Source organism: Saccostrea echinata, unplaced genomic scaffold (assembly GCF_033153115.1).
Source record: "Saccostrea echinata isolate AGI-Se365-2 ecotype Australia unplaced genomic scaffold, CSIRO_AGI_Sech_v1 ptg000044l, whole genome shotgun sequence".
NCBI lineage: Eukaryota > Metazoa > Mollusca > Bivalvia > Ostreida > Ostreidae > Saccostrea > Saccostrea echinata.
In genome coordinates, this window is record NW_026889793.1 from 4579034 (window position 1) to 4651122 (window position 72089).

General features: G+C 32.7%; 1 protein-coding gene and 1 long non-coding RNA gene across 3 annotated transcripts; both read left to right on the forward strand.

Annotated features, from left to right (window-relative positions):
* The first annotated feature begins 23643 nt into the window (after window positions 1-23643).
* LOC133201490 (uncharacterized) lies at window positions 23644-52075 on the forward strand. 2 transcript variants are annotated; one of them, XR_009723094.1, is made up of 6 exons: window positions 23644-23776; window positions 26588-26683; window positions 32950-33054; window positions 33268-33365; window positions 48688-48760; window positions 50679-52075. It is a non-coding gene; the product is annotated as an uncharacterized LOC133201490 (long non-coding RNA). The 2 variants fall into 2 exon arrangements; XR_009723093.1 differs by having other exon boundaries at window positions 23645-23783.
* Window positions 52076-64996: 12921 nt separating this feature from the next.
* LOC133201473 (uncharacterized) lies at window positions 64997-68701 on the forward strand. The gene has a single exon (XM_061337275.1). It carries the CDS (start codon window positions 64997-64999, stop codon window positions 68699-68701), a length of 3705 nt encoding a protein of 1234 aa, XP_061193259.1.
* The last annotated feature ends 3388 nt before the right edge of the window (window positions 68702-72089 follow it).

Sequence of the window (72089 nt, forward strand, 5' to 3'; positions counted from 1 at the left end):
TTCATAAATTCCAATTAACAGTTGATCGTAAGTCTAAGGTGATAAGTCTATTAGTATCCGTAGGTGAGAGTCATTCCTAGAACTTCTTTTTTTTCTCAAAACCCATCAACACTCCATGATCATTATTATTATTTTTTTATTATTATTATTATTTTTTTGTATATCTGACTTTTGATATGTTTTTTTTTATTCGGCTTGGCAGGTAGAATATTAATTGCTAAAAATTTACACTACAAAGACTCAAAATTTTAACTTACAGTGACATCGTTATTCACAAACGGGAAAATGGACAAAAAATAGAATTTGGCGTGACTCGTGCATTTTTTTTTTCATTTCTTGAAAGCACATGTATTAGGTATCAGAAAATTAGAAATTTCTGAACCTAAAAAAACCCCTACATTTATGAAGGAAAAAAAGCAATATTTTTTTTACCATGGTCTTAAGTACCAAAAAAATGAATGTCGATAGACCAAGAGTTTTGATACAATCTTCAAATAAAAGATCATTAAAACATATTTCTCATTTTTGGATGATCCAATTTAATGTTGCTTACAAATTTACTATAAAAACAAAAATCCCTTGACCTTGAATTACACGAATACACCGAAAAAATGTATACAACCTTTGTGTTTCCGGTAATTACATGTATATTATATATCTTAACAGCCGAGTTTATAATATCTTCACCATGCTAATACTTTTCATAATTTCTTTATGTTTATGATACAAAAATCTTAAATGAAACACACGCTTTTGACTCATTATGTTACACGTACTTTTAAGAAAATTTGACCCCTCAAATGTAAGACAGTTAAATGAAATTATCAGTGTTTTACTGTGAGTCAAGATTGAAATTACAATTACTGTAAAATCACATATTTCCGTAGGGGCAAATTTTCGAGGTTTTAGAAAAAAATATTGATATGTGGGGTTTTGATTTTGTGGTTGGAGAAGTGTTGAGAAGTAATGCATATTAAATTTTACATTTCGTGGTGGTCATGAATTCATGGGTCTCTCCATACCTGGAAAATAACGAAAATTAACCCCCTCGAAAATTAATGATTTCACAGTAACCTATTTTTAGCTGTTACAAACAATAGTTTTCATTCCAAATATAGGAAGTATTTTTTTATTTATTTATTTATTTCATTTTTGCTATAGAAACTGAATTCAATCTCCATACAATAAAAAATACATACAAACATGCATACATGGACCTTTTTTTTAATACCTCTGTTTGTAAAATATGATATGATTTAATAATTTTTTGAAAATCTTTCTATGCCAAACGTGTCATTAAGAACATTGACAATGTACGGTTTTCCGGAGGAAAAAAAAAGTTTATTAAATTAGTATTACAGTGATTGAGAGTGATCACCCGTGTAGAATTCTCTATGCTGTAAAAACCAATAAAGTGTGTGTTACAAGGGTAAACTAACGCACACGCGCTTCTATCATTGAAAATTAAATTAAAAGCAGTGATACTTTGTTGTACATTGTGTTCTGGGGACAGTCAGTCAAGAAATCGTCATTTCCCATAGCCTTCGCTGGGAAAGGCAACGATGTAACGGATGCTGAGAACAGAACCTAGGTCGTGTGAAGGAAGAACCATTTAGTAAATGTAATTACGAACAAAACATTCATGCTAATATTTCTTGACAATATCTTTCAAATAAAGTAAGTGACATAATAGAAACCTTTCTTGTTGCCATTATAAATAATAATTAGATACTAAGAAAACTAACTGAAAATTAACCTGTGCTGATATATTAGTATCCTGTTTCTACATTTGCATTTTCAGCCAAAATATATATATTCCATAGGAAATGATACAATAATATACTCTACAAAAATATGTATTAACTTAATATGTTTTATAGAAAACTTATTGTGAATAGTTATGTAGGTTCTTTTTATCAATATTTTACATGAGAAACGCATTGAGAATTCCAAAAGAACATTAATTCTACATAATATAAACAGGAAGAGTTTTTTTGGTTGATTGAACGTACAAGAATATAACATATTTGTTTGCATTACACCTGCTCCAGAGTTTTCTAATTTCCATAATAAAGCCAGGAACCTTGCCAATGTTCTTAAAAAGACAACTTCTATTCCTTCATTGGGATGGATTTGTTAGTTTTGTTAGTATTTTGTTTACACCAGTTAGAATTGTTCATGTATGATAATTTAACACGAAATATGAAAACCTGACTAGTGTTTATTCTATTTCAAGTTCTCATTTTTCTTCTCTTCTAGACCAACAATACTTACTTCAGTCATGGATTATAGTAGGTTAATAGTTAATACGAGTACATTAAGTTAACAAAAAAGTAAACTTTACATATCGCAACTTTAGAAATCAATCAAAAAATATCCTTACTAAGAAATACATCAGAAGAAAAATAGAAGTTTGTCCTCTGAACATGGTAAATATATATAACCCGTACAATCAGATTCCTGTAAAATAAATAAAAGCGTTTTAATACATAGGAATCTTCTAAGCAAAAAATGTTCTGAAAATACCATTTTTGGAAGATGATTCATTCAACTCTTTTTTGTTACTGCATTTGAACTTACATCTCCACTCTAAAAGGACGTATCAATTTATATTTACAAGGCATCTTTCTCTTTTCATTTTTTTCTAAAAATCAGATGTGATATACATGTACATGAAACTCATATCTGTGGAACAGTTGTGTAATTCTCAATTAGTTCACCATAGGTGTGACATATTTTGACACTTCGATAATTATTAAAACAATTCAATTACATTTTAAAAACCTGTTCACGGTAACTCAGTCGGTAGAGCGCTTGCTTCGTGATCGGGATGTGGTGAGTTCGAATCTCGGCCGCGATTGACCTATGACGATAAAAAAAAATGGGTAGCAACTGTTCCTTCGCCATGCACTCGGCACTTTGAAGTGAAAGTTGCGGGTCCTTCAGATGAGACCTTAAAAACCGAGGCCCCGTGTCACGGCAGGCGTTGGCAGGATAAAGATCCCTCACTGCTCAATGACCCTGAGTGCCGAGTGAAGGTCTAATTTTGAAGCCCTTCACCGGTATATGGTGACGTTTCTATATGAGTAAAAAATTCTCGAATGGGACGTAAAACAGCATACAATCAATCAATCAATACATTTTAAAACCATTTTGATAACTAGAATAATCAATAATTAATCTGTAAACTGTGAGTAACTGTTTTAAAATATCAGAGGCGAGTGACATGTGAATAGTTTGAGATTACCACAAAACCCATTTAATTTTATTATAAACTTTTTTTAAAATTCATCTGGCAGTTTTTTAATACTTACTAAAACACCAACTGACTGTACAGACTAATTTTTAAATTCGAATGACATTTTGGAGAATTAAATCTTAATTAATATCAAATAATCATGCTACCCACACTTTATCTTGCATTAATTTTAATGTTACTTTTGAAATAGATTTAATAGGTAAAAGGGATTTTTGAGTTATAAATACACCATGAACCAGCGAGGTTTGAAATAGAATTGATTCCCATAAAATGTGCCGAATATTCGACTATCGTTCGAATAATGCAATCGAATAATCGACTGAGGAAAATAAACATTATGGTATCCCTCATCAAGATAATCACGTCAAATTAACATTTTTGATTTTTTTTTCCCCCTGGCTACTTTGTTGTTTGTTTGCTTGTTGAATGAAGGAGTTGGTAGTGTGTTTTCCTTATTTTGTGAAAAGATAAAAGATTAAAAGGTAAGAGTTACCAACGATTATAAAGAGTCAAATGAAGATAATTTGTTTCAAGTTAGATTATATGCATTTTTACCTGTTGTATGTACTAAAAATTGTTAAGAATGTCTATACTGTTCTTAAATTTGCTTCAACAATATGCAGTGGATATCAATTCTATATTTTTTCTGACTTTGATATTTTTTTCACACAAATATGCATTACTTAACGTTACCGAAACAGACAAACCTCGCAGGGATAAAACACGCATTCAATTTGTCGTATAAGAACAAATCTATTTTGTACTGAACTACACATCATACGTGCCTTTTTGAATAAAGTGACATATATGTTCAAAAGAAATTCATATGAGCATAAATTTGATGGTTGCAAAATGTATTTCTAAATCTGATTAATAATTGTCTTGTGTTTTGGTGTTGCTGATAATTTTGGGGGGTGAGGGCAGGGGAGCAGTATCTTTTAAATTATCGAGTATCAAATTAAAGGCATAAATAAACAATTGAAATGAAACGTGCGATGTTTAATGCTCTGACACATTTATTGTGCATGAACATTCGAAGAACCTACAGTATGTACAGAAAACCTGCTAATAGAAATTAAAGTGGTATATGCAATAAAAAAGAATTTGCGATACAAAGATGCCAAGTATTGCCGATTTTGAGAGACTCGGGATTTTTCACACATGATATTCGACGTCTCGAGAGAATCTTTAGGTTTTCATCAGAAAGGACTGTCAAATCTTTAGCAAAAACATATTAATTATTTAAAAGCATGAAACTGGTTTTATTTTCTGACTACTTAGTGTGAACGAGCCTATAATCTACTTGATGGGATGAATACGATACACATGTGCTTAAGAAATTATTCATCAATTAAAATGATTTTCCATATAATATAAATACACATTACAGCAATTTCAATATTTTTTACAGGAGTTCTCAACTTTTTTAAAGCAAATAATCTGTGTATTAAAAAAAAGAAAATGTTCAAACTGCAAAATCGTTCTCCTTGGTCGGTTTATCGAAATAAATGATTCAAGTAATGGTACTTTAATACGAATAAATATTTCAATACTTACCTTAATTTTGATTCATCGTCAACAGCAAATTCAATTCTGAATTCATTCCAGATATACGATTAATGTCCTTGTCCCTGTACAAAACCATAATTAACTTTAATTCACAATGTATAAACATTGTACACATATTCACATACACCTTCGTGGTATTCGATCGATTTATTTACAGTGTACATGTAACTTACAGTTATTAAATATCATTGACAAGCACAATAAGTTTAACCCCCAACTAAGTGATAAACAAAATTCATAATTCTTGTAAAAACACCCTTGCTAAATACCCTGCTAAATACTAGGAGCAGAGAAGGATTCTCAAAGAATGTAGGAGTAATCATTGTATGATTTATACGTCCTCTCTGTAATACAGGTCCTCCTGACGCATGGGCCCTGAATTCCAAAGTTTTGAGGAGAAACCCTTGTGCCTCAAAACCCTGCACTTTATTTTAAATCCTTAGAATTGAGAAGAAGACTCACCAGTGTATTTTCACTATAATAAAAGAGCCTACTCTAAACCAGAAATTTTGACCTAGGATCATGAATTGCATGATTTGAGAACAATCTCTGCTTATCATTAAAAAGTACTTGGTTTATCTGCTAAATATATGGGAGCAGAAAAGAAAATTTTCACAGAATTGATGCAATTTAAATACATTATCAGCAAATCGAAACAACACAAAAGATTGGAAGAAGCTCCTTTATCATGATGATGATGTACTTTGTTAATCTGAATTGTCTTAGATCAGGATTAATAATTTTTCACTATATATACACTAGAGCTCCACTTTAGCAAGAGAAACCCTGACCAAGAGGCCATGCATTTCACAATTTTAGAAGAAGCACTCTTGATCATCCCATATATGTTCTTAGTTTATCTGCAAAATATAAAGAGGAAGAAAAGAAATTTTTAAAAAGAATTTATACATTTTCCCTATATGATCAATAAAACTCAACGCTTACTCCAGAACCCCTGATGTGCGGTCATGCATTTAACAATTTTCGTAGATGGTTTAATGTTTATTAGAATCATATAAACAGCTTAACTGCTTGTTGTCCAACAGTAAAGAATTTTTTTTTTCTAAGAATGCATTACTTCTGATACAATTAGCCTCATTTCTCAGGTCTGAAGAGGACATTGACCATATGAAGTTCATAGTTTTAATGCTATATACCAAAATTGATTGAAAATGGCTTAGCAGTTTTTGAAAAGAATTTCAAATTGTTCAAATATTAACGAACGACTGACGGCGGACAGCGCATGCCAGTGGACGAGAACAGCATCAGGAGTTAACTAAGTTGGCATAAAAAGTAAGGAGGGATCTCCAAAACAAGGCTTGTTAAATTCACCATATATCCTGACAATTTCTTCCCTGGAATTGTTTTTCATTTTTTTCGAACACAAAGTTTATTAAATTTATCTAATGTTTTACATAATGCATCAAATGAGATGCGGACCTTGACAACCATACATGGAACCATGTCCAATTTATCACAGTAATGGAAGTGTAAATTTAGTATTCCTTCCTGGAAACATATCCCATGTAAGGCAACTTCAAACCTCCAGCCTCGAGAAAAATAGAAGTCTGAAACATTCCTTACTACGAAATCATACCAAAGTCTCAGAAACTTAAATTAATTGAATCCAAAAAACATTTTTCACTAAGAGTTGACTTTCACGACCATGATTTGGAATTTTCGGTCTCTGATATGTGTGTTCATTTAAGAGAATGTTGCAGAGGACTTTTTTCAACCATGGGGTTTACTGAATGCCATTAAAAATGAAATAAGAATTCGACAACTTAGAGACGGTACCGTCACCGTTAATTAAGAGTGTTGATATTTCACTCCTTGTTAATCACATTGAAATTTCTTGACCCGGGACATGGACTTCTATGCTTCCTATCCCTTTGTTTATTTATTCAGTATAAAAAAGTAGGCATACTGATTTAAAGAGTGGATTTCGGGAAAAAAAAGTACCATTATTGTATTCTATAGGAATAGTAACTGATTTCTGGTATCCTACACTGACTTTTTGGCGACGTTGCTGTTTTCAAGTCCGATGTTTATTCACTTGGTATTAAAATATAGAGATAAAACAAGAGGCCAACGGGCTTTATAGGTCACCTGAGTATCATGTAACAACTTTCCAACCATTGAATTTGGTTCGTATTTTAAAACAGAGGCCATGAAATTTACAATTTTGAAAGAGGCACCATTGCTCATCATAATTATACAGTAAGCATGCTTACTTTGATTACTTAATACCCAGGGCAGAGTAGAGGAACAAACAAAAATGCATTTCCACTATATAATAAGTAGTGCCCCACCCCACAGGAACCCCTGACCCTGGGGCCACACATTTCACAAATTTGGAAAAGGCACCTTTGCTCATCATAAATGTTTGATTAATACCAAAGAGCAGATTGAAAGCATTAATTCATTTTCAGTATATGATCATTAGAGCCCCCCCCCCCCAATTCACGGTACCCATGACCCAGGGGCCTTGAAATTCACAATTTTGGAAGAGGCACCCTTCCCCATTATAACTATGTACTAAGATCATTTGCTTAATACCCAGGAGTAGAGGAGGAGATTTTCAAAGAATTAATGTATTTTCACAATATAATTAATAGAGCCCCACTCTTACACAAGAACCCTTGACCCTGTGGCTATGAAATTCACAATTTTGAAAGAGGCACCCTTCCTCATCATAATTATCTACATAGTTCATTGGTTTAATACCCAGGAGCAGAGGAGAAGATTTTTAAAGAATTAATGCATTTTCACTATATAATCATTAGAACCCCGCCATAACACCAGAACCCTTGACCCAGGGGCCATGAAATTCACAATTTTGGAAAAGGCACACTTCTTCATGATAACTATGTACATAGTTCATCGGCTTAATACTCATGAGCAAAGGAGAAGGTTTTTAAAGAAATAATGCATTCTCACTATATTTTCAATAGAGCCCCGCCCTAACACCAGAACCCCTTACCCGGGGGCATGAATTTCACAATTTTGGTAGAGGACTCAATGCTTATTACTATCATGCCAACAGTTTGACTGCTTGATGTCCAGGAATAAAGAAGATTTTTAAAGATTGCATTAATAATTAGTGGTTTTTGCCCCACCTCTCAGGCCCCAGGGGGGCAGGGGCTATGAATATCACAATTTTTGTTCCCCTTCACCCATAGATGCTATATGCCAAAATTGGTTAATATTGGTTGAGCTGTTTCAGAGAAGAAGCTGAAAATGTTCAAATGTTAACGCACGACGGACGACGGACGACGCACGCCGACGGATGAAAAAAGATAGCAATAGGTCACCTGAGTAAACTCCTAGGAGTCGGATCACGGATACTTGAGATGGTGCCATCATGCATTTCTCCAGAAGTAGTAACCGACAAGCTGTGCCTTGTCCAAAACCTTTTGACTGCAGAGCAGGAGACTTGAATGTGTCCAAGCCTTTTTTGGTTTTGTTTTCATTTATTAAAGTACAAGCATAAAATTGTGAATAGCAGTGATAAAGCAGTTATTGATATCTTAGGAACATGGCATTATTACCTCAGAATTTGTTCTCATATATTTTAACAATGAGTTAATGATTTTGAGTGCGCCAATTTTAAATATTCCGACACTGATGTTGGGCACTTCGAGTTTCTATCAATCTTGGAAACATTAAAAGATTGTACCTCACCATTTTTTTTGACAAATGTGACTAGTTCTCAAACCTGAAAATTTAAGATTGCTGGACAGGGGACTTCCATACTTTTGAATTCAATGTTTATTTACTTACTATAGGTTTGTTAAAATTCCTCACTAAATAAATCAATATCTTTAGCATACATAAGTGAGTAACGCTTTACTTTAATGCATACTTTATTTTCCATTGAATTAATTAATTAAGGCAAAGAAACATTGAAAGATTTATATCGTATATAGGCTTAATTACTGAGCTTGTCTATCTCGATTTCAAAATAGGTTACCTGGCATTTACCTTCAGGAAAAATGCTGTAAGAAAATAAAAAAAATGATGAACAAAAATCACCGCTGTTTAATTTCGTGCAGAAAATGCATGTTTATAAAGAGTTCAGTTAATTTGTCTAGGCCAAATGAATTGCAAAAAAAAAAAAGCATGGATTGACTTCCGATTTAAAAGTACACTCCAGATTTTCTGGTATTTGATTTAAGATGTATGGGTAGATTCCTCTAACAGAATAAAAAATTCAACAAAATCGGAGTCCTTTTTAGACCATCTTTTTTTTTTTTTTTGATTGAAAATCCTGCCTCTCAAGTGTTTCAATTTTCAGAAGAAAAAAAAAATAAAATTGAGAAAATTGGATTTTTTTTTCTTTCGGATGTCGAATTTGAGTCGGGATCGAGATTTTAAATTTACGAACTTGGTTAAATGTAAAATTAATCGATAGGAGTTCATTAAAAACATTTCACCGGTTCGGAGAACAAATGAGATGCTGACAACTTTGTAGCACAATGACATGTTGGTAAGATAATAATGTATCCGTATTCATGGGTATCTGCATGTTAATTGATTTCCTCCAACAGGTTAAAAACTGCCCATGGAAGCTATAGCAACAGACATTATTTAGGTCTCTGATAAAGCTTACTAGATAGAATGTTCTATTGTTAAAATGATATTGTCCTACGGACCCGGTTTTACGATAGAATTCGTTCCGTGTATTGGCAATGTTGCAAAATAAACACAGGCGATAACTCGGAACTCTGTGCATATTCTATGAACATTCCAGAGATATCCGAATGTCAACATGACGTTAAATTTGAAGCGAGTAAAAAACGTTGACAAAATGAGTTGAATTTTCGTATTTATATGTATTAGTTTTTTAAGTTAAAAGGCATATACATCTTATGTGCTACATCGCAAGTATATGGGACGTATTCTAACTGTGGTGAGGGCTTGTCCCGACACAAAGTAAGATTATTCTAACTAAAAGCTTACAAACTAAGCAACATTTTTCAGAAAAAGATCGCTAATGCATCAAATTTAATGAATAAAACTATGGGAGAAGTGTAATCCTTTATAGGATGAAATAAACAATAGTCTAAAGAAATGAAATATTTCAACTTTTAAAGAAAACAAGTATGTACAAATACAGGTATGTAGTATCGTTTTTGAATGTGGCAGCCAGAAAAATTATTTTACACTTAGTTGAAATTTTTTTTGACCCTCCTGATCTCCTCCAAATGCTCCCTGTCTGTTATATGACAGGAATATTTATTTTAGGTCTCGAGTATATTCTTTGTACAATTTCTACACATTCACGTATTATATTTAAAAAAAAGAATATATATTGAAAGAGATTTAAAAAACTGATTTTTTTTTAATTTATACATTTATTTTGACTGACATCTCAAAATTTACGTCGTTGGCCAAAACTGGTAGACGATAAAATAAACAATTAAAGGTTCCACCTTCCTATTTTTAACCATTGTTTGGCTAGTGGCTAGGAGCTTGTTAGGAGAGCATCAAATAAGAAGCAAAAATGAATGAAAGAAAGTCGATTATTTATCCAAAAAGAATATTTTTTATTTCCTCCTCCTACGGGACTTTTTCAGTTCTGGTGTTCGTATACCTAAGATAAACAAGATGTGTTTGTGAACCACTGATGCCCCCGTATTGCAGCTTAGGGCAAAGGTTAAAGTTTCTCAAATGCAAGTCAAACTCCAGGTCAAGAAATCAAAAATATTAGTACCCAAAGAAAGGTCTTGTCTCGAGAAATATACCTGTGAAATATGAAAGCCCTAGTACAAACCGTTGAGAAGTTATGGAGAAGGTTAAAGTTTTTTTCAAAGTAAGTAAAACTACAAGGTCAAGGTCAAATGGTCCCCAAGGGGAGGTCTTGTCACAAGTGATACACATGATTGTTAAATGTAAAAGCTCTAGAACCAAACGTTCAAATGTTTTGGTCAAATTTTAAATTTTTTAAAAGTATGGCAAACTCCAAGGTCAAGGTCAATGCCAAAATTGTTGATATCCAAAGGAAGGTCTTGTCAGAAAAAATGCATATGATAAGTATGAAAGATCTAACACCAACTGTTCAGTATTTATGGCCAAGGTTAAAGTTTTTCAAAAGAATGTCAAACTCCAAAGTCAAGGTCAAAGGGTCAAAGTTGTCTGTATCTAAAGGAAGGTCTTCTCACAAGGAATGCATATGTGAAGGATGAAAACCTTAGCACTAACTGTTCAACATTTATGGCCAAGGTTAAAATTTTTCAAAATTGAACTAGGTCAAACTCAAAGGTCAAGGTCAAAAGGTCAAATTGTTGGTATCCAAAGAAAGATATTGTCACAAGAAGTACACATGCGAAATATGAAAGACCTGGCACAAATTGTTCAAAAGTTATGGCCAAGATAAAAAAAAAATTATCAATAGGTTAAACTCCAAGGTCAAGGTCAAAGGATCAAATATGATGGTACCCAAAGAAAAGCCTTGTCAAAAGGAATACACAGGTGAAATATAAAAGACATAGCTCTATCCAATCAAAAATCATGGGCAAGGTTAAAATTTTTGCGGACAGACAGCTAGACAGACAGACAGACAGACAGACAGGGCAAAAACTATATGCCCCCGAATCTTCAATTACGGCGGCATAAAAAATGCTGGCCTTATGTGCATTTGTATAGAATATATGCTATTGAACATATCTTAACTGTCGTAGTTCCAAAAGTTTTGAAATTACACAAAATAATATATATCTAAAGGCAGTTGAATATTTGATAACAATTTAATCACGCACCCTCAAATAATCATTACAAATATCAATCTTAAGACTGAATTGTAGTATGTGTATGTACTTTTATACAATGCATATATTTACTCTCAGAAAGAAAGAAAGAAAATGTCAAAAGAAATCAAAACGTCAAAAACCTCAATTCGTTCGACACAAACTAACATTTCCAGAGCTTTGAAATCGCCTTATTGTAAATTTTACACCGATGAAAAAAAAATTATAAACAATTTACGTAGTTTGAATTTTAAGGATACTGTTTCGTACAAGTAATCATGTCTAATAAGAACAAAGCTAGATATTGTATCACCTGTATATATCCAGTGTAAGAAATATTTGACAAATTCTGTGTTAAGTAATGACTTAATATACATATTAATAGATTTCTTTATTGTTCGTTCAGGCAATATTCGTGATAAATGAAAATCTTATTTAGCTATCGATGACATAACGACAACTTCATGAATTTAAAACACACATCAATGAATACCATCTTTTAAATATATTCTTAAAAATAAAGGACTGAAAGAAATAAAGTACATATATCTATAGGTGTGGCATTTGTATATCCGATATTTTCGCACAAAAATAAAGGGCATCAGGGATATTATACAATTATGCACTTTTTCGATGGTGAATATGGTTTGTTATTCACCAGAAAAATATCAATATTGACCGAGGCGAAGCCGAAGTCAATATTGATATTTTTCTGGTGAATAACAAACCATATTCACCATCGAAAGAGTCTATAATTGTTTATTATATAATCAGGATTTAATGAATAACACATTGAAGGCCGCCTAATGATTCTATTTTCATTATCGAACTTCTGTCGCAGAAACATAACAAATGTCCAGATCACGACCTATAACTCCGTGTTTTCTTTTCGCTGTGTGTGTAAGACATCGAAATGTTAAGAAAATAATCCTGTGTTAGTCTTGCAGAATAATTTTTCCTGTTCATATATTCAGCTAGCTCCGGTCGTTGCAACCATTGTTTTCAACGTTGTTTGAGGTATTGATTGTGACGTCACAATGCCACTGCACGCGCCCTGACCCTCCAGTGAATACAGCTTCAAATCCGGTGAATATGTAGTGTTATGAACTGTTTGCGTTTGTATAGATTATATAGGAGATATTTATAGACTATACAAACAGTTATAACGCAAACAGTTCATAACACTACATATTCATCGGATTTGAAGCTGTATTCACTGGAGGGTCAGGGCGCGTGCAGTGGCATTGTGACGTCACAATCAATACCTCAAACAACGTTGAAAACAATGGTTGCAACGACCGGAGCTAGCTGAATATATGAACAGGAAAAATTATTCTGCAAGACTAACACAGGATTATTTTCTTAACATTTCGATGTCTTACACACACAGCGAAAAGAAAACACGGAGTTATAGGTTGTGATCTGGACATTTGTTATGTTTCTGCGACAGAAGTTCGTTAATGAAAATAGAATCATTAGGCGGCCTTCAATGTGTTATTCATTAAATCCTGATTATATAATCAGTATTACTTGACTCATGAAGGATTTAATAACGAAAAATTAGCATCTTCACCTACCTTTATGAAAATATTGTAGTCCATTGAACAAGATGAATTCTTCCGCAGAAGATTGTGCGCAGTGTAGGTATTCAGTTCAGTAACAAGAGACTTGCGGGACATAAAGCTTACTGCAGTCTCTAAATCCTTCCATTTAAATTAAATTTGCTATGCAGATACAGGTATATGGAAATATTATAATGTCCTTACCATGATTAAAGCAATGTTACAGATAATATGTAATATCATCCTCTCTCTCACAAAATACATAAAACAAAAGTGTTTTTTTTTTTTTTTGTTTTTTTTTTTTTCGAAAATGTCTATGTGAAAGAGAAGCAGGGAATGAAAGAATCACAGGGGACTTCTTGCTGGTCACTTAGATGGATTTAAGTTAAGGTTTGTCAACATAAAGACTAAACGGTTTGAATTTACAAAATCTTTATCCATCAGAGTAATAAAATTGTTGAGACTTTTGAAAGCGTAATTAATTTGAAAAAGATGGTTTAAAAATAAAGGAAAAACATGCTAAATAGTATCGTGTAAAATGGTTACAAAAGCCTCAGATCTACAGGACATGGTTCACATGTCTTTAGTCAAAACCAGTACACTGCAAAAGTTGTCTTCAGATGCACTAGGGTAGCAGCGTTGTCGATACAGTTGTATATTACTACGAGGGTTGTTAAAAAATAATGACATTTGGCTGTTTTAATCAAGATTTATTATTCTTTCATTCTTTTAATCGTCCCTGTCCTTCAAAGCACTCAGCTATGGCCTGGATACACTTTCTTTAAACGATCAATCAACTTCTGAAGACATTTTTTCATACTCTTCAGTAGGGACACCCATCATACACTGATTATTTCCAGACCTAAGGGTATTTCGTAATTTGTATCTTTTTTTCTAGATAGGTGGAATTAAAGTCTGGGGGAAGAAAAAGAAGTCGCGAGGGGCTAAATCCGGAGAAAACGGGGGGGGGGGGGGGGGAGGGAGTAGGACAGTGACCTTTTCCGCCTCAAAATCCTCGCTCACAATGCCTGATTTGTGTGCAAGCGCATTGTCGTGCAAAAGTCAAAGTTACGGATGTACTTCATCCCGTTTTGGGCGACGACTTTCGTTATATTTCTTCAGGTTTTTAATTTAAAAACAAAAACAAAAACAAAAACATTGTTATACAAGTTCCTGTGACAGTTTTGCCCTGTGGCCCAGGAATTTGCATGACAGAGCCTTTACTGACAAAGAAAATAACATATAAAACCTTCTTCACGGTTCATAATCCTTAGCAATACAAGCACGATATGCATTCGTTTGTGCCCATATTCTGTTTTTGCTCAAATACCCAGGTCTCGTCACCGGTAACTCAACTATCTTTTTGGTATATTTTGGTTATAATTTTAATATTTTCTTTGCATTTTCAGCGCGGACTCTCTTGTTCATCGCTAAGCAAATGAATTATTTACCTAGCATTCATTTTTCTCAGCTTTAGATTTTTTTTTTCAAAACACGATGACATGCGTTAACGACAAGTTTGTCATTCTATCCAGTTGCCTCAATGTATACTGCAAATAGGATTATTTCGCCCAATGTTATTTTCGCCCATTCACACATGCAAATAATGTTGTCCCGTTTTAAATTCACAAATCACAGTTCTCTTTTAAGAAATTATACTTTTTCCCCTCTTTTTTTTTTAATTCTCCCTCTTTTAAATTCGCCCACTTGTGAATAGGGCGAAAGGGGCGAAAATAAAACAGGAGTGAAATATTTCCTGTAGAGAATCTTTTTTCTGTAAAAATTGGTGGATTTTTACGATGTTATTATTGGTTGTAATTATTGCAGGGCGACCTTGCAATTGGCGAGCAGCATGTTTGAGGTGTTTATAACCTCTTTTGAATTTAGCAACCTACCAACAAACAGACCTTTGAGACATTTGGCCATTCCCATAGATACCACAGACCTCATGATGAATATCTACGGGTTTATGCAAAGTAAGGACCTACCTTTTATATATGTCTTATTTTCAAGTGCATTGTTTTGCTCTTTTTCAGACATTTTGGGTAAAGTGAAATGCATGTGCCATAAAGCCATATACACTGGAGACAAGCCAGTGAAATTGTGAACATGAGGTGTTTCTTTTCCTGCTATGTTCCAGTAATCAATCTAACTTGTCAATTTTTAATCAGCAAGATATTTACATCATTTTCATGCGAAGAAGACTTAATGACATTATTTTTGGAACACTCCTCGTATATATATATATATATATATATATATATATATATATATATATATATATATATATATATATATATATATATATATATATATATATATATATATATATTGGAATGCAAGTTAAAGTATCGCATGTTTTGCTATGTACTGTATCTTTCAAATTGGATAACTTTTTTAATATAAAAAGAATCCACAGTTTATATATAATTTATGTTTTATATATTAATTGTATCTTTAACTAAATTTGTAATTGAAGCTGTCAGTGGAGTATATACAATTCAGTTGACTACTGGTCTCCTAAGAGTGAAAAGAGATGGACTGTCTGAAAATGTATCTTAACAATTCCATCAATAAAAGTTGAGTAAGAGATACAAACGGAAGCGAAATGATCTCTACACTTGAACTATATGGATTTGAAAGTATTGATCAAAGCAAGGTATTTAATAATTTCAAAATAGAAATGTCGATATGTAAAGATAAATTGGGTGAAACTCAAAATATTTTTAATAAAAAGGGTGGTGGTGGAAATATTTATATGTTTTTATTGATATAACTATATGACGGCCGTAATGAGAAAAGGGTCCTTAAGGTCAAATTTTCACAAATTGATTTTTTGGTAATCATATATTATATATATTATTTATATCGATAAAAAATATATAAATATTTTCGAGAATGAAGTGAGAGAATTTTTATTTTTATTGAATTAACTTCGCGGAGTTGGGAATTTAAATTTTTTTTAAATCTTCACTTTATTTGGGATTCAATGAAAGTTCCTTTACCCTGTATTTGCTATCGTATACGATAAATGACCGACAAAGTTTTTCAAATTAGGTGAAACTCAAAATATTTTGAAAAAGGGGGGTGGAGATACATCAGGAGCTGAATCATAGGGATGGTCATAGGGGGTTACTGTCCACAGCACCACTTTTGAAGAGTGGGAGAGGAAAGAGCATTTTTGTGCTCCTCCCCAAGCTTTTTTTTTTTACCTGAGTATAGTATAGATCTGCTAATACATGTATATCCCCAAAATAAAGATGAATACTCTCAGTTCGATAACTAAAGTAATAAGACATAAATATATTTATACAAACCTGAAATAGCTATATGTAAAACATGTGATAAAAAGAATCTGCCTTGGTTTGTGGTTTGATTTTGTTTATCCAACTCGCTGCGGTTTTTTAACCACCTCGATATTAGACAAATTTAATTTTGAATACAGATACTGAAAAATAAGTATGTAGTTATTTAATTTAAATCACTGATATAAGTGAATGGGAAATGTTCAATCTATATAATAAAGGATTTATAGAACTTCTATTTGTGAATATTGACACTCGGTGGCTGTGCACTCTCAAGCTTTTGCATTTGTACAGCCAACTCGTTTACCAATATAACTTGAATAACCAATAATCATATAATACATAATAAAAATACAGTGGCCAATCAGATCAGCAGTCTAACATAACAAAGACAGAGTATACACGTGTTCGATTGATACACGTAACGTATCGTACATATTCAAATTTATACGTTAAGACCCTGGCACCTGGTTTTATTGCGTTGTTTTACTTGACAAAAAGAAACAAATTTAGACAATCATGAGTATTTGAGATTTATTTTTATGATCTGAATTTAAGCATTTTTTTTCCAAAATGTGCATTTAATAATCTTAAAGGAAGACGTATTTTTTGTGTCAAAATTATAATTATGTTCATAGAATCATGAAATAAAAAACAAATTCAAATAATTGTACAATCACAGAGAGAAAACACGGTTTACATGAAAAATAAGTGCATCAAATCTATATGGTAAAGGATAGTCAAAACAAAATTTTCTCAAGTACAAACATTTTCCACTAACAGATCTAGAATTATACATGGGAGGAGGAAGGGAGGTGGTGGTTAAAATTACCATAACCTCGTGTTTCCACCGGATTTCAATATTGGGAACTCGATCCCCATAGCCTCGTATTTCCACCGGATTTCAATATTGGGAACTCGATCCCGACTAAAGTTGAACCCGATCTTAATATAACATACTAACGATGACTGCAAAATATAATTGACTTGACATTTACAATGTAAAAACCTTGCATATAAAACATTTTATGAAACATAAGATTTTATTTAACACATATTGAAAGACAAGCTTTCTTACTGAAGCGTACAAACGAGTATCTTTTGTAAAGGTATCAAAAACAGAGATGCAAGTTCGAGACGAGGATTACAGTCACTGTTTCAGAAGCAAGCAAATTACCTATCTCCATTCTAAACCGTTTACAATTACCCGAATCAAGTATATATTAAGAGGAGACATGTAGCAGTAATTCTTTTCTAGATAATACATGTATATATGAAAATTATACTTTTTCTAAAAGCTCCACAAACGTATAAATTCATACATGTCTCCCACAGCTGAATGAGAAATGCCGTATTATGCCTGATTGTACGTCCACAAATTATGATGTTATTTAGAACAAGCATTCTGATAGTATTGCAATAGCAATACTATTCCCCTACCGGCAAGTGTAATCTATAGTTCCCATTTAAAATTAAAAATGCTGTATTTCCGTAAAAAACTCATTGAAGCAAAACATAATTCAAACTTGACCTGTGACTCATCAAGATATACTCACATACCAAAAGTCAGCTCAATATCTGCAAGCGTTTAGAAAAAAAGTGCGGAAAACCCTTAAAAATTAAAAAAGGCCGTAATTCCCTCAAAAATCAATGAAGCAGAACGAAATTCAGACTTGATCCGTAACTCATTAATATACACTTACATACCAAAAATCAGCCCAATATCTGCAAGAATTTAGAAAAAAAGTGCGGAAAACCAAGTGGGACAGACTGACAGACAGACAGAGGGACAGCTAGACGGACGGACAGACAGACAGACGGACAGACTCAGAGGCAACCTATAGTCCCCTCCGGTTTCACCGGTAGGGGACTAATAAAATCAATATGTAATGTATTTTGCAGTATGTGCATGTCTTAAATACGGGACGTGGTCTTGTCTTAGGGTCAAGATAATAGAGAACAGTGAGACGCATACTCTTTCTTCAAAGAATAGGAATATTTTCCACCCATATGAGTTGTGAATGTTGATCAGATTTTCCGAAATAAAAGTCACATCTTAGAAGCCATGGTCATGAATTAATGGGAGTGGAATCGTGTTTCTACGGAAATATGTGACTGCATACATCGCCTTAAGTAATACTACGTGGAAAAAGGACTTCTAGAGTATAGTCAAACTGTAGTTGTCTCTGATAATCTTCAGGTGTATTTTAATATTTAAACTCAAGGATGTACCTCTTTGATCAAGACCTGATTGTCAATTAAGATTGCCATGAGCGTACTTAAGAAACAGACTAGATATTAGTTAATGTAATAAAAAAAAAATCTAGCTGAAAATGTTACATTATATAATTGATGACTGTAAAATCGCATTTTTCTGCATGAAAGGACAGAAAAAAAGATTTGTTTACATTCATGAATCCCTATGAATTCTTCTTAGTCCATGCTTTAAAGCAGTACACTTTTTAAATAAAAAATTTCTGAGATTGTTGATATTTCACACGTTTATATTTTGAGTTGACAATTTTAACAGTTATGTCAATTGCATTTATTGCTTTTGGTAAACAGTAGTATTGATTTCGTAAGAAAGACCAAAATAGATCTTTTAAATAAAGAAATTGACAGGTTTGCAAAATTCCAAGTGTCTGGAGTCTTTTGTGTTTGAATGCTAAAACTTCTTTATAGTGCATTGAAACAAAAAAAAAGATTTTGCTGATAAAACACAACAGAAATAGCAGGACAGTGATGCTGTCATCCTTCTACACGAATGTCGGTTATCTAAATGTCAGATCTTTGTAAATTCCTTTTCATGTAAACAAGGTATCGCATTCCGTTCGTTCTTAGTGTCAAGATTTAGAACAGATTTCTTGATAAGGAAACAAGATATTTTAAAAATCATTTTTAGAAATTTGACCTATTTCTTCTTATAGAAAACCATATTATATTCTCTTTGAATATCCGTATCTAAATGTTAGAATATAACATAGACCAAGCAAAAACTTGATTTAAAACATTTATTAAACGGTGACTTTTTTCGACAGACCTCCAACAATTATTTATACAAATAAAAAGAGAAAACGAAAACATAAGGTATCTATTGTGGCGAATATAGGTCGTTGTGTGTTAAAACAAATTAAAGCACTTGTTATTCAGAGCAAGTCAAGCATATGTATGTTACATGTACATAAAGACCATGCAGCATTAACAACAGATGGTTACTGAACCATCTCCTTGTTTTGGAATTTATGTAATATGAACAGAAATTCGTTCCTTAATTAAATATAATGCAAATAAACAGAAATTGAGAGAACATTTCAAAGGATGGGGTTGGCCGAAGGGGGGGGGGAGGATTTGCCTAGAGTTCGACCTGGGTTAACCGCAGACACTTGCCTAAAAGTTTTGAAGGTTTCAATTGGTCAAAAGTGTACGATTTTTTATTCCAAATGGTGAAAACCAGTCATGGTTGCCTACTGGTAGGGCGTTTGCTTCGTGATCGGAAAGTTCGGGCTCGATTCATTTTTGTTTCGCCGCGTCAACGTATGTAATGATTTTCGCTAATCACCGGACACTAGAAGTGAAAGTCACTGCATGGTCCTTTGTATTAGACGATAAAAACCGAGGTCCTGGTAGGTGTTGGCAGGACAAAGAACCCTAACTGCTCAATGGCCCTCAGTGACGAGTATAGAACCAGAATTGTAGCCCTTTACCGGTACATGGAAACGTCATTATATGAGTTAGAAATTCTCGAATGCGAAGTTATATAAATAATATACAGTCATTAAATCAATTCAATGATGGATTTTGGGTTGCAACATAACTCAGAAGCAGTTGAACATTCTCAATCCTTAATATGTCAGTTTAAAGAGTCCCCCCCCCCCCCCATTCCTTTTAAAGTGTTTTCAATAAACGAAAACAATCAACATGACTGACTTGATAATGAAATATTAGGAGCGAAGACTTTAATCAACTTCTAAATTGCATTATAATTAATATATTAGTAGTAGTAGGTGTAGAGTGTTGAGGCGATGTAATGTACCTCATCAGGGATCCAAATTTAGAGATACCTTACTTATTGATACTGGATGTAACAACTTTTTGATTATGGCATGTTGATGGCCAAGCTTTGTTTCTTTTAAAGGAGTTGTCTTTCCTTTCGTGAAGTCTAATAACTGAGTTTATTTCTTTGTCAGTACACTACGATGACCGATATCAGCCATGTCATTCTACAGTTAAATTAAGTGTACAATGTCAGTGCTATGTACAGTTTGTTTGTCAGGTTACTCATTGCTTGAGTAATGTGTACAAGGTGTTCACCAAAATTTCAACGCTGTCACGGCACTCACATTGCTCGGAAGATGTGAATTGTATACATGTGTTATTAATTGACGGTTTACTCCTATCTGCAATTGAAATTCTTCAAAAACATAAAAACAAATTCTTACATCTGGAAACAGCAGTAGGGGCATAAAGTATGGTCAAGGAGGCAATAAGTTTTAATATGAAAGAGAAAACCTTTGGTAGGATAAAAGATATATAAGACTAAACCTATAATATTTAGAAGAATATTTGTCTGCTACTGTCCCCATTCTTCTTTGAAATAAAATATTGACTTTTTAAAATTCCTTAATGACTGACTGACACCCTCCGTCGTAAAAAAAAAAAATCCAGAATTTGCATTTGTTGTGATTTCTGAGAATGATTATTTCTTAAGAATATATCATTTTCATTTTTTTTTTAATGAGATGTTTCAACTCTTGATGATGTGTTTTCCCCCTAAAATGCAGAGTACGATCATGTACCTTTCAAATATATTAATGTTTGTCAATTAATTAGTTGCTTCTTAAACGTGCAGTAACATTGATGTTAAACAGGTTGTCTGAAAGATTCGATAATTCAGTATACACGTATACATAAAGTTCTTTGTCATATCACTCAGTTAAGGTAAAATACATGTATACAAATGCATGTGTATCAATCCTACAAATCTGATTTAATTTCAACACATTTTTGTTATTTATAAGTAAAATGGGAGTGTGCACAAATTCTAAAAACATAATACGCCCTTACACTGCAAGTATACGACAAGTTTTAATTGGATTTCTTAATCACGTAAATTTAAAAGTGATATATATATATATATATATATATATATATATATATATATATATATATATATATATATATATATATATATATATATATATATATATATATATATATATATATATATGACATATGGCTTTAGGAGACCAAGGAGGATATATTTTCTGGCTTAGGGAGACCACTGGATTAAGGCGACCTTTTTCGGTCTCCCTATTATTTTGACCTCATCAGTATTGCAAATGTCTTTTTATAGATAAATAAACAGTCTGCCATTAAATATTATTAATCTTTAACTCTGTTATTTAACATTCAAAAGTTGTCTAATTCCTATCATCTTCCCTAAAAAAGAAAAGAATGTATAACCTACTTATAATTTCAAAGGATAATTTTTCTGCATTTTGGAGACCATAAAAAACATGCAATTAAACAAAAAATCTAGCATATATATATTTTCCGCTTTTGATATGTTCAAATGAGTGTTTCTTTAACTTAGTTTTCCACTTTTTATGTTAAAAACCTAAAAAGGAAAAATATTGTAAATTTATGGACCATGTTTTGAATTCTTAGCAAGTGCTTTCCGTCATTTGTTCCGAATGCCATCGGAATGCCTCTTCAGTTTTCAGAAAATGACCTCTGAACACCATGAATGTTGAGAAATTTGGGTAAGTAACTAAAATGATACAGTAATAAGTTGTAATTAAGAATACGCAAGACAAACATTCGTGTTTTTTTTTTTTTGTTTTTGTTTTTGTTTTGTTTTTTTGCCTAGTAATTTAGCTTTTAAGAGAAAAAGTATGATTTTAAATAATCATTAGACTATAGTTCGGTATATAAAATCCTGAAGGAAATTCGAAATAAAGTTAAATGATAGGCCCCTATATTTTTAATTCTTTTATGCAAGTCCACAAACAAATTGCAGAAAATATTTAAAGATTAGGCCGAACGTAGAAAAAAATAGTCTCGCAAGTTGACGCAGCTATGTCGAGCTTAAAAAATTTAAATTAAACTTTCTGTAAACATCATGCAGGACATGATCATCATGATATAGTATAAATGAAACAGACCCTGTAAGAAAAAAATAGCTGTAATTTAATAATTATTTATTAATATAATGTGGTCCTCTGCTGTTAAAATACATATGCAGTAAAAAAAGGGTGAAGCAGATTTGATACAATACATGGCTGAAGGAACGTACGAAATGAAATTTAGGTATACTATAGAAAACATTGCTCCTTTATGTTTGGACCCCCTCAATAATAACCTCTGATGATCTATTTTTTACTTTTGCTTTTGGCCCCCCTAAATAATAACCTCTGGTAATGTATTTTTCTTTTGCTTATTAAGAAATTTTTAGTTTGTAGCCTCCCCCAACCTGAAACTGAAAAATGTTGTTTGGTTGTGCTCACCCCCCCCCCCCTCCAACTAAATTACGTACGGGCCTATTCTCCATCCCTGAGGTTTTCTTTCACCAAAGAAAGATTAATTGGTAACAGTTCAGATATATAGCAATATTTACGGAAGGGAATATTCTCGTTTAATTATGAAGATGTGACAGTAACTAAATGTTACACAGTGAGTGTAACATTTATTTAATATTATTGTAACAGTTAATGTTTACAAATAGTGAAATACTGATACTATGAAATTTTAATGGATATATAGAAAATATACAAGTACAACCATTATTGTAAACCACATACACGAAAAGCTTTTTTTTTCCAAGCAATTGGAAATTCTTTACAAATCATTATCGCAGCCTAGTTCCCTTCATTATTTTCAGCAGTTCAGTGACGGAGATAAAATGATCATTTGGGGTTTATACCCCCCCCCCCACCAAATGAAACTAAAAAATGTTTGGTTTTGGTCCCCTTCAACTGAAATTGATTCCTACTTACCATGCTTACAGGCTTAACTATGAAGATGTGACAGGGAGTGTAAAAACAATAATTGTTCAGACGGATACATAAGCTGATATAAATATCAAATTTTAATGGATAGATAGAAATTAATATACAATTACAACCATTTATTATAAACTACATAAAGATAATTTTTCAAGCAATTTGAAATTCTTCATTTTTTAAGATAATATTGTATTTCGTATATATATGTTTATAGGTTTATTCGTATCAACAAATCTGTGTACGAGTTAATAACGCACCCTGGGTTCCCTGCATTTTCAGTGACAGAGAACCAGATATAAGAATGCAGGGAAACAAGCCTTGTTACAAGGTTTGAGGTTTGTTTATTTTATATTTTAATTTACATTTTTTTTAAATTATTATGCAAAACTCTGTGTGCAGATGAATATTTACATTTTAATGTTATAAGTCGTTTTGTGGTTCATTTATTTGCGGTGACTGTCCCACGTGTGTTTACCTGTTTACATTCACCTACTGACAAAATATACCTTCTGTAATCATGACTGTTGTAATCTTGTTTTTATGTTAGTTTACCATATGTAACTTGACTGTTGTATAGATTTATAGCGATCACTGCAAGCTTTTAATATTTAGGTGAAGAGAAATTTCAGACTATCAATCACAGGCACTTGTTTCATATACGGTGCACCCCTACTTATTTTTACCACAAGGTATCTAACTCAATTTTAGGCACCCTGCTTCAAGCTCGTATTTTGTTCATATATCAATCATTAACCTACTTTAAAATGACATTGTTCGCTTCATGAGACTTTTTTCTTGTCAAATAAATCGTTTCAGACGTCTCTGGTCGAGACTCTTTATTGTAGAGCACTCATTTATTCCTCGAAAATTACCTCGATACATTGTTAAATTTAAGACTTTAGATGGGATACAACTTCCAGTTGGGGTAGAATAAAACCAGAGACTTCCAAGTATTCCATTCCGAGGTCTCTGGTTTTATCCTTCATTTATAACCCCAACCGCAAATTTGTTTTGAAAATTACCTTGATACATCTTAAGACTTTAGATGATACAAATTTCATTTTTTTCACAGGTCACAGGGTTTCAACTTAAAAAATAAAAATTCTCACCGTTAAGATATGTTGGAAATTTTAGCGTGATATGTTGATAATTTGCCAAATTATTATGTAATAAAAGGGACTTTATATGATCACCCGGCGCTGTCACTTTAGTTCAGTCTTCACAACAATTCTTTTTCAGCACATGCCCTTCGGGCATGTAGACCTATCATTTTTACCCAGCGCATTCAAATTTGTACATGCCCTACTCAAAATTCTTACACTTACCAGTATTGTGCTACAAAAAAAAAAAAAAAAAAAAACATTAGGTATAAAGGTTTTATATTAATTTTTTCAGCATTGTATTTCTCCGTGACTGTACCATTTTGCCATTTTCTAAAGCGTTTTTGTTCATTAATAACTTTTGAGTTGCATGCTGGTCATTTGTTGGCAGGTTTAGCTGAACTGAATTTCAGAAATGGGATCATGACTGTAGTGCCACAGTATGTGGCATCGATGAACGTCTCGTAATTTAGCAAGAAACTTCGAGAAAACAAATAGGTTAAACTAAACACTTCAATGATTAGATTGACAATCATTTGACAGGTCGTATCGAGAATGTAGACAGGCAAGCCATCTAAGACATTACATATAGCAACGTTTACGGGAATAATGGGGGTAGGACAGAATAAATGGCAAGTAAAGATCGTACAATGAAAGAAGATTCACATATGCCCTCTTCGGACATGTAATTTGACAATTTTTACATGCCCAGCTGCAAATTTAACAGGTCCCTGGCATTGGACTCCCGGGTTATTTGGAAGACTGTTAGTTTAGTTTCATGAGGTCCGACAACATTGTTTCTCAATGTCTGCTCCCTCTACCCCATACACTTATCTTGATAAAATTATATAAATTATATTATTAATTACCCTGGTATATAAATTGTATAAACCGGTCTTGTTATAAATTATATAAACTGGTCTTGTTTATATAATTTTACAATGTCATAAACAGCTGCTTAAGTGCATATAATATTGTATTAAATGGATTTATATATAGGATTAGGGAAAGATCCTCACTTGATTATGCCAGCATATTTTGCTCGTAGGAGTTTATTATCTACCACACATGATCAATGTCACTTTTGGACGTGAATGACTTTTGACACCCTAACTTCAGTTCAAATCAACGTTAACTTTATGTGACGTCTTTCTGAATCTTTTTTGGCATGTAACTTGGGTAAAAACAATTAAAGTACTCTCAATGCATTTGATTTCTCTTAGCCCGTTTAAACATTTCCTAGGTCTATACCAGTTTTTGCAGGGGCGAAACTATATAGAAGTTGGAAAAGAAACCTATCCCCTTTTTGACGTATTTGGTTTTCAAGGGGTGAAAATTTTCAATGTTACACTCAACTACATGCAACATTTATTATATTATACTGAATGTTTTATACAAATACAAATAATAGTGAACCTTGAGCGCATAAATCTGCGCAGTCACTATTTTTTGGAATATCACCCGTCGTCAAGCAATGTTGACTGTTGCGACACTGGAGGGCGTGGCTTCATTATTCAGTGGGTAATAGTGCTTTTTAACAAATGTTTCTTGACGAATCAGATTGATTCATTTAATATACCTGAAAGTACAATATTAATTAATTGTCATCATTTTCCTATATTAGCTTTTTACTGGTAATGGTTTTGAAATGATAGGAACATGCACTGTTCAAAAAGTCTTAAAATGTTGTTTTGGCTCAATTTCTTTGTTAGATTACTGTGTTGAACTAAGGCAGGTCAATTAAAGTAACATGATCCAATAGATTCCATGTACATTTAGTACTGTAAAGTAGACAAATTTATTGTTTTCACAAATATTTCTCAAATATTGATTAAGTTGGTCTCCTGAAGGATGTATTAATGCAATTGGTCTGCTTAAGGTATAATATAGACATGCATATTTTATTTTGAATTTGTATTATGTCAATCATTAGAAATATATGGATCTTAATTAAAAAACATTGTTTTTATTAGAATTTAAGATATGTATAATAGGCATATATTCGTCATGCTTTTCCATAATTAAGTCCTTTTTTACAGGGTCTCTGCTAGAATCATGTGGACCCCAGTGTAACACATCTATGGAAAGAGAGAAAATCTCAGCTCAAGGGTCAACATGTCTTTATTCCAAGAAAGGTAAATTGATAATTTTTTTCTGCTAAAATACTCTTTTATAAATTATAATATCAATGCAAAAGAATGAACAAACAACATACCTAACAACATTTTGAAAATGAAAGTGCAATAACAGTTAATAATTATGATCAATTGAATGAATGTTAGGCCAACTTTTTTTTATATTCTGTTTTACGGGAGCGCCGACCCTAATTTGGGCTAAAATGAAATAAAAATAAAAGTCCCCAATTCAAGTTTTATTTTTATTTCTCCCGCCGATAGTTTATTTATAGTCTCTGAAAAAATAAAAGAAATATAAATAACCTTTTTACAAGCCTTTCAAAATGCGATTTGTCATTGGCTGAGGTAAATAGATTCATCCAATCACAGTATTCGTTGCGTGAAGAGTCACTGCACAGCATAGCGCCAAAATGTCAGAATCGGAGGGTTTCACGTGTTTTTAAATAGTCAGTTTAAAAAGTGACGTGTCAATGTTATATATTAGAAAAAGTATAAATTTTAATGAAAGATTGAATGAAATAGACGAATCAGTGATCTTGATCAAATGTCATGCGGAGGGCCACGTGGAAATCGAGGTTCTGTCAACCGCTTGTTTTGAAAGGTTCTGAGTACGTATTATCTTTGACAATTGCTTCAATACATTGAAATACGTCTTGAAGATTTTTTAAACTTAATTTTAAGACAGAAATGTTTTCTTTTACAAGTAACGACAGAACACTAGAACTATGTAGAACTGGTAGAAAGTGGCGTGACTGAGGAAATTCGAGTCACAACTTTCACTCGTTTTATGACAAATATTGGAATTCAGAATTACCTACGAAGATATATCAGTATATATGCTTGATGCTTGATTGATACAAGACATTATCTCCTTTTTTATTGCTTTATGGAATTTTGCGTGCTATGTAACAAATTAATGTACATTGATTGTTCAGCGTATTCATATCAGCTGATGTAGTGTATATGTATAGCTCTTGTTTAGTAAAACAACTTTTTTTTTACCACTAGGGAAAAGTATTGTTGTAAATGATACGCCCTTACAAATATTATTTCAATTCAAGACCTGGTTTCTTTTTTCATTCAACAGTTGTGGATTAGAACCATTTTCAACAATTAAATTTTTAAATTCTGCAGTAAACAGAATATTGTCATGTGTATTTTACATGTGTATACTATGGGAAAGATGTGTATTTTCTACAATTATATTGAAAGTTAGCATGCTCAGAAAGAAAACATAAGGATAAAAAGATATATATACTACAGATTGAGGAAGTTTGAATATGTTTTCAATAGAGATATTGTGGTACGTTTTTTCAACCTACGTATATATTAATTGGAAGTGCGTTGAAAAAAAAAATATTATACAACTTTTCTTTTTTTCATGTCTCATGTGCACTTCTGTGAATTAATTTATTTTAGCTGATCCATTGAATGTCTCACTGTATTTTCTACATAACTTTGCCAGAACTAGTCCAAAATCCTCAGATCTTGTAATTTGCTGAATACCGAAAAATAAAAGATTCTGAAAAGTTTATGAAGGGTGTGACAGAAGTCCTATAGGTTTACTGTGGTGACAATATGATATTTGACATTTGAGAGAAGACTATAGATTTGTATGTTTGATTTGCATTAATGTTAGAAACTGCAAGCTTTATACTAGAAATGCACCCCTGCTCCAAATATCTAAGAGAAAGTTAAATTTAAAATAGTTCATTGATCCATTAACAGTACCAATTCTGTGTTTTGTGTACATAAGTTTTTCAAATAGCACTGTTTTTCTAACAAATTAAGGTCATACAAATAAAATTCCAACCTTAATTAAAAATAAAAAATTTTATTGCATTTTTTCATTTTATTTTTATTTTTCTGACCGACTGCTTAAATTCCGAGCTTTTATTTTTATTTTTATTTCGACCCCCCGACTCAAATTTTTGAAAAAAATTCCCGTAAAACAGAAAATAAAAAAAATGTTGGCCTTAATAATCCAATCAAAGTCCTTGTTGTATATCATTTTTGCTAGGGCTGTGTATTGAGCAAAAAAAAAGAAGAAGACATTTTTTAATGCGATATGCAATATATTGGATTCTTTAACAATTCTGTCAAAAAAGTCTTATAAATTATTATGCATGAATTTTATAAAAATAATAATTGTTTTGCAACTCATTTTTAATTTTTGTCTCACTGTCTTTAAAAATTACACTTCAAATTCAAACTTTTCTTGACTGTAAAATCAACATGCTAAGTAAAGTTGTCTATGTATTTTTATGATTTTGTAATAATCATCTAAGATGTGCTACCTCCTTAACGATTATATCATTTTTGATCAGTTTTAATTCAAAACAGTTAAATATAATCTTTGGTGATTGAAATTCCCAACTTTTTCACAGAATTACATAAAAAAACTGCCTGCCCAAAATGTATTGGAATTAAGTTATTTTTTGGATACGATATATTCATTAATCTAGATATGTATCAATATATTTGGTGCAGCCCTAATTATTGCTGGTTCATAAATAACTAAAAAATAAACAAATGCCAAATGTTGGCATGGTTGGCATTGCAACTGTATCTTACACATTCAAATCAGGCCATTCTTACAAGTTTTGAAACATGTTGGATTCTTCACTAGTGCCGCTACTACAGAGAAGACAGCTTGTTTATAAACTGTGTCATTCAAAGTTTCAGTATATATATGAGAAACACAACAAATCTGAATGCTTAGCCATTACACTAAATGATGAATCTACTTTATTGTGTTATTTATTGACATTTGACAATCATGATTTATAAATCATTTTGAAATTTTTAAAAACAAATTAAAGCAATTCCCATCAATTCCTCCCTAGACAAATATATTAATGATAATTTTTACAGCAATACCTTGCTGTAAATTTCAATTCAAGTGATTTGATTTTTGATTTTTTTTTTGTTTGTTTGTTTGTACATTTATGGTTAATTTATCCTTAGAAAAAAATTAATAAGAAAGTAATTTTATTAAAATTTTATAACTTAAATAATGTCTAGATTCATGTATTGAATCATAAAATTGTTTTGAGAGATGTATCGTATCATAATGTCTGTGTATTATCCAAACCCAATATACCTACATATCACGATGTATCATTTCAGCATTTATTTGTTAGTGTTGTTTGATTTGTTTTGTATATGCCCTTTCCTGCTCAGAAAGCAGAAAGCAGAAGTTCTTGCTTCATAATTGTCACTCAAGACCTGAAACTGTATTAGAAATCTGTATGACGTGTGAAATTTCATATCTGTTTTGACATAGTTGTTAATTTGTATAACAAAATGCAATAATACAACACAATTGATTTAATAGCATTAATTTTTGTATCAGCAAAAAAAAAAAAAAAAAATATTTTCCCTACCTACTGACCCAAGTGTTTAAAGACTCAATCGGCAATGCCAAACCAACAATTTTTTAATTGTGGCCTTATCCACTGATATTTCTTTTGTTCTGATTCTTAGTTTCTTTTGTTCTGATTTTTTGTTCATTGAAAAAAATTGACGCCTTTTCTTTAATTCCTTAATTTTCAAGTTGAAGAGTGCATCCCGACAATCAGTTATGATGTTACAGTGTCCACTGTCCAATCCGACAACTGTGCAATCCAGCACACTGGACTTTCCGACCATTAAAACTTAAATATTTTATTCCCAAAAATTTCTTTATAATATATATAGAATAAAACACTGTATATTCCGACCACTGTACATTCCGAATTCTGGTGCTTTTTGTCGACAAGACTAGATAATTACCTTATGATTTTACCTGGGTAATTCGACATAATTATACATTTGTACCATAATTAGTCGCTAGTTCCATTTGGGCACAAGCTTGGTCTACTTAGTAGTTAATTACATGTATTAGTTTGATGGTGTTTATATAAACAATAAATGAACTGTGTTTGAATTTAAAAATTAGGCAATCAGTACTCTTCGTTGTTATCAATTTTATTCTCGCATTGACAAAATAGCATCCACGCGATAGAAAATAAAAAGGAGTACCTGATATTTAGATTGCCTTTACCTAACAGAATAAATAAGATTTTTTGCTTGAAATTGAAATCAAACATGCAGTCAGAGTCCTTTAAAGTCATGTCTCCCTAAAAAATGAGTACAGCAAACTACTGTATAACATGTAGACAACACACAATTTGAAGACAGCATCTCGTCTAATAGAAAATGTTTCATTTCCGGGTTAATATACACTGAATTAAGTGAGACTGTGCACATAAAAGATTTGCAGGAAGCAAAAAACTTCCACTTTAAGTAGACCCATTAAATTTTAAAATGTAAATGTTGTTTGATAAAAATTAAATCGCAATAACAATGTTATAGAGGTACGTCCCATTTGTTTGAAAAGTCACGAGAGGGTATTAATAGCCAATCTATCTTGAGAAGTTAACAATGCAGAAAAAATCGGAGAGAAATGTAGTGTAGAAAAAAAAATAAAACCACTGTTTACAGAAGGTAGACAAAATATTTAATATCTACTGTTAGTAAGTAAAATGCTAAAAGTTAAATTGCAACAACTCGAAGTGATTGGCAGTTCCATCTGTTTTGCACGTTTAAAAGAAATTATCGTATATTACTACAGAGTTTACTAGTGCTGTAACAAATGATGTGTCTCAAAGAAATGTTAATCAGCCGAAGGTATATTTTATACAACAAAGAAACACACACACACACACACACTTTGACAATTAAATACACATGTACTCTAAACCTAACGAAAAATGTTTTTTTTTTCTGTATGAAGTCACCTGACATTTATCATAATGCTCAGAAATATTCAACACTGGGTAATCCGACACACTGTCTAATCTGACATTGATTTTATTCCCCTTCAACATGTTGGATAAGACAGGTTTCACAGTATATCAATGACGTAATGTATGCAATATATAAATAACTGTCCCACCTGCCTGCTAATGTGGAAACAAAACTTCCCTCCATAACAAAAGAGTGCACCAATGGAGATCATTCGGCAAACCTCGGCTGATTCCGTCACTTTCATCAAACGTTTGATGAGGTACGAATCGGCCGAGGTGTGCCGAGTGCAATGGAGATAATCTCGAAACTTGTGTAGTAAGATCAACTCCTAACAATGCACCACTTTTCAGCATTTATATTCATTGCTTAAGGGTTTATTCTTACTAATGAAATGAGTTGTGGTGATGCCTATATTTACTGTAAGACATTTGTAATAATGAAGCATTTGTGAGATGTACCCTTTATCAGTTATTTACAAACAAGGCATTTGAAGAGGATGAGCACAGTGCATTTTTTTTATCTGAAGTTAAGGTGATTTTAAGCAAAAAACATTTCTTGTCCATATTTAGAAAGCAAAATATTTTGACTTAGTTTAAAGTTTTATAAACCCATTAAACTTGTTAAAAAATTAAGTATGTAAACTAAATTTTGAATAAAGAGTTGGTCCTCTGTGTAAAACTTGCTCTGTGAGCAAGTTGGAATTACAATGCCTTTCACGATTCCTTCACAAAAAATGGGGTGATGACCCACAATATTAATAAATGTAGATTAAACATCCTATTTATGTCAGTTATTGTATTAAATGAGCTTTCAACCATTTTATGCTTTATGGTTTTAAATAATATTTTATATTTCATAAATTAGACAGTGAAATTTGCAAAAAAAAAAAAAAAAAATTATTGATTTTTAAACTGTTGTTACATTTAGGAATGTGGGTATATGTACATATCCTGTTCAAGTCTTTGTGTATCACATTATATCACGATATACTTCAGACAAATTAGTACACCCGTAGTTTTGAATACAATTCATACATTGATTTCATTTGCCGCAATGGTCTCTTTAATATTGCAATAATGCATTTGGTCTTCCTAATGCATGTATAATGCAGGTACTGTATATACTCTATGTCCAACTTATAGGTGAGTCATAAAAAGATTAGTATTTTGAAACCAGGTTAAAACATCAGAGCATTGATTTGAAATTGTCAATTGATTCTGGCAAAAAGTTGTACCGATTTATAAGCGGGTCAATAGCAAATCCCTCCAAAATAACCTCAAAAAATACAACTGATTTATAGGCAGACCACCTTATAGGCGAGTATATACAGTATAGTTTTTGTTGAATTTTGCTAACAGCAAAACACTATGAATAATGAATTTTGGAAAAAAAGATTATTAAGTTTAATGATGCATGTATGTAGTATAGAAATATTGTTCATATGCCTGTACATGGTACAAATATGCATTTTACAGAGTGTACATATGCCAGAATCATATGGACCGCAGACTGGCCCTGGTGATTCCGTTAAGAAAAAAGAGGAAAAATCAGTGCTTGTGCTCATTGGTCATTGGACAAAGGTAAATAGATTTATTTCATGAAACTAAACATGTAAATTACTAGGATATTAAAATATCACAATTAAAATACATGTACTGATTTATATATATATGGATATCAGTTGGTCTCCTTGATGCAGTTATATGCATTTGTTATCCCTTTTAAGTGGATCTTTTAAATATTATGCAGTTTATTTAGAAGCTCTTTATTATCTGCACTGTTCACTTTTACAGGGTGTATGCCAGAATTTTTTGAAGAACAGTCTGAATCTGACATGGAAAAAATGAAGAAAAACAGCCTTCCTGTTTATAAATCTACATTCTGACAAAGGGTAATTTTGTTTAGTTCAATTAGAAGTGCACATTTAATTTCAGTTGCTTTCCTTAATGATATATTATAGCATTTTTATTCCCTTATGAACAATATGTATACTTGTAAAGCATGTATCACAAAATATTCTGCAAACAAAGTTTTGGGTGTATATTGCTTGTTGCTTAACGTCCCTCTTGAGAATTTTTCACTCATATGGAGACGCCACCACTTGCTGGTGGAGAGCTGCAAATTTTTGTCCTATACTCAGCACTTACGGCCATTGAGCATTGAGGGATCTTTATCGAGCCAGCACCTACTGTGACACGGGACCTCAGTTAATACGTCTGTCTCATCTGAAGAACGGGTCTCCACATTCCACAGTGGGATTCAAACTCGCTATGTAAGGATCAGCTTCTTTCTCCGCGACTCTAGAGTAGACGCTCTAACCACTGCATCTGCTCTACTTTGGCAACTTTGGGTGTATATAAGCATGGTTGTATATAAGCATAGGAATCATCATGTCCATCTGTCTGTTCATGTGTTTGGCCACTTGTGTGACTAGCTTTTTTGTTCCAATTCTGGCTGAGATAAATTGATTTAGGTCATCTAAATACAAACAAATTAAGGGAAATTACTATGGTATTGGGATGAACATTTTGGAATACTGTCTCATTGTTCCATTGTAGTTGGTCTCTTTAATGTTGTAATAATGCATCTGGTCTTCCTAATGTATGGCATACACTGTATGCATGTATAATGTTGTTAAAGTTGGATGAATGTAAAACAGTTCTTGCGTGATGACAAAGGTAAATAGATTTAGTTCATGTAACTAAACATGTAAATTACTAGGGTATTAAAATCTCTCGTTTTGAATACTGATTTACACGTGGAGAGTAGTTGGTCTCCTCAATGCAGTAATAATACATTTGATCTTCCTTATGCATACTGCATATTTATTTTTATATAAATTTAATGGCTGACATGTATGAGGGTTGATCCAAAAGTTTGTTGAATTTCTTCATATTTTATTTATTTATTAGTGAAAGAGGTTGAATACTGATTTAGATGTGGATAGTAGTTGGTCTCCTTAATGCAGTAATAATACATTTGGTCTTCCTTATGCATACTGTATATTATATAAATTTAATGACTGACATGTACGAGGGTTGATCCAAAAGTTCGAGGAATTTCTTCATATTTTTAGGTCACCTGAGTAACTCAGGTGACCTATTGCTATCCGTTTTCGTCCGTCGTCGTGCGACGTACATTAACATTTGAACATTTTTAGCTTCTTCTCTGAAACCGCTCAACCAATTTCAACCAAATTTGGTATATAGCATCTTTGGGTGAAGGGAGAGGGCAAACAAACATTATTTTAAAGATTGCCTTAGCATGTTGTTTATTCTGTGCATTTATGGCAATTAATATTAAAATCGTCCAGACCTGTTAAAACCCATGCTTGTCCACAAAAATGTTACTCAAATCAAATTTCATGTTAAAATTCGAAGTAAATATAAATACCTGTGTAATTGTATAATGGTGTAACAAATGTTTAAGAATGCCATATTTAAATTTCAAAAATTGCTCTAAATGTGCATGAGATAAATATCTAAATGCTGTGAAGAAGCACTGTGCTACAATTACCATATTAAAGAAGTGATTTTAATGAAATCTTGTTTCTAAAAAACCTGTAGAAAATTTAAAGAAAATTAGAAATCACGATTCTTACCCCAAAACCATCAGATGGTATGAAAGCCTTCAAACAATGTGTTTTACATAATTCGCATTTCCAAAAACTGTGATCATTAATTTGCCGACCTATTATTGTATGTTCTAATGAAGGAGAATTCATGTGCAAACTTCTACATGAGAAGAATAAAAGTATTGCCGTGTCCTGCAAGAAAACAAAATCACATTATATTATCAATTGCAGATGGTGTCTACGTCTTTCAACTAATTTTGCAACGGCAAGAGTATCTTCTATGTAGTAACTGTTTTGAACCAAGACATCCTACTGACAACTAAGTCCATGATACAGAGCTTTCTACTGCCTTGTTTAGAATTTTACATGTCGAGAAATTTATGGTCAGTGTAATGACCTTGTTTGCAAATCTAAATCTTCATTACGTCGAGTTTAGACTTGCATGTGAATTTCATGGTCCCTGTCCCCCTGGGGCCTGAGGGGCGGGGCTAAAACCACCAAAAATAATGCAATCTTTAAAAATCTTCTTCTTTACTCCTGGACATCAAGCAGTCAAACTGTTCGCATCATTGTAATAAGCATTGAGCCCTCTACCAAAATTTTGAAATTCATGGCCCCAGGATCAGGGGTTCTGGTGCTAGGATGGGGCAATATAGATCATATAGTGAAAGTGCATTATTTCTTTGAAAATCTTATTCTCTGCTCCTGGGTATTAAATAAAGTACATAGTTATGAAAAGCAAGACTGCCTCTTCCAAAATTGTGAATTTCATGGCCCCAGGGTCAGGGGTTCTGGTGTTAGGGCGGGGCTCTATTGATTATATAGTGAAAATGCATTAATTCTTTGAAAATCTTCTTCTCTGCTCCTGGGTATTAAATAAAGTAACTAAGTACATAGTTATGATGAGGAAGAGGGCCTCTTCCAAAATTTTGAATTTCATGGCTCCAGGGTCAGGGGTTCTGGTGTTAGGGCGGGGCTCTATTGATTATATAGTGAAAATGCATTAATTCTTTGAAAATCTTCTTCTCTGCTCCTGGGTATTAAATAAAGTAACTAAGTACATAGTTATGATGAGGAAGAGGGCCTCTTCCAAAATTGTGAATTTCATTGCCCCAGGGTCAGGGGTTCTGGTGTTAGGGCGGGGCTATATTGATTATATAGTGAAAATGCATGAATTCTTTGAAAATCTTCTTCTCTGCCCCTGGGTATTATTTAAACAAACTAAGTACATTGTTTTGATATTCAAGATTGCCTCTTCCAAAATTGTGAATTTCATAGCCCCAGGGTCAAGGGTTATGGTGAAAAAGGGGGAGGGGCTCTATTGATTATATAGTGAAAAAGCAAAATTTCTTTGAAAATACTCTTTTCTGCTTCTGGTTAAAAAGCAAAGAAGCTAAGCATATAGTTATGATGAGCATGATTGCTTCTTCCAGAGTAGTGAATTGCATGACCCCTGGGTCAGATGTGCTGGTGTAATGGTGGGGCTCTTGATGATATAGTGAAAATGCATTAATTCTGTTAAATAATCCTGTCTGCTCCTTAGTGTTAATCAGATAAACAAAGTGATTACTTACATGTATGATGAGCAAACTTCTGGTCCCAGGGTGAGAGGCTCTGGTGTTTCTAGGTGTGTGTGTGGGGGGGGGGGGGGGGCTCTATTGATAATATAGTGAATCTGTAGTAAAAAATGCATTATTTCTTTGAAAATCTTCTCTGCACCTGGGCATATCAGAGGCAAAACAAGTAAAAGTTTTCATAAAGATTTTTGAACATTTGGCTTCGGGGCCACCAACGTATAAAATCTCAGCTCAAATCTCAACCTCAAATCTTAGATTTCTGCCTCAGCTGAGATTTTCCTAAAACATCATGCCACCAACATCTCTGAGATTCGATCATCTCACGTAAGCTGAGATTTGAGAAAAATCTTGGACTTATTCTCGTTGTTATATACGACCTTTTTTTCTGAAAATGCATGAATTTGTTGAATCAATGATTGAATTTACCTTTTAGTCAGTTATTTATGCAATATTTTAGTGAATATCACAAAAAAAAAAACACATCCCACACTTCCTTCGTCTTTTATTTGTTGTTTCGAGTCATTCAACAAAGAGGATTCCATTTCGACATTTGCGACAATTTTCATTGAACCCCCCGTAAAAAATCCCTACAGAAGAATAACACAAAAACATATCTAAACTTTGTAGTCTTGGTTCGTCTGTCGACATAAACACACAAAAACATACACCGAGGCGTCACTTCCACCATTGTGACGTTACATGTAGCAGGTAGGCGGATCTAGACTATATTCCCCAGACTGACTAAAAGAAATCATTTTTCTTTGTTTGTTATATATGTTAGATATATCTGTATAATTCTTAATTCTCCATAGCAAAAAAAAAAAAAAAAAAAAAAGAGTCATAGGGACTATTTAAATTTAGAATAAACCTGAGTGAATTTTTTTTCTAGCAGATCCACAAAAAAAAAAAAATGCTCAGTAGGCCTATATCATGTAAATTTCTCACATGCTGTAATAAATTTCGCGAGTATACCATAATTGTGGAAAAACAGCAAACATATCCAGGAGCAGGTAACATACGCATGCTTAGTTTTACAGGATTTAATTTATCAAGGAAATTTCTCGAGGAACTGTTTAATTGGCGGTGAATTTCAGCTCATATCCCCCCAGAAGGAAGAAAAACCGGCTGAAATTTGAACTAAGGGCATGTATAGGGAAGCGGCAAACTAACACATCGCATTTTTCTATGATCCCCTGTGACAAAGTGTTTCGGAAAGTCTTCTTTTTTTTTTTTTTAGATAAATAATAAACAACGAATATAGCACCACTTGACAAATAATCATCGTTACATTGAAAACCCAAATCAATCTCGCATACGCTCATTGAGTAATGAGAAACTGATTAATTTCTAATTGTATCGTAAATAAAAGTTTCACTGCGTAATGATGTAATTTTTTAAAAAAAAAAAAAAGAACCTACGGATCATACTTTTTTGCTTCAAAATGTAAGTTGTCGTACTAAAAAATACTGTTTGTTAAAAAAGAATCTATTCTTGCAAGTACTATAGCTAGCAAGTACATTTGAATAGATGCAGTCCTTCTTGTGATTTATACATGTATTTCAGAATGGTCATAAGTCAAGTTTATTCTTATAAATAATATAAATGGTCAAGGATTTAAGTACGCACAATACATTGTGAGTATAAAGTCGATCCAAATTCTCAATCAAGAATTTTATAGATTTAATTAAGAACCAAATTAGACAGACTGCTATCATCTGTAATAAATAAATGGCGATTTACATATTATTTCGAAAGAACAGAAGAATTTGTACATGAAATTCTAGACAGATTTCTTTTAATATTTCGTATAATATTTACCTTAATAAATAGTAAAATATACAGACCCTGAAACGTGCTACTACCCCACACGCACGCTGCACGAACGGTACACGCTCGCTACACGGTTTGCACGAAACGCTGCACGGTTTACACGAAACGCTACACGGTTTGCACGAAACGCTACACGGTTTACACGAAACGCTTTGCACGAAAGGCTGCACGGTTTACACGAAAGGCTGCACGAAACGCTTTGTACACGTTTCTCACACGCTTTGTACACGATTCTCGCACGCTTTGGCCTCGATCTGGATTTTCTATTCGGAATCTCTCGGGCATTATTTTTTTACGGGTTAAATATAGATTAATTAAGAGTCGCAATCTTTCACAGTACTATTTAAATTAAAACTCGCTACTCCTGTACTACATGTTTATAAACTGATAGAAATATTCAAAGTTAGGTAGTTAATAATTCATGATTTTCTTTCTGTTTGTAATCCACTTGTTTTAAGGTGATATGCCCAACATCGTCAGTGTACATCCTTTTTTCTCTAAATTTTACACTGCAAGAGAAAGATTTATATTTGCCCCTCATTATTTCTTTCGGCATAAATTTTTTTAAGTATTATATTAAAAACTCGTTTATTAGCGAAATCTAACTTTAGTAATTAATTTTAATAAATATTATACTGTGTTTATTTCCGTGAACGGATCGATTTTCTTATGATTTAGCAGTTAATTTATTTTATTTAATTACTTCAGGTCCACCTCTTTAATATGCAGAATTAATAAGTACATTGCAGAAAAGAAGATGCATTTTCTTTCCGTCTCTCTTTTGGTCGGGAGCGAGAAGGGGGGGATTACCGAGATCTTACTTGTGTATCTGTAAATCTGACATGGCTAAAGACCACCGGCAGTCATTTCAGTAATTATACTATCGGGAAAAAATTATTAAAAAAAACAAGTAACTGTGCTTAAGAATATTCATGTCTCCAGCGAGATTTAATAAAATAAAACATTTTATACCAAATGGTAGTTTTAACATTTAAACGTTTTATCATAGAGTTTAATTTAACATTAGAATTCTATATGGAAGAATGGAAGAAAAACCCGCGGGGAGGGGATATAAAGGATAATTATCTCTCTCTACATGTACCTAAAATGACAACAATATACATGTACCCATCACCTTGTAAATTCCTTCATTATAAAACTCGGTAGAGGGGAAATTTTATGTAATTTACAAAAAGTCACGGCACAACTTATCATGCAATATTCGTGTATACATGTCCAAGTACATTACATGAAAACTCCAGTATTTTAAAAAATACAAATTAAAGCTGCCTGATTTATAAGACAACTGATATGTAATTGTTATTTATAATTTATTTCTAAACTCTTTTATATTGTGACTGCCGAACAATCCACTGATCACGGAAATTCGGGTCGATTAAAAATAAAATCCACGGGTATTATGTGTACCAATTAAATATAAAAAAAACAAAACAAAAAATAAGCATTTAATATCACAAATTTAAACTCGATCGTTATTCTCGGGTGTATTTTAGACATGATTGATAAAAGATAAAAGTAGAACAAGTTTTCAATTCCCTGCTCGTGGAGCCCATGGTTGCTGTCGTAAATGACCTTGATCACATTCGCACATTGCAAATGGGAAGTTGAAGATTTATTTTAAGTGGTGCATCCGATGCACCATATAAATTAAGTATTTATTTCTTTATACAAAACAAAGTCAATTATGCTTTTTAACACCCGGTACCGACAAATATTGAAATTTAAAGCTTGCGTTTTTGAAATGCGCCCCCCCCCCCCTCGGTAATTTCTAATCCTGCGTTCGTAAATGCATGTGAATTATACTCATATTTTTCAATTATTAATAAACCAATGCTTTGTGTTAGAAGACTATTAATGACACACAGTTTTGATTAAAATTATTTAATACAATCTGGTAATAAATAGACAAGAGCGGAGACCTGATAAAATTTCGTTTGAAATTTCGTTTGTTGCTTTCTTTGGAAAATAAAATAAAAAAGATATGATCACTCCGATTGTGCATTAAAATCAATTCATTAAAAATGTTGCACAAACACTGTAATTACATATAATTAATTTGAATAAATTTCCTGTCCATTTTTATTTTTGAGAGAAAAAATAAAGAAAAACAAATTAAATATACAATACCGTGTAATTTTATTTTGTTGTTCTCATACTTTTTTTTTTTAATTTCACTCTTCAAATACATCCAGTATAATATCTCCGAATAATATTAGTTATAAACAACACTATTTGACATCTCGACCCATCGATAGCCATATTTAAAATGAAATGACTTCCGAATGAATCCTACACGTTTCTCACACGATTCTTGCACGAAAGTCGCACGTTTCTCACACGGTTCTTACACGAAAGTCGCACGTTTCTCACACGCTTCTCGCACGCTCGCTACACGGTTTGCACGAAACGCTTTGGAGCTTACACGAAACGCTGCACGGTTTACACGAAACGCTACACGGTTTGCACGAAACGCTGCACGGTTTACACGAAACGCTACACGGTTTGCACGAAACGAAAAGCGCACGAAAGTTACACGCTTTATTGGGGTAGTAGCACGTTTCAGGGTCTGTAACTTCCTGGGAAAAAAAATACGGGACCGGGGAGTTTTGATATTTTATCTAATCATATTTCCTTTTCTGATATACATGAACATTGTGAATTACATGTAATAAAAATGTCTTGTCACAAATAGCTCATTTAAATATGAATTAAATTAAATATATTAATTCCTGTACGAATGAAGATATAAATGTTATGTACGAACGTGCCACTAGAATATTCTATTCTTTATTTTTTTCTTTATTTATTTTTTTCTTTTGGTAAAGTTTAAAGTGCTTGATTCCATGCGTGGACAATATTAATATAATAAGAATATTTACATGCGCGTAATTAACCCCCCCCCCCCTTCACAGGATAATCAAGTTTTGGGAGAAATTAACATCCTTTCTGTGCTTGTATGTTAATTTCGTGTATTTATTGATTAAAATGTGCACTGTCACAACATTTGCGATCATTGTACCATAAAAAAAAAAATTGTGAGATTTTGTTTGAGACTGGTATACATCAATCTCAAGATTTTCTGAGAAATCTCAGAATTTTTTCTCAGCTGAGTCGGAAAAAACGTTGGTGGCACGCATGTTTGAGAAAAATCTCAGACGTGAGAATCACTGTAAATAATGTACTTGAAAGGTTAATAGTATAAGAGAATTATGCAAGGTTTTTTATCGTATAATACAAAAAGTACTTTCATAGTTTTAATGATCAGGTAGACTTGTAAGTAATAGATGAAGAAAATTGAGACAAAAATAACTTGTCTTATTCAATGTTCATCAAAGACCAAAAGAGTCCAATGTAAGAGATTTTCAACAAGGAATTAAAATACCGGGTAGTACAGAAGCACTAATAGTTTGTTAATAACTGTATGGTGATAGTGATAAATGGGGAACAGATTAGAACCTAATTTATGAACTGTTCATGAACACTAGACTAATTATTTTGTTGATCCTGATCACCCTATTTTTCTTGCTTTTGGGCAACAAAGCTTCACCTTTCAGTTCATTTTATACTCTGTGGATCCTCTTAATTGTTGTATTATAATCAGATGACCGTTAAGGCCCTTGGGCCTCTTGTATTTATTTATTAGTGAAATTGGTTGAATACTGATTTACATGTGGAGAGTAGTTGGTCTCCTTAATGCAGTAATAATACATTTGGTCTTCCTTATGCATACTGCATATTATATAAATTTAATGACTGACATGTATGAGGGTTGATCCAAAAGTTTGTTGAATTTCTTCATATTTTATTTATTTATTAGTGAAAGTGGTTAAATACTGATTTACATGTGGATAGTAGTTGGTCTCCTTAATGCAGTAATAATACATTTGGTCTCCCTTATGCATACTGTATATTAATATAAATTTAATGACTGACATGTACGAGGGTTGATTCGAAAGTTCATGGAATTTCTTCATTTTTTATTTATTTATTAGTGTAAGTGGTTGAAAATTACAAATAAGAATTATATAGACACTTGTTGAATTTTTTTAATAAACAATATTTTAAATATTTATGATAGTAACTCTATGGCAGTTGCCATAGCAAAGGATGTTTGAAAATGCAGGGGAGACATTTACTCGTTCATTATCATTTTAATTCTTAATACGTGAAATAAGAAAAATCCTGCACTAAGTGGCAAATAAAACGAAAATTTTGTCATAATTACGATTGCTTGACCACTAATATACCTTTCTGTGAGAGTTTTACTGATTTAACTTGATATTTAGATTATTAGTTGATGATTTCTTGTTCATATTTTAATTGTTAGAGAACATCACATTTTGGTCAAGTTATAAGTTTTGTTAAAATCTTGGGAACACTCTGACTTAAAGGGGTATACTACTGATACAGGCTGGAGAAAAATGCATTAAGCAACTGATTTACCAGTGGCATTAGAAATTTAAGAAAAACAGAACTTCCATGGAGGTTGATTAAAGGTGTGGCCGCCTTTTGGAGGGTCTGTTTTTCTCATAGACAAATTAAGAGCCATTCTCTGTAATGACTTGAACTTTTATATAGGAGCTGTGGCACGCATAGTCTCAGAATTTCTCCAAACTCTCTATGATAAAAGTCTTTGATACCGTAAACTCAAATCGGGCAAAAATTGGTTGCTACGTGTCACGGTTACCATAGCAACATGTCCTAAAGTTTGAAAAATGGCATTTTTCAACATCTTCAGAGTCCCACAGTTAACGTTTGCAGCAAAGCAAACAAGTGGCAATGACTGTTTCTGAAAGTTGAAGGCCTGGTGTCTTAAATGCATGATAAACATGTTTGGTAAATCATCTATAACATACGTTACTATGGAAACAAAGTATTCAAAAGTAATAATTTTGTTCATTTAAATTTATAATGTCATACACTGAAGAATAAAAACTATTATAGGTTGAAATGCAAGCAAATAATTGAGAAGAGATCATTGTAACATATACCAAGGACAAAATATGATATTTCTTATAGGTTGGCAATGGTTGCCATGGTTTTAATACCACGAAGGGATTTTAAATTTACTTTCCTAGTGTTTTAATCTTATCCTATCTTTTTAAAAAGCATATTTCTATATAACTGATGATCAATTTTTAAAGGCCTTGGTGTGACCTTAATTTTCACATTTCAAAAAATTCAATTTCAATTCTTTAAATAGTGCGTTGCTATGGAAATAAAGCAAAAAAATTTGCATAAAAATCTGAAAAATACTCTGTTTCCTTGGATACGTACCGTTGTATGTAGATTCCCGAAACTTTAATGATTGATATATGTGAACAACTAACCTGACTTTAAATTTTGACTATCACCCAATCTCTAACTGGATGCAAAAAGCTGGCACATAGGGTCTAATATTGACAAAAAATTAACAAAATCGAACATTTTCTCTTCTTGGTAACCATAGCAACAGTGTTGTATTTTTCAACAACCTTTATCAATATATGATATTCAACTTTAGTTCTACGAGATAAATACTATTCAGGGTGATTCAAATAATATTTTTCTTGATTAAAAGGTTAGTAAATTCCTAAAGCAGCAAAAAAATATCACATTAAACAACTAGTACGTTGTTTCCATGGTTACACTGCAAAGCAACAATTAATCTCAATTTTTCTTATGTTGTCGGTGTTGCAAGGTCCTAAGGATGCATATGTGCCAGTCATGAATTTTATTGTTTTTCCTCACGATAGTAGCATTAACCCAATCATAGCAACAGATTTTGCATGGTGACACTGTGTTACCATGGCAACCATGAAAATTATTTTTAGAATAATATTGCCAATACCTAATTACATGAGGTCAAATATTTTTTATTGTTTTTCTTACGTTGTTGATTGAGTTTGATCATGTAACATCTTTCATTTGTGAATATTGAGCGTTTTTCAGCATTTTTCAGCATCTAAAACGTATTTCAAATGTACCCATGGTTACCATTACTTAGAGATAAATTCTAAATAGTTTCTTTATAGCATAAGTGGAAACAAGGTGTCATGTTTTTAGGAGAATGGTTTGTTTGTTTTTCTTAGTCTTTATTATGGCTTAATAAAGATTCAAAGTAGCTGAAAATCTCAATTTTTTCAACTTTTCTGGCTGTTACCATGGCAACCAAGACCCATAGCAACGGAATTTTATTTGATATATGTTTCTGGTGTCAAGTTGTAATAATAGGCAAAGTTTTATCAAAATCGGTGACCATGCGTGGCAAAGAAGTTCAAGTGGTTACAGAGAATCGCTATTAAGCGTTGATGGACGTTGACCGCTGACGTACTGTGCTTGACTTTGCTTCTGAAATTGGAACACCATATGCAAAGATGGGGAGTATTTTTGAAATATGAGTGTAATATTAAGATAAGTTGATCCGTGTGAGAGGATACCAAGGCTTTTCTTGAGAGAGAAAAGGAGAAAAAGGCAGAATATTCTGTAGAATTACTTAGTCGAATTGAACATGAGGGTGAGATGCTCCTATAACGCTCCTATAATGTGACATGACATACTTAACTTGACGTTACGTAGAAGTCTCCCCCTGATTTTACAACTATCAATGTTCAGAAAGCTCGTGTGACCTTATTGGTAATTGGAACATGGTGAAAATATCCAGTATTGTTGCATAAAGACTCCATATTATAAATATGCCTATTGTTTGCTTTCATCAAATCACAATAAAATTTTAGAGATAATTAAATTTCACAAACTTTTGGATCAACCGTCGTATTAGAAAAAAGATGGATCTATTAGATTGAACAGGTTATAATTCACCTGAGTCATTTAAATTACTTATTGCTATCTGTGTTTGTTCAGTCATCATGTTTCAAGTGTTGTCTGTAAACTATTGAACATTTTCAGCTTCTTTTCTGGAACCAGTTTCAACTAATTTCTCAGTTGAAGTATACAGACATAATATAGAAGTGATTTTATTGACTTTCTCAATCTATCCTGAATTTAAAAATGTAAATATAAGCATTTGATTGTAAATATTGAACATTTAGCATCTCATAACCAGAGTTGGAAATTACTGACTGCCCGAGGTAGTCTGTTTTTCAGGTAGGCAGGGACAAACTTTAGATTAACCTCGGTGGTCGAGGTCATTTAAACAGCTAGTTCCTGTTTTCCATTTTTTTTTTTCAGGGTATAGTAAGTCTATAGAAAATAAGTAAAATATAGTATATCAAAGGAACACTTCTAGTTAAAAATTTGAGTTGACCTTAGGACCAATATTGGTTTCAGTCTTTAGAAAAAGCTTATCGATGTATGTTCCGATCACTGACTTTAGGCCACATGTGTGTAGTTTCTTGTTTCTCATGTATTGCTTTAGTTCTACGTTAATGGTAATCTAACAACCAAGCTTTATGACAAATGAGATGGCTTTAACTTTTCAATTGTCAACTTCCCTTACTTATTTAGCAATATACCTTCATCACCTGCATACAGGGTTTATATCTCTCAGTTGATTTGATACGAAAGAGCATCCTCTATGTTTGAAATTTTTTTAAAACGAGGTAAGTTATTGACAAATAAGTTGCTGAAACAAGAATATCAGCAGTCTTGTTTAAAGTTATCATTTTGTAAATTCTATGGTCGATACAATGACTTTGTCAGCAAATACAATTTATCATTAAGTCAAATGCTGAGTGACGTTTTTCATACTTATTGTTAGGCCATTATTTACACACTGAATTATCGATGGATTTTTCCATTGTTTCCCAGTTGTGACAAGGAGCACATGGCGTGTGTGACCGGTCTGCAGGGGATGCTTACTCCTCCATGGCACCTGATCCCACCTCTGATGTTTTGGAGGTCCGTGTTTGCTCTGCTCCTATTTTGTATTTTTTGATGGGCTTTTGAGCTTGAATACTGTTTGTTATCTCGATATATTTCATTCTAGTCAACTGTGTGTTCATATGATCCTACCTCAGTATTTACAGAATTATACATCCTTTGTATGAGGGTCATTCTTGATGTCTGACTGAGTAATGGCAATGGGACATAAAACCTTAACTGACCTTACCACATTCTTTTCTAATCTGAAAACCCTCATGCATTTTTAGCATAACATATCGCCAATGCACACATTTTTCCCAAGGAATGAACTGCATCTACTCTGCATAGAACAGTATCTCTCCCACTGGCACAACAGTACTATTACATGTCATTATGTTCTTGAAAGGAAAACAGCAGTTATTGCTCAGCAAGATTCTTTTTCCTGACACCTGCAGTATCGAGTAACACAAAGTGAATGATTAGTGTCCTCGAACAAAGTGTGCTTACAATGAGGTATAGTTCCGGTTGATTGCATTTAGTTAAAGAGAATTTATGATCTACATTTCTTTTATATCAACACCAAACATGCATTTAAGGAAGAAAATATAAGTAAAATGCAAAAGCCTGTATAAAAAAATCAAAGTGCAAGGACAAGTGCACTTAAGGAATGCTTAATGGGCCCTTTTTCAGTGCTGTATTACTTTAGAATATATTACCAAATTGTTCTCTTTTAGTAATAGTTAAACACAAGTGGACATTTCTAATTAAAATCACGCTAAAACATCAATCAGCATGGATTTGAAACAAATGAAGTTTTTTAAATGCCTATAGATCCGGAAAGTCATATCAAACCCATTTTGAGTTTCAATCGTTTATTTAAATCAAGGGGAGGAGGCATTTAAATCTTAAATCAGACACTTGAACAATCTGATGGTGGATCATTGACAGGCACATTTGCCGAAAGATACTTCTTGCGCTATTTTACCCGAGAAAAAAATTGAATGAAGTTGTATAGATGCCTGTATCCATAGTGATCAAACTATGAAATTGGTATGCTTGCATTTGAAATAATGCAATAAGTATTAACATTAGTTCCTTTATATTTTAAAATGAAAAAAAAGGTGTATTTGGGTGGCTTTCAATACTGGTACCATTGTCTTGCTTGAATGTTAAAAATGTTTGACACTTTTATTTATGATGACATTTTAACGACACTAAACTCTCTTAACCCTTCTGTGTTCCTAACCCTCCCGTTTTCCTAAAACCAAATACGTGTACATACAAACTTCTCTATGCGGCATGACTTTGATATAATGATACAAAACGTGGCTATGCTTTACAGTGAGCATCTTTGAGGAATGTTTACCTGGGTAGAACTCACGTGACTACCAGTATTTTAAATAATTTATTCCATGGGTGGGTTCAACATAGCTAGATCATACAGGTAAATCTAAGCTCTTACTTGCTATAGGAAAAACATTGAACTTTTCATACATTTTTTTAATATTTTAAGTACAAGCCTAATCTTGTACAAATTTCCTACTTTCACACAAGTTTTATAAATGTATAATGCATTTTTTGTCAATCACACAAGTTTGTACAACGTTAGGCTGACAATAAACAAAAGCTTTGAAATGAATGACTGTCCTCAATTTACTATAGAAAATCACGAATGTTGGCTGACCCCTACCACATTGTATGGCTTTGCTCTTTGTATATTCATGAATTTCAGCAATAAAATTTGTTGAATTTAGGGTTTAGATATCAATTAATGATCTGAGATGGAAAATTAAGCTTAATTTGATTCTTCATTATTTCACATTTTACCGGGGCCCATAAGTGCACTCGTTCTTTAGTGTTTATACAGGTAAAAGGTTTGAAAAAATAAAAATGTGCCAACAAATGGATTCGAACCAGGACACTAAAAATGTTCATGGTGAGAGTCTGCGGTCTACCATTCTGGGCTATGCTGACTATGAGGACATTTGTAATAAATATAAACCAGTAAGATAGAAATAGGTTTTCACGTTTTTTGTAGTTTTTTTTTATATAAATCTAAAGCAGGGGTACGTGCCCCTAAAAAAACCTTGTTTTAAATAATTGCTTAAATCAAAATCTATCAAAATTTCATAATTTAATTTAGGGGCAGGCAAAGGGTGATTATATTGCATCTATCGGGTATAAATTTTCTTATCAGAAAATTGTAGAGATATGCAAGGTTAATTAATGACAACATTTATTTTTCATTTTTGCCTAATACTTTTATGATTTTCACTAATAAATTGATGATTGAAAAAAGCCTTTAATATGACTGCTGATTTTATCTCCATCTGTTAATTTTTAACACCTTTTCTCGTGATTATAGGAGATAGAGAACAGATTATGATTTCTAACATTTACTGTTACAGATCATTTCCTTGAGATAGGTGGAACCAACAGTCAAATCCAGACACCTTTAAGAAAAGTAAAAATCTGACTCAGGTAAAAAAAAAATCATTTACAGTTTTATCAATTAGTATTTTTTACCTTAATTAACTGGACAAATCTCATTTGACGATATACAGGTCAAGAATGAAGAGTTTAAAGCCTAGTAGGGATTTTGGTCAATCATAACAGTTAATCTGCAGCCCCTATTGGGAATTTTACACTCATATGGAGACGCCACCACTTGCCAGTGGAAAGCTGCAAATTCTGTCCTATACTCTGCACTCACAGCCATTGAGCAGTGAGGGTCCTTTTTCCTGCCAGCACCTACTGCGACATGGGACCTCAGTTTATATGGTCTCATCCGAAGGACTGGTGTCCACATCCCACAGTGGGATTCAAACCTGTGATGTAAGGATCAATTCCTTACTTCGTGACTCTAGAGCAGACGCTTTAACCATGGCGCCACGCTTGTGACTAGCCCCATTTTAAAGAAATCATTCAAGATATTTTTTATCAAACTTAATATGCTGTAAGATTAGTAAGACCTATTCAACTATTTCAAAAATTTTTGACCTTTCCTGTGACCTTGACCTCACTTTTCTTTAATTTGCATCTTGCATGGTTTTGAACCATTTAAGATATTGTTTTCTAAGGCTATGCATCTATACATAATTTGGTGAGAACTTATCATCTATTCATTTTTTTTAAAATTTTTATTTCAATTTTAAAGAAACTTTTCAAGATATTCTCATCAAACTTCATATACTAACACAAAATTTCATGTTGCATTACTATACACTCGGCGGGGCATTCATGGCCTATGGACATATTTCTAGTGTAATTTGCTATTTCTGTTGTTTACTTTCGGTCAGTAAGTGCCCCCAAAGGGCAAGCCCCAGTCCTATTTTCTTTTCCAGGGTTGCAACAGCGCCCCCTAGAAAAACAAGTTGCACCATCCAATCAAATCTTGTTTTGTGCTGCTTTACGCCAATGAAATTAAGGCTGGACAGCATATGTATTATATTCTGACCAATGGGGTTGCCGTATTTTCAAATAATTAGGATAGACTTACCACTTCAGCATTCCTTTCATCACTGAAGTGATATGCATGCTCAAAAATTGACTAAGTTTCATTTTTGTGTCAACTGCAGAGCAGAACGACACTTAGAGATCACTTTACCTGGTGTCTGTCTGTCCGTCTGTCACACCTTATATCTCCAAAATTTTTAGAGGCAGGGTTTTGATAATTAGCATTTATATATGTTTTTGAGCTCATGATACTATACTTTGAAACTGTATGAAATTCAGTTACCACAAACTTATTTAAATACTATGAAAATACATTGGGATCAGTATTCTACAATGAATCGTGTTGACTGACAAAGTGACAAAGTAAAGACAGTCTGAAATCTCTTTCCTCCGAGGATTGTTGGAAGCACCTGCATGTGTATTAATAAAATGATAAATAGTTATTCATCATAATTTCAATTTAATTATTCATTTGAGGACTGGGGAACTATATTTTTTGATTGCCAGATTCTATCCCAGTCTTTTACTTTTGGATCCTTTTTTTTCCCTTGCAGGCAAATGCATGAACCTCCATGCTAATATTAAATTAATAGCTGACCACTCTTAGATTTATTTACCTCTTTAATGAAGATACCTAGCAGGCGACATATACATTCCTTGAAGCACTCTAGTTCCTATTTTATTTTCACTAATATAATGATTATTGAAAAAAGACTAAGGTGCTCTATAGTGATCAGTCTATTCATTCATCTGTCTGTCAAATACACATATCCCTTGTTCAGAATACAGGTGACTCTAAATACTTCAAACTTTATATTTTTTAATAAGGTACATGTAGCTGCTTTGGAACATCTGAAAGGTCTATTACATTATCGCTAGTTTTACTAGTTTTCTTCATGTAAGTTGAATATATTTCAAACTTTTAAATTTTTATTTTTGCCAGGTAAGAAAGAAATTCAGGAGTTCTTAAATTGCCCTCAGAGTTCTTGGATTGCATCAAACTGCTAAAAGACCTCAACAAAAACAGTGTCTTGAAAAAAAAAATGAAAATATTCAGTGAAAAAAAAATTATGAGAGAAAAAGCCACTAAAAATCTTCAAGCCTTTGAGCTGAAATCTGGAAGTCAATCTGTGGACTTTACTGGTATGTCTTACTAATTAAGTCATCATTTGTGTATAATAAATACACTAAACTGTAAACACTTGTTAAAATGTATATAATTTTTAGATATAATTTGTAGCTCACAGACATCAATAGTTTCATGTAATTTAAGTGATAATGAAAATTTCCTGTTGTCTGGCTAGATTAGAAATTATATATTATTGTCCAATTTTGGATATTGTGAAATAATTCATTTAGTAAAATTGGGTATGCATACATGTGTGTACACTTACATGTAAATTAATTGTTATGGCAAATTTAATCTATCATTAAGTTGAATGTTGACTAATGTTTTTCATCAAAATTGTTTACACTGAATTGTTTGTGGATTTTTCCATTTGCCCAATCATGTCAAGGAGCACATGGCAGAAAATGCTTTCTCCTCCATAGCACTTGGTGTTTTTAGAGGTCTGTGTTTGCTCTGCTACAATTTTGTATTGTTTCAATGGACTTTAAAGCTTGATCACTTTTGGTAATCTTCATATTTTATATACTATTAGAGTACTTGAAGAGAACTGTAAAGATTTAACATACAGTATAATGCATGTATATTGCACTTTAAGTAGAGTGTATGTGGTTTAGAAATGTAATTCATCTCATAGTGCATTGAATTTGTTGAAAATTAGAAACTTTGTTGAAATTGTTTTAGAATAATGTTAGATTGCAGATTTTTTTAAATCATGCAAGTAAGATATTGCTAAATATTCTTAAGCTTTTCTGGACAGTCTAGATGAGTTCTTGCTATATACCTAGCATTGTCATCCCAGTTAAAATTTAAGGAGCAAGGTTTATTCCTAAGCTCTAACTGGACAAACTTGCATGGATTAAAGCACATTAACAGATTTACTTCAGATGCTTGACCTGATCAACATTTTCTTCATGTGTTTTTTGTTTTTGTTTGTTTGTTGTTTAACATCCCTCTCAAGAATTTTTCATCCATATGGAGATGCCACTACTTACTGGTGGAGAGCTGCAAAATTTGACCTATACTTAGCACTCAGGGTCATTGAGCAATAAGGGATCTTTTTTGTGCCCACATCAACTGCGAGGTGGGACCTCGGTTTATACGGTCGAATCTGAAGGACTGGTCCCCACATCCCCAGTGGATCTGAACCTGAGACTTAAGGATTAAATCCTTACTTGCGACTCTAGATTACACACTCTAGCCTTTGCGCCACATTGGGGACTCCACAAGAGTAAGTGTTTTGAGCAGTCCTATTCTCATGTAATTATAAACTGTATGTTGAACAAACCTGCAAAGATGATGTATGTTAATGTTTCAGGGTACCAATCCTTGATTTGACTTAGATTTTCTGGATTAATGACCAGTTTTTTAGAGAAGGTTCATTCAAAGTAACAATATACTCTTTGGTGATCAGTAAACATAGATGATGCATCCTGCTTCTGATGCTGGATGTAACATACATTTTCAGGGTTATTGAGCAGTTAAATCTAACCCAGAACAACTTGCATAGATTTTGGATTCAGGTGATATACATTACCAGAGTGTTTGTTGAGTGAGACTTTGCCTTACTAGTGGATAACATTTATAGAAGTGAGCTTTGTATTCTTTGATTATACCATCAGTGCCAACTACCATACATTTTATATAATAGATGTAGCTGTTGTTCAACTGAATATGATAAAACTGTGGATGAAAATAATTTGATTTTTGTACCTTTAAATGTATTGAATTAATTTGTAAAAGCTGTTATGATACAAAGTTTGATATTTTATCAAAGTTTTTAGCATATGCAATCAATAAATGTATCAACATTTTTATTTTATTATACTTTTTACCCTGCAAACTTCTTAAAAACAGAATAGTAATGATCCATTCAACTGATACTAGGTTAGTGTCACACTGTACTTGTATATCATGTATATTGAACTGTAAATGAGAAACATCTAAATATGTCAAATCACAGCATGAATCATTGGATTATGTAAGAAGTGCACTATCTTGTGCTTTGGTATGGTATTAATAATAAATGTTAAACTATCATTTTTTTTTCAAATTAACAAAGGATAAGCTTGAGTGACTGTATTTTGACTAGCAGTAAAAATAAAATGATTTTGAAGCATTTGAATTATTTTGATTCATGGTCTCTGCAAGTTTAATGATAGCAAATATGTATATTGAACATGGCATCTACATATTGCTATACTGGATCTTAATCACAACATTGAAATTTTATGTAGTACATGTACTCTTGGTTTCAACTGGTCAAACATATTCTTAAATCACAAAGAATTTAAACAAATATAGGTATGATTCAGAACTTCATCAATTAGTTGGAAAGTGAATGCACTCAATGACTATATGGTTTAAAAGAAGCTGGGTATAAATAGCAGGAAAAACTACTTGATTTCCACTGTGAACTTTGTGTCCTCAACAAAACAATATGGAGTATACTATACTTGGTCTAAAGAATAAGTCTAATCTATGTCTGCATGTCTATGTCTGCATTCACTTTCAGGTTAAACTGTATTGGACATTGAGAGTTTGTTTGTTGTTTAACGTCCCTCTCGAGAATTTTTCACTCATATGGAGACGCCATCACTTGCCGGTGGAGAGCTGCAAATGACCTATGCTCGGCACACAGGGCCAATGAGCAGTGAAGGATCTTTTTCATGCCAGTATCTACTGTTACACTGGACCTTGGTTTGTACGAAGGACCGGTCTCCACGTCCCACAGTGGGATTCAAACATGTGACATAAGGATCAACTCCTAACACGGCAACTCTAGAGCATAGGCTCTTACCACTGCAACATGTGGGCGACAGCATTGAGAGTTAATTGTGGATATCAGAACAAGCTACTCTGGGCTTATACTCTCTATATATTGATTGATTGATTGATTGTATGTTGTTTAGCGTCCCTCTCGGGATTTTTTCACTCATATAGAGACGCCACCACATGCCAGTGGAAAGCTGCAAATTTTGTCCTATACTCAGCACTTACAGCCATTGAGCAGTGAAGGGATTTTTTCGTGCCAGCACCTACTGTGACACGGGACCTCGATTTATGCGGTCTCATCCGAAGGATCGGTCTCCCCAGCCAACTGTGGGATTTGAACCTGCGATGTAAGGATCAACTCCTTACTTCTCTACTCTAGAGCAGACGCTCTAACCACTGCGCCAGGGGGGCAACTACTCTCTATATAAGTCACTTGTGCAATGACTTTAGTTTTATATCCAAGATTTTGTACTGATCATGTTGAGTCACATTAACACAAATATCTTTCTGCTGAGCTTGACCAATGACCATCCGCAACTATTCTGGTTGGAAACAATATGTTAATTAATCCATAATCAGTGAAATTACTATGAAAGAAAAATGGTCTACTTAAACCACAAGTTATATGTATAAAAGTATACAATGGTCTCCTTAAGTCATATGAGAGAAACATAAAATATTAGGGAGACCATTTTTTTCATATATTTTTAGGAGGCATTTATAATGAAAAAATAAAGCAAGAGTCGACTAAATGGTGTTCTATAGAACATTGATCTGGTATTTCTTTTTAGAAAAAAGCAAATTTAAAAAATCTGTATATTGTCTCCTTAAGCCATATATAATGTTCTGGTCTCCCTAGTCCTTAAATCAGAGTTATATATATATATATATATATATATATATATATATATATATATATATATATATATATATATATATATATATATATATATATATATATATATATATATGAGCCGTCCCATGCGAAAAGGGCCCTTATGTATTTTGACGTCATAATGAGAAAAACGCCGGTAAAGATAAAGTCATAAAATGCAGGTTGCGTATGTTACTTTTTTCCCAGCATTTTTACCTGAGCTCTATCAACTTATTATCATTGGTTTTTTTATCGTCTAGAGCCAATAAAATATCAGGAAAAAAAAGAAAATATGAATTTTTAGAGCTAAGTCCAATATACGTGGACATTTCCAATATTGAATGATAAATTTTGCTGATATAATTCGGTGCTAGGTTTTTTTTTTTTTTTTTTTTTTTTTTTTGTTTTTAGCTCACCTGAGCTGAAAGCTCAAGTGAGCTTTTCTGATCACATTTTGTCTGTAGTCCGTCTGTCCGTCTGTCTGTAAACTTTTAACATTTTCGACTTCTTCTCCAGAACCACTGGGCCAATTTCAACCAAACTTTCCACAAAGCATCCTTGGGTGAAGGGGATTAAGTTTGTTCAAATAAAGGGCCATGCCCTCTTTCAAGGGGAGATAATGAAGAAATAGTGAAAAATTGGTGGTATGTTTTAAAAATCTTCTTCTCAAGAACCACTGGGCTAAAATAGTTGAAACTTATAGGAAACCTTCTTTACATAGTGTAGATTCAAATTTGTTCAAATGATGACCCCTTGGGGTAGGGTGGGGCCACAATGGGGGATCAAAATTTTACATAGTAATAGATAGGAAAAAATCTTTAAAAATCTTTTTCTCGAGAACAGCAAAGCCAGGATTAGTCAAATTAATATGGAAACATCTTCACTTAGTGTGAATTCAAATTTGTTCAAATGATGATCCCCAGGGATAAAATGGGGCCACAATGGGGGAATAAAATTTTACAAAGGAGTATATAGGGAAAAATGTTGAAAAATCTTCTTCTCAAGAACAGCAAAGCTATGATCAATTAAACTGATATGCAATTATTCTCAGATGGTGTAGATTCAAATTTGTTCAAATCTTGACCCCCCAGGGGCAGGGTTGGGCCACAATGAGCTTCGAAGTTGTACAGGTATATTTAAGGAAAAAAACTTTGAAAAATCTTCTTCTGATGAACAGTAGTGTCATTATGAGTTATACTGATATGGAAGCATCCTCAGCCAGTGTAGATTTTAGTTTGTTCAATTCATGGCCCCCAGGGTAAGAATGAACAATAATTTTAAAATGAATCAAAGTTTTACATAAGAATAATTTTAACTATAGGCCATAAAAAAAGTTTAAAGAAAAGAAAAAACATATATTAACATGACATTGATTGATAATTTATTAATTAATGTATTTGATAAAAAAAAAACGATTATCGGATAAACTTATCTGTAATTGAATCGCAAATTGCAGTATGAGGAATATTAATTTTTGGATCGGGTTCGATATTTTGAATATGAAAACGAGGTTCTTTGTTTCGGCCATATCGAAAAGCGAAAGAGAATATTGACCCATCGCCTGTGTATATACAGTGTAACGTTGATTTCCTAGAGTCGAAATTGTGCTATTTTTTTCAAGGTAACGTTTATTGATAAAAGAAAATGCACTATCTGTTCTTGTATTTATTCATTACCATATATTCACGATAAGGAAGTTGAGATATACCGAGCTCCGATTTTTTGGAAGAGCTCCAAAATTTAACACCACGTAGTGCTATGTAGAATGAAACATTTGAAAGACTAGAGATGAATTTAGAATTTAAGCATTGCAGTGGATAAATATATATATTTATACTTTTTTTCCTTTTAAAACGATCATGAAATTTTAACTAATCAAAATCCAGATAATATTCTGCTAGAGACTGGTGTATAACTAGTCGGCATGCAAGTTCGGCCGTTGTTTACAAGATAAAATAAAGACAGACATGCAATATATTATGTTGTAGATAATTTTTCATAAGAGAGAATAGTAATAACCAGTTTACCACTGCATTTTCTTTATAAGCTTCTGGAAGGAGGATACTATATTTAATTTGGAGATAGATTATCTGTTATTGTATAAAATGGTTTTAAAAAAAGAAACAGAAACAAGTGCCTCTAATAGTTACACAGTTGTTGCAAGTTAAGGTTTTATTTTTAGAAGTTCATCTGTGGAGTTATAGCTAAGTAATTTGTAAATTCAAGTGAATGGCATGGACTTGTCTTGCATGAACCATAATTTATTCCTCTTCCTTGACACTCCTTAAGTAAAGGGGGAGATGAGTCATGTAAGATTGTGTCAGTTTTTGCAATGCAGCGCTGCAGTCATGATTTTGTGTTGTGGTGGTACAGCAAACATATCACATTAAAGAAGGAGATGTTTATATGCTTATGCTAAGTTTACGGTCCTTATGGGTAATTTGGCATATCATGCTTGCAAAACTTTCAAAGTAATAAAGGAGATGAATAATCTTGAAAGTGTTGTGTGATATTTTTTATAGTTGCATTTTAGATAATGTTCAAATACAATTGCATGCATGTTTATAGAAAGTTTAAGTTTGTTTTTAAGGTATGTCACTCGTGAAATTAGTTATATCAAGGATTTTTTTAGAAGTATATTTTAGATATGTACTCAAATAATTAAGTTGACCTTTTTGCACTAAAATTATAACTTTTTTTGTTAATCACTAAAATCTTTATCATATTTTATCAGATGTTATTCTGATAACTCAGCTATGTTAAGGAAGGAAATGAAAAATGCGATCTAAGTACCTTCTTAAAATGTATTATTTTTAAAAATCTTTATAACAAAGTAACTGTTTACATGTAGGAAAGGTAATATAGATATCCATAATGGATAGGTTTGGGTCCGCACACAGTACCATTTATATCGCATGTATCAGCTGTGTGTCACGTGACTGGTATAAAAATAGACTTGATAAGCTGAATGTAGAAAATGACGCTAGTGCAAGGGCATACGCATGTTTTTGGAGAGAAAAATTGTTACACATTAAAAAAGATTTACATCGGCTACCCGAAAAGTGCTGGGAGCTAGTTTGAACTGCTTCGGAAATGCTCGTAATTTTGCTGAAAATGCGTACAATAGCTAAAAATTCCTACTTTGCTTTAATTCTGTCATGAATAAATATAATGCTACACCGACCATAATCAGCTCCCAGCACTTTTTAAAATATACATGATATAAGCAATTGATATTCCGTATTTCAGCACAAACAGTGTAGTCTATGCCCTTGCACTTTTGAGGTCAATTAGGAATATAATTATCGTGTTAGCAATATTCTTTACATTCTCTGTCGTTGTGCGGCTCCATAGCACCTAGATAAAATAATAATCTACATATGTGTTTCAAATAAATTATTGACTTTCAATTTTATTGATTAGATTTAAACATTTGCGATGGTTTTATATTTATTTAAGCATTTTTGTAATTATTAAACCAATGGATCCACTCCTCTGGATCACTTGTACTGCGTCAAGTCCAGGTTAGTGACGTCATTTCTGACATAAGATTTGCTTCTAATTACTCGGCAGTATTGTTATCAAATGTTCTGATTTTACATTCTTTTTATAAATAATTGATAAAATAAATGAATGCAAGTTTTCATTTATGCATTATCATGTAGTTAAATAGATTTTTGTTGCTTGTGAAATTTTTAATGACGTCACAATGAAACTTCCCATGCAGTGCATCACAAATGTGAACTCAGGCCTTCCTTAACGTAGCTGAGAATAAATATAATCTTATTTTGCGTAAAATAGTCTGATTAATATATACCACAAATCATGCAAATTAATGCGCATAAATTATTGTGTGACCTTTTTGCACTAAAATATATCATATTTGGGGTATAAAAAACTAAATAGGCAATAAAATATTTTTTTGTATCAAACTTTTTATGACTTAAATTCTGATCATTTAGAAGTATGGTGATGTTTAAGGTACTGCAAGAAAAAGTTGGGGTCAGTGATGTAAATTTTGAGATATTGGTCAAAACGTGCGATTTTCAGGCAAAAAATGGTGTATATTTTATCTTGACTTCTTTAATATATCTTCATTTCTAAGCAAAATCTGTTGAGTGAATGTGTAAAATTTGTTCTAAAAATAAAAAATGAGACCTATATTTAATATTCTTAGCATTAGTGTTGTACCCATAATCAACATTGATTGTCGATGAAAAAATGCTACCGATTCCGATGATCGATTATAATTTTTCATAAACGATCATCGGAAACATACTTCTAATGCAATACATTCTGGAATTAGCCATTTCTGGTTTAAAATTTATTTCTTCTTAATGAAAGAAAATGGCATCTGAGTCTGATACTAGCCAATTAGCACGAAGCAGAGGTGATTAAGAACCGAAAGATGCATATATAGGGCCTAAAAAATTTATGTTTGTTTCCTGTAACCCGACCGACCCATTCAATTTTCCCCCGGATGGATTTTTTTCTGCCAAATCTATGTTTGCTCTTTGGTTTGATCCTTTTTACTCAAAAAATATTAATTGTATCTTTTATTTGAGATATAAAATATGCAACTTAGTCAACATTTACCTTAAATATAAAGAGTAATCAATTCCCCCCACAACTTTTTGAAGTTCGTTTTCTGCCGCTAGGCAGCCATGTTGGGTGTCCACTGTAAATATAACACCTGGATAATTCAGTCCCGGGATGTTTGACCCCATCATTTATAAGCAAAAAAAAAAAAAAAAAAAAAAATCCCGACCTACCGATCCTTGATTTTTTGGGAATGTTACAGGAAACAAACAAATATAATTTTTTTTAGGCCTAGAAAGTGTAAAAGAAGCAAAACAACAAAGAAAATAATATATTATATATTTTATATATTCATGTTGAAGAAATAATATGAAATAATTGTATTAGAATGCTTTTTGTATACAAAACTATGAAATCCGTTTATAATCGGTAAAATCGCATCGGAAGCAGTGACCGATTCCAACCGATGATCGATTATGAAAATTAACCAATGTCCCATCACTACTTCATATCATAACGGAAAATATTCTCTAAGTAAAAATATGTGGAGCTAAAGTTACGAGATATTAAATTTAACAAATGTGTAGATTTGAAGAATTTTCTTCTAAATATCCTTCCACCACAAGAAATAGTCCTTTATAAATCTTGCTTCTTTATGAATTTGTGAGCAGTTTTTTAATTGAATGTTGAATAATTTGCATTGTTGAATTTAAATATGTTGTAAAAATTGAATTGTAATAAATGGTTTTGAAGTTAAAGGTTCTGACTGAAATGTTTTTAAAAAGCTGACGAGTGACATACCTTAAATCAGGCTTCCAATGTCCTGAACATACAGCAGTTGCTCTACCAAAAAGGAATATTTGCCAGTATCTAATAATTTTCATTTAATTATTCTTGAAAAACATAGTGAGAACTGACTCGTTTAAAAATGTCTTTTATTAAATAGATAAATAGTTATTATACAATAAAAAGAGGAAAATTGATCATTCTTCCCTGTTTAATGTCATTGCATCATCTGTATGATTATTTTCAACAGTATTTTAGGAATGACTCTAATTCTTGGCCAAATTATTCGAGTATTACCTGGTTTGGGTCAATTTACACTTTATAATGCACAAAGCGAGGGGATCTAGAAACTGATATGTAGGCCTAGCAGCCATGTTATTCGTTTACGTGGTAAGATCAAGTTCCTGGTTGAAGTTAAAGATACATTTATTAAAGGTGGAATTTTCTGTGAATCCCGAGGACTGGAAATGAGAGGATTGCATGGATACAGATGATTTAGCTGGGTGGGGGGGTGGGGGGTCCCATACCAAACCAGGTTATACAGATACACTTCTTTGTGTTCCTTTTTGGATATGAACCAGTCAGAGGCTAGACTACAAACAGAACTGAATTATTTGCAATTAAAAACAAATGAATTCTAAGTGTAAACAAATGCATTTAAATCGAGATTTTCAGTGTATGAGGAGACCCATATGAAAATATGTGATTTTACAGTAATATTTCTTAAAACAACCTTCCAATAAAATAGAGTTTTGGAGTTCTGCAGTTTTTTATCATCTTGAAAATAAATTGTTTCCTTTACTGACATGAAAGTAGTCTGAATTCCAAAAAAGAAAAAAAAATTGCGAGCTCCCACCCCCTTTTTAAGAATCAAATGGATGTCGCCTTTGCCAGAATTTACTGTAAAATTACATAATTTGTGGGTCTCCTCGACCTCATTCTATGACAACAATATTAATAATTGCTTTCACACTATAATGTACTATTTATGTTTTGTCTTAATTGCTCTGATTTTCAATGGAAAGAAATGTCCATCAATATTTTTTTTTTCTGTGGGTTTAAATCTGACACACAGTACACTCTAAATTAATTTCCAATAGCTTTTATATGTTTAATTGTTTATATTATATTATTTAGAGCTACCCTTCAGTCATTTGTAGTATTTAAGTAACCAGCTCTGAGATATTTCTCAGTCCAGCTATACTATGAAAAGTCTGGTAAACTTTGGTAAATATTTTATATGAGTACATTACTAAGAAAATTCTTATTATTTTGTTGTCATGATTTTTTATTTGCACAGAAATGCAGGAAGGCACTCTGAAAATCTTAAGGATGCTTCACTTGGTATTTACTCTCATGAAAAGTGACACACTGAAAAATGTGAAGGGTTTAACTTATGTTGGTTAACATTTATTTTTAATCCTCCATGTATTTGAATTGTGTGTAATATTTAAAAAGTGTTAAGAGAACACAAGTACTTAAGTTCATCGGAGGTTTAATTAACCATACAAGGAAGATGGGTGAACCCTTTGAATTTTTGGGTTAAAAAGGGTCAAATGTTAATTAAACTGCATACTCATAAAAAAAATTATGGCTCTTTGCTTGAGATGTATACAATTTATATAGAGACCATGACAGGTGGAAGATCCCTATCTAGACAAAAGAAGTTTTCATTTAAAAAAAAATGCACTAATCTATATTTATACCCCCCAAGCAAACAAAGCTTGGGAGTATATAGGAATCACCTTGTCTGTCTGTCGAGCTGTCTGTCTGTCTGTGCGCACGTGTCTGGTCCATATCTTTCTTACAGAGGAACATTAGAATCTACTACTTCACAAAAAGATTGTTCATGACCTGATAGTGTGTCATGACCTTGACCCAAGGTCATTTGGGCAAGTTCAAGGTCACTGAAAGAAAAATTTCATAATTTGTGTCCAGTCCATATTTTTCATATAAACAAACTTGGTGAGTTCCCATTTTACACAAAGATTGTTCATGACTGAAGGGTGTGTCTTGACGTTGTCCCAAGGACATTTGGGCAAGTTCAAGGTCACTGACAGAAAAAAATCATGTCTGGTCAATTTCTTTCTTATGGATAAACTTTAAACCTACTACTTCACGCAAAGATTGTTCATGATCTGAGGGTGTGTCATGACCTTGACCCGAGGTCATTTGGGCAAGGTCAAGGTCACTGAGGGAAAGAAAAGTTCATAATTCCTGTCCGGTCCTTATCTTTCTTTTGGATAAACTTGATGAGTTCCCATTTCACACAAAGATCGCTTATGCCCTAAGGGTGTATCATGACCTTGACCCAAGGTCATTTGTGCAAGTATTAGTGACTTGGCAGCTTCTCTGAAACACCCAGCGGGGTTATTTGTCCATTTTGGACAGTTCTAGTTTGCTGTATAAAGTAATTGGGGAGGTTGAGCTCTCTTTCTCTGCATTGCTAATAAAATCTCATTTGATACACTGGTATCCCCTGAAGAGTAGATGTCCCTTATTGATTTTGATATCACAAGGTCAAGGGTCCAAGTACTCTTAGATATGAGAAGAAATTGACCACTCAATATTTCCAAAACCCGAGACATTAAACTCGGTACTTTGGTACCTCTTGCTTTAATCTTCAAAATGTTGTTTTGTAGATGCCTCGTAAGAAGTATTGGAAGAAGAGCACTTCCAAGAAAGAGTTACAGACTGACAAGACTGAGGAGACTGGCCTCATGAAAAACAGTAAAACAATGTCTGACCTAGACTTGACTGAGGAAACTGGTCTCTTAAAAAACAGTAAAAAAATTTCTGACATTATTGTTAAACCATTGTTGACCCTGAGGAGCCTGCCCTCAGGTTACAAAAAAACAGGAAAATCAAAGAAACTTGTCAAACAAATTTGCTGAATGAACTTTGTGAAAAAGATTTGCTCAATGAATCTGCTCAAATGAATTTGCAAAATAGTATTGTTGAAAAAAGTCTAGCAAACAAAGCTTCTATCACTGAATCTTCACAGAATACTGGTGGCAATTTAGTTGGAGAAAAAACAATACAGAATGATTACGAAGGTGACAAGGTATGTACTAGGGAAAAGTATTCGGTTCACTCCATCAAGGGGACATAAGATTTTCAACATTCTCAAGAGGAAGTCAGTGTACTTGCAATGCACTTACCATGCTGATTAAATGTTATGAAGGATTTTCATTTACTTCAGAATTCATAGACAGAACTTTAATATCAGGAGACCAAATTTATGTGAACACTGTAAGAAGTTTGCAACTAAGAGGAAAGTTTCTCAACAAACTTTTAAATTTTGATGAATTGCCAACAAACATATCATTGGGAGAGAACCATCATGTTATTAAAAAATTTGAAACAATTTGGGGATTGGTTGTCTGTGAAGAATAAAATAGGCAGGTTAAAACATTGCATTGCGCTTTAGAAGCGGCATTTCAAATGTCAAGATATTTATTGATAATGATAGGAGCCGTTTGTTCTGCTATATATAAAGTGTCAAACAATGAGTATTACTTTTTTGACTCGCATTCACATGACAGTGATGGCATGTCTTCGTATGATGGTAAATCTATATTAGTGCTCAACAGGAGTATTGATGACCTAGTGTCTTATATGTACAACATGTATAATAGCATGCATATTGATCTTGAAGTGCAGTTTGAAATTTTACCCATCTCAATCACAACTTTGTGTCATAGCTTCCCAGAAAATGATCCATTGCAGAAAAAGTTTTACAGAATGGATGAAAACCTAACATCAGCGATAAAATCAAACTCTCAAATTGAATCCAGGAAAACATATATGAGAGAATACATGAAGAAAAAAAGACAGAATAAAGAATTCAAACATGTTGAGAGAAACAGAGATGCCAAGGCCAAACATATGAAAAGACAAAATGGTGATATAAGAAATAAAAAGAATCAAAGGGAAACAACTGCAAGAAAAGTGAAAAGACAGAATGTTGAAGTGAAAGAGAAAGAAAATAAGAGGGAAACAACTGCAAGAAATGTGAAAAGACAAAAGGTAGATGTGAGAAGAAAAGAAAAAGAAATGGATAAAGCTGCAAGGAAGTTGAAAAGACAAAACAATGAAGTAAAAGAGAAAGAAAATGAAAGAGAAACAACTGCAAGAAAAATGAAAAGGCAAAATGTTGAAGTAAAAGAGAGAGAAAACAAGAGGGAAACAACTGCAAGACAATTCAAAAGGCAAATGTAGAAGTGAGAAGAAAAGAAAAAGAAATGGATAAAGCTGCAAGGAAGTTAAAAAGACAAAAAAATGAAGTAAAAGAGAAAGAAAATGAAAGAGAAACGACTGCAAGAAAAATAAAAAGGCAAAATGTAGAAGTAGAGAGAACGAAAGAATGAATGATAAGTGTGCAAGGAAGTTGAAAAGGTTAAATAATAAAGTAAAACAAAAAGAAAATGAAGGAAATAGAATTTCAAAAAGAAAATATAGAGAAAATCCTCTCGTTCTTGAAAAACAGCGATTAAAAATACAAGCTCGAAGAAATGACTTCTTATAGACAAAATGAGAAGTTAAACAATAGACAAAGGAAACAAGATAAAAGAATGAATGAAGAATATTGTAACAAAGAAAGTGAAGGAAATAGGCAAAGACAGTTTGGAATACACATACAGGATTGCATCATCAATTTTCATGAAAAGATTAAACATGGCCCAGTTTTTGTATGCTCATGTTGTCATCAAACATGGTTCAAAGAAAGTGTTTTAAAGGTGCAAAACACAAATTTGGATGGCTTAACTAAAATCAAATATCTTACTGGTATTATTTCTGTTGGAAATGCAGAGTGGATTTGCAATACTTGCTATTCATCAATTAGAGAAGGGAAAGTCCCCAAGCTGTCTGTTCTAAATGGTATGACATGGCCACCAAAGCCGACAGAATTGAATTTGTTTCCATTCGAAGAAAGACTAATATCACTTAGAATTCCTTTCATGAAAATTAGAGAGTTACCAAGAGGTGGACAATATTCTGTGAAAGGAAATATTGTGAATGTTCCTGTGGATATTCAACCCACTTTAAATAGCTTGCCTAGAAAGATGGATGAAAATATCACAGTTCCTGTTAAGTTAAAGAAAAGACTTTCTTACCAAAATGTGACTATCATGAAAATGTACGACCAGCAAAAGTACTGATGGCATTACATTGGCTTTTGAACAACAGTGACTTCTATAAGAATTCAAACATAAATGTTGATGATAGTTGGTTTCAAGAAATCACATCTTCAGCAAATGAAATCATTCAAGAATTTGTTCATACACAGACGAGAAGAGATCAAAATATTGATAATCTTGAGACAGATGATGATGATGATGATGAATTCTGTGAAGTAGATGGAGTTGGTAGGGATGGTAATTGTGATACTCTGTTAGATGATGCTTCTCAAGACATGAATCAGATATACACCTTTGCTCCAGGAGAAGGACAACGTCCCATTAGTTTATATCAAGATCCCACTGCAGAATATTTATCATTTCCAACAATATTTTGTGGAAAAGGAAGATTACCAGATGATGAAAGACAAGTTCGTGTCTCGTATGCAGATTTAGCTAAATGGGAATTGAGAAGTGTTGATAGACGTGCTGTCCAATCTGTTCCCAATTTGTTTTTTAAGTTGAAAAAAATACAGATGAAACAAGTTACAGACAAGTGCAACCTGGCTCTGAGGAAATGCAAAACCAAAGGAAAATCCATGACAGCAAATGAAATGAAAAATCCTGAAAATGTGAGTAATCTTGTTAGACACAATGAAGGCTTCTTTGTATTCAGGCAGTTACGAAACTCACCTGCATATCTTGAGACTAGAAAAAAGGATGTATTTGCTATGATCAGACAACTAGGTCTACCAACATGGTTTATGTCACTGTCTGCAGCTGATACGAGATGGAATAATCTCATCAGAGCACTTGGTGTGTTAAATGATGGAAAGGAATACACAGATGAACAAATTGACAGCATGGCATGGTTTGAAAAATCAAAATTGGTACAAAAGGATCTTATCACATGCACTAGGTACTTTGATCATAGGTTTCGCATATTTATGAATTCTGTGTTGAGGTGTGACCACCATCCAATTGGCATTGTGAAAGACTTCTTTTATAGAATTGAATTTCAGCAAAGAGGGTCACCACATGTTCATATGATAGTTTGGATAGAAAATGCACCAAAATATCATGAAAGTAGTGAAAAGGAGATAGTAAATTATGTAGATAAATACCTCAAATGTGAAAAGAATGAAGAGGATGATTTCACAGGCTTACAAGTGCACAAACATTCACAGACATGCAAAAAGAGAGGTAAAACTGTCTGTAGATTTGGCTTTCCCCTTCCTCCTCTTGAAGAGACTTTGATTTTGGAGCCACTAGAGTGTGATGTTGACAAATACAGGAAAATGTATGAAGAAATTCAAAAACGGCTGAATGATATGAAAAATGGATGTGATTTGTCCTACAAGGAACTTCTGAGCACAGTACTAAAGATATCCGAAGATTACATTAAATGCATTAGAAGTTCACTGAGAGGTCCAAAGGTTTTTCTACAGAGAAGGCCATGTGATATAAGAGTAAACTCCTACAACAGTGTTGTTCTTGATGCTTGGAAAGCTAACATTGATATTCAGTATATTTTGGACCCATATGCCTGTACAATGTATATTGTTTCTTATATAAGTAAATCACAAAGAGGGATGATCGATTTACTTAACAGAGCTGCAAAGGAAGCTAGAGAAGGAAATCTTGACATTAAAAGACAGGTACGTCATATTGGAAATCATTTTCTCAACAGTGTAGAAGTTGGAGCTCAGGAAGCAGCATATTTAGTATTACAAATGCCATTGACCAAGGCATCAAGAGATGTTGTTTTTATCAACACAAGTCCATCAGATGACCGAGTAATTCTCATCAAAACAGATGCTGAATTGGAAAAGTTGAAACCAAATTCTACAGATGTGGAATGCAGCAATGTTATTAAACGGTATGCAAAACGCCCAAAACAACTTGAAAACTGGTGTTTAGCTGATTATGTATCACAACTAGATGTTGTATTCCCAAAAGATAATGAAAAAGAGTTCACTGAAAATGAAGTGAATGATGATGATGATCTGGACAATAAGTCACATGACGAAGATGATTCAGATCTTGATTTTGGTGAAAGTGATACACTTGTTACTCTGAAAAATGGCATAAAGTTAAAACGACGAAAAGTACCCAGGGTAATTAGATATGTGTGGTTTAGTATCAAAACTGATCCAGAAAATTACTATAGAGAAAAACTAATGTTGTTCATGCCTTGGAGAAATGAATCCGTTGATCTAATTTCAGGAACAAATACATTTGAGAAGTCATTTCATCTGAAGAAGTCCTTTCTTACACACAAAGTCAAGGAATATGAATTCAATGCTGAACAGCTTGATGCAGCTTTGCAAATGGCAATAGAGGATTTTTCAGAAGCTTTTGATGAATTGGCACCAAATGCTCAACAAAGAGAAGCAGAAGATGAAAACGAGGGATCTCTTGAATCTGAAAACTTTGTTCAGTTTAATCCTGAGAGGCCTGTTGAACAGAGACAGTATGATATAGGAGGTGATATTGGTATTCCATCCACAAGACAAATAACAGAAGAAAGTTCTGTTAGATTACCAGACAGTGAATACTTGAAACTTTTAGGAAGTCTAAATGTAAAGCAGCGAGAATTTTTCAATCATGTCTTGCAGTGGGTCAAAACAAAGACAGAACCTATTTATTCATTTTTATCTGGGGGAGCTGGAGTTGGCAAATCTGTTTTAATAAGAGCTCTTTATCAAGCTCTGCACAGATATCTATGTTCCACAGAAGGTGAAAATCCAGACGACATAAGAATACTTCTTTGTGCGTTTACAGGCAAGGCAGCATATAACATTGGAGGGGCAACTATAGCATCTGCTTTCCATCAAAAAATTAATCAAAGCCAACAAAGTTTGCACTGTGATGAATTGAACACTTTTCGTAGAAAGTACCAAAATCTAAAATTGATCATAATTGATGAGATATCGATGGTTGGTAATAGATCATTAGCACTCATTGACAGTCGTCTACAGCTTCTCACAGGCATCAAGAAACCATTTGGTGGCATTAGTATCATAGCTGTTGGTGATTTCTTTCAACTTAAACCCGTGATGGACCGTTGGATCTTTCAGGATTTAAATCATGCTGCTCAAGCTCTTGCAAACAATCTTTGGAAGGAGCATTTTTGTATTTTTGAGTTGGATGAAATAATGCGACAGAAAGATGATCTTGAGTTTGCTCAACTTCTTAATCGCCTTCGTTACAATGCATTAACAGCAGAAGATATGAATGAAATAAACAGATGCATAATAACAGAAGCGAGTGAGAATTATCCACACCATGCTCCTCATCTCTTTACACAGAATTCTAAAGTAGATGCATACAACAATCAGTTGATTGAAAAACTTGAAGGAGAAAAGATCACAATGAATTCAATGGATACTGTTCTTAAGGATTATTCAAAGGAACTTAAGGAAAAGCTCCTCAGGTCTCTCTTGAAAGCAAATGATGTTAGCAAAACTGCCAATTTGATGCAAAAATTGATTCTTGCTGTGGGTATGATATATGATATCTTTGTCAATGTTGATGTAACTGATGGTTTAACAAATGGGTCATCATGTAAAGTACAATTAATTGAAGGGAGAATTGAAGGCACATCAAGGCCAAGCATTGTTTGGGTAAAATTTCTTGACTCTGGTATTGGAAAAACAACCCGCAAGAAATATAAACATTTGTTTCATGATGGAATCACTGAGGACTGGAGACCAATTTTTGAAGTTCAGCGATCTTCGTATTAAACTACAATACTTTTCAGAGAATTCAATTTCCTTTACGGCCAGCTGCAGGAAAAACTGTCCATAAAGCCCAAGGTTGCACTGTTGATGAAATTGTAATTGATTTATCTCAGACTAAAGTAAGAAAAAATCCACATATTCACTATGTAGCACTAAGTCGGGTACGTTCAGTAGAACATCTTCACATCCTAAACTTTAATGAGCAGGCATTGGCTATGGATAAACAAGTGGTAGAGGAAATGGAAAGAATGAAAAAAAAGATGTGCCACTACAACTTTGTTACGTCCCATTATACCAGGTTGATTTGAATTCTTTTAAAATTACTTTCAACAACTGCAGATCACTTCATAAACACTTCCCACAAATTAAAAATGAACCAAATATTGTTGCATCAGATGTAGTTGGATTCTCGGAGACAAGATTAACTAGTGCAGATGTAGCAGAAAATTATCAACTACAGGGATACACGGCAGTATTTAACCATGAGACTACAGCTAATCTGGATAGACGACCGCATCATGGAACACCTGTATATGTAAAAAATGTTTACAAAATAACTTGCATCTCAAAGCTGAACAGTGGTTCAATGGAGTTCATCATGGTAAATGTACAATTAAACCAAAGCAGAGTTGTCCAAGTTGTAGTTATTTACAAATATCCATCTTGCTCTTTTGGAGATTTCAAACAACATGTGGAGATGCATATAAAACCCTTGATTGATGACCAGAAAGACTTGGTATTCTTAGGAGATTTTAATTTTGATTTGTTTGCTGGACATACAGACTTTCTAACATTTATGGAAAAAGGCTTTAACTGTAAACAAATTGTGTGTAAGACTACTCATGACTTTGGTTCTAAACTTGACTTGATTTTTACAAACATATCCCCTTTTCAAACAGATGTGATTGAAGCATACTGGTCAGATCATAAAATGGTGTACTTTGCATTTGATAAGACTGTGCATTAAATACAATGGTAAAAATGGTAAAAAAATGGTAAAAAAAAAATGGTACAAAGTAAAAACATTTCAGAGGGAGATGCATTAGAATGCCCCCTCCCTCATCCCTTTGTCCCAGTCTTTTAGTATACACCTCAAACAAAGTTTGAGGGGTATACTGGAATCAACATGTCCATCTGTCTGTGGCTTTGTCAATATCTGAAACTTTAAAAAAAAAAAATTATGATAATGTCGTGACCATCAGAAAAGATGATTTAGACAAGATTTTGGTTTTAGATAAAACACCATGCAGGTCATACTTTGGCATACGTTGCTCATGAAGATGTCATTATCTCATGCCATGATTGTTTGTATAAGGTCATACGGTAATATGATGATATAAATTACCACAACCTTTAGCATATTACAGTTATCTCAACAAGATTCAGTATAATTTTAGCATGATTGCAGAGAAGTATGTCTTTCCAAGTTCCCTTGTTGGTGTATTAGTCCTATTTAGACAGCTTTAGTTGTTATGCACATTATAAAATATAAATTATATTGTTTATTATAAAATAAACCTATGAAAATATGAAATTATTTTTGAAAATAATAATTTTGTACCTTGTCTTTGTTTGCATTATTACCTGTATTCAGTTATTTTTAAGATGAAGACATTTACCAGTAAATTTTTAACATGACTGTCCTTTGTATATTTTATTCTTATTCAATTCATGTATATATGTTTACTTGCTAATGATTTCCCTTGTAAAAAAAAAATCGTATTTTTTCTATTTAATGATTACAAATTTCACTGAATTTTTAATGCATACTGTAATTAAAATCATCGCTAAGGCCTATTCATACAATAATTACATTTTTACCAATTACCAGTTCATCTACTGTTGAACTGAGCTTATTTCTTAAGATTTGTAAAATTCTGAACAACTCTTCATCTATATATATTTATATAACAATGTATGCTTTTGAATATATTGTTTGTAAACTTGTTGAGATTTATTTTAAATTACATTATTGTTATATGTAATCCCATATATTCATTTTGTAGTTAATTTTATAGGATATATCTTTTTTATTCTGAGTACATGTATTACCATTTAGAGGGTTAGTGTCTTACAAACAGTATTGATGTTTAAGAAGTCATGCTCCATCTGTCCCTTTATGACATTTGGATACTGAAAACTGAATTTTTCTGTTAAGAACTTTTCATTGTGATACCTTGTGATCTTTCTGCAGTGGAAGGATATTCTTTCATAGACTACAGTGATTGTGACTCTAAAACCATGACATTAGCTGTGATTCTGACTCTTTTTAATCCATTGTACTGTATGTGACTTTGACGCTCCCAGAAGTAATTGCCAGATATAATAAATCATTGAAATGAATATGTGGCACCTTATAAAATGTGGAAACCACAGAGTTGGATATCTTTTCATTAATTGACAAACTCCTAACTTTTGCTCAAATATTTTGAACATTTACTTCCATTAATTATATGAATTAATTACTAATGATACTTTAATTTCATCTTATTTGTATTGTGAATTTTTTTTTACAACATACTTCTCGAAAATAACCTGCATAAATAACATACAATGCTTACACTTAAATATATTACACAGTAAATGTTTGATTGTAAAACCTAAGATTTGTTGGTTCAAATGACGCATCAATTCCACCTACCATGTGGATCATGTAGATTTTTGTGATTATCAAGTAATTAATGATGACTTCTTTTAGGTCAACTTTATTATGTACAAAATGTATAATTTACAGGTAAGTATGGAAAAAGGAGGTCAATGGTCAGCCCGTAAAGGGAGGTAAACCTACCTCTTTCAGAAAAATGTTAGAAAAAAATGTTCTTAATTAACTTGGTAGCACATGATATTACTACTTATAGAATTAAAAAAGATGAAGAGAGAAAAAGTGCTTCCTAATTTTTTTAAATAATTTTCTTTGAATCTGAGGTTCTGGTATTGCAATAGGGTGTATATATATATATATATATATATATATATATATATATATATATATATATATATATATATATATATATATATATATATATATATATATATATATATATATAATGTATATGGTAAAACCTGAAAAAAATTCTTTCTCATTCACTTACACATCATCTTTCCCTTTTTCGTTTTTCGTTGGGAAAGGTTATCTTTATTGAGTGATTACTGAGTTTTTTTTTTTTTTAAATTACCAAAATAAGTCGCATGTGCATATTACGACTGGATTTTCATGTCAGCAGTACTTAAATTTTTCCATGCTGTTTACTTTTTTTTAACATTTATTGTCATTTGCAATCCTTATGCTTTAAATTTAATTAACTGATTTCTAAATACATGTTTTAGACTATTTACTTCACATGTATGTATGTCAAAGTAGGTTAACAAGCAATGAGTAATTAAATATCAA

Bases quoted from the DNA above. Each gene is read 5' to 3' on its own strand.
- LOC133201473 (XM_061337275.1), top strand. From the start codon at position 64,997: ATGGCATTACATTGGCTTTTGAACAACAGTGACTTCTATAAGAATTCA.